This window comes from Glandiceps talaboti, chromosome 10 (assembly GCF_964340395.1).
Source record: "Glandiceps talaboti chromosome 10, keGlaTala1.1, whole genome shotgun sequence".
Lineage (NCBI taxonomy): Eukaryota > Metazoa > Hemichordata > Enteropneusta > Spengelidae > Glandiceps > Glandiceps talaboti.
Genome location: NC_135558.1, coordinates 7,747,750 through 7,819,838, shown reverse-complemented (window position 1 = coordinate 7,819,838; position 72,089 = coordinate 7,747,750). Strand labels below are relative to the sequence as shown.

At 35.0% G+C, this 72,089-nt stretch overlaps 5 protein-coding genes across 7 annotated transcripts in view; 3 read left to right on the top strand and 2 right to left on the bottom strand.

Moving 5' to 3' along the window:
• Window positions 1–15,957, top strand: part of LOC144440862 (adenylate kinase isoenzyme 5-like) — a 31,562-nt gene extending 15,605 nt beyond the window's left edge. Inside the window, exons 6-18 of one of the 2 annotated variants that reach the window (XM_078130293.1) lie at window positions 2,063–2,254; window positions 4,286–4,373; window positions 5,346–5,422; window positions 5,850–5,963; window positions 7,013–7,066; window positions 7,760–7,858; window positions 8,302–8,485; window positions 8,866–9,186; window positions 9,800–9,963; window positions 10,425–10,541; window positions 11,026–11,217; window positions 11,665–12,412; window positions 13,110–15,957. In XM_078130293.1, the coding sequence (XP_077986419.1) occupies window positions 2,063–2,254; window positions 4,286–4,373; window positions 5,346–5,422; window positions 5,850–5,963; window positions 7,013–7,066; window positions 7,760–7,858; window positions 8,302–8,485; window positions 8,866–9,186; window positions 9,800–9,963; window positions 10,425–10,541; window positions 11,026–11,217; window positions 11,665–12,372 (2,310 nt within the window). In that variant the 3' untranslated portion in view covers window positions 12,373–12,412; window positions 13,110–15,957. The remainder of the gene's footprint in view (window positions 1–2,062; window positions 2,255–4,285; window positions 4,374–5,345; window positions 5,423–5,849; window positions 5,964–7,012; window positions 7,067–7,759; window positions 7,859–8,301; window positions 8,486–8,865; window positions 9,187–9,799; window positions 9,964–10,424; window positions 10,542–11,025; window positions 11,218–11,664; window positions 12,413–13,109) is intronic. The other variant, XM_078130294.1, reaches the window with a different exon arrangement.
• A 2,429-nt stretch (window positions 15,958–18,386) lies between these two features.
• LOC144441108 (uncharacterized) lies at window positions 18,387–31,784 on the bottom strand. 2 transcript variants are annotated; one of them, XM_078130639.1, is made up of 9 exons: window positions 31,578–31,784; window positions 26,335–26,859; window positions 25,986–26,033; window positions 22,591–22,700; window positions 22,007–22,291; window positions 20,566–20,650; window positions 19,421–19,471; window positions 19,065–19,160; window positions 18,387–18,425 (listed from the first exon to the last, which is right to left on the bottom strand). In XM_078130639.1, the coding sequence occupies exons 1-7, from the start codon at window positions 31,645–31,647 to the stop codon at window positions 19,428–19,430; spliced, it is 1,167 nt and encodes a 388-aa protein (XP_077986765.1). In that variant the 5' UTR covers window positions 31,648–31,784; the 3' UTR covers window positions 18,387–18,425; window positions 19,065–19,160; window positions 19,421–19,427. The 2 variants fall into 2 exon arrangements, with proteins under 2 accessions (XP_077986765.1, XP_077986764.1); XM_078130638.1 differs by lacking the exons at window positions 18,387–18,425; window positions 19,065–19,160 and having other exon boundaries at window positions 20,008–20,650.
• A 7,445-nt stretch (window positions 31,785–39,229) lies between these two features.
• Window positions 39,230–56,650, top strand: LOC144441508 (GTPase-activating protein and VPS9 domain-containing protein 1-like). The gene is made up of 18 exons (XM_078131093.1): window positions 39,230–39,327; window positions 41,323–42,478; window positions 43,350–43,481; window positions 44,309–44,513; window positions 45,276–45,448; window positions 46,089–46,473; window positions 46,757–47,079; window positions 47,505–48,329; window positions 48,568–48,631; window positions 49,568–49,699; window positions 50,007–50,114; window positions 50,486–50,939; window positions 51,199–51,333; window positions 51,599–51,722; window positions 52,720–52,786; window positions 53,088–53,202; window positions 53,636–53,774; window positions 54,357–56,650. Exons 2-18 carry the CDS (start codon window positions 41,360–41,362, stop codon window positions 54,627–54,629), a joined length of 4,773 nt encoding a protein of 1,590 aa, XP_077987219.1. The 5' UTR covers window positions 39,230–39,327; window positions 41,323–41,359; the 3' UTR covers window positions 54,630–56,650.
• Window positions 56,651–62,943: 6,293 nt separating this feature from the next.
• Window positions 62,944–65,177, bottom strand: LOC144441079 (U6 snRNA-associated Sm-like protein LSm2). The gene is made up of 4 exons (XM_078130608.1): window positions 65,150–65,177; window positions 64,921–64,988; window positions 64,440–64,530; window positions 62,944–64,010 (listed from the first exon to the last, which is right to left on the bottom strand). Exons 1-4 carry the CDS (start codon window positions 65,150–65,152, stop codon window positions 63,882–63,884), a joined length of 291 nt encoding a protein of 96 aa, XP_077986734.1. The 5' UTR covers window positions 65,153–65,177; the 3' UTR covers window positions 62,944–63,881.
• A 244-nt stretch (window positions 65,178–65,421) lies between these two features.
• On the top strand, window positions 65,422–69,736 carry LOC144440909 (proteasome subunit beta type-1-B-like). Its single transcript, XM_078130364.1, has 6 exons — window positions 65,422–65,588; window positions 66,186–66,293; window positions 66,762–66,843; window positions 67,338–67,467; window positions 68,112–68,218; window positions 68,779–69,736. Exons 1-6 carry the CDS (start codon window positions 65,503–65,505, stop codon window positions 68,962–68,964), a joined length of 699 nt encoding a protein of 232 aa, XP_077986490.1. The 5' UTR covers window positions 65,422–65,502; the 3' UTR covers window positions 68,965–69,736.
• The last annotated feature ends 2,353 nt before the right edge of the window (window positions 69,737–72,089 follow it).

The following is a 72,089-nucleotide window of genomic DNA, read 5'->3' as shown; positions in this document are numbered from 1 at the left end:
TAGACCACAGTTTAATAACAAGACATAACTTATCTGTGATATTTTACAAGTAGGTAATTTGATCTCCTAAATCGTAAGCAAAACAAGTTGCACTGACATTAATGTTCACTTGGTATAGAAAACACGATATCATGTTCTAACTTTAATACAGTATAGCATTTTTTATGCAAATAATATCTCTCAGATAGATCCCTTTCATTCCTAGCCTAATACCCAAATTATGGTTTTACTGCTGAAAGAAATTAGACTTTTGCTTGCTTGTTTGTGAAACACTGGAAAAGAATGTTAAAACCCAAGATGTGAAATGTAGGAAACATAATGAAAACTGCCTTAACAAATTTCAACTCAGATGGTTTCCAAAACTTGACTTTAATAATAGCCTTCACCGTGTTAACTAGAGCATCAAGTCAGCAAACATGTAGAGATAGTGAATTTTTTTTAAGTGCTAATATTTTAACCAATATAATTGGATAAGTTGAGAGCGTTCAACTGCAAACTGTCAGTCTTGTTCACTCTATGATAGATGGTGAATTTGGTAATGTGGCAATAGTTGTTAACAACTCTTGCGAGAAGAGTTATTTTCATCATTCTACTTTACTTGAGTGGTAGTATACACTTCCTGTATTTGTATCTTTAGCCCAAGGCTGTTAAATTCAAGACTTTCATTACGGCTACTTCTCGGGCTATTTCAGGAGAATTATGCAGTTACACAGCTGTTTGTATCAAACTCACTTAAATCTGACCTCCATATATTAGACAATATATAATAACACAATACCATATTTCTAACTGAAGTAGATAATCTTTTTATGAAATTCAGGCTTACTTTGGCTTCTTGGCAAGAACCTTGACCACCAAAGACTTAACAATTGATAATATTAATACTAAATTTAATGAAGTTATTGAAAGCTTTGCAATATAATGATTTTATTACCTGTCCAGAATCAAGTTTTCAATTTGTAAATTTGTCATCATCAACAGAGGTATTGTGTATCATTTTTAGAACTTTTAATTTAAATTTCCATTTTTATTAAAATATGAAAAGGTCACATTCACTTATAAACTAAGTGATCATTGTCAGTCAAAAAGTCAAAATGGATATGACAAAAATATCAAATTTTTGCAATTAAGAGTATTACTTTTTTATGCCATATTGGTATTTTAAATCTAACAATATAGAGACAGTCATCTTCAGCCCAAATAAGGAACGTTGCTATGGAAATTTAAAAAAAAATGAAAATGGTCATCAAATTGCTATACGATGCATTAGAGTTACAGGAAATTGGTTAGATAACAAATAAGGAGAGATGAAAGACATTGTAATGGCAGTCAATATTATACCACAGTGACCATAAAAAGAGTTTCCTGATAATTATTATGTTTTTGTCATCGCAGTCATGTACAAATAATGCAGAGGGTGAAACTTCTATTTTGATATAACACATTCCAATTTATAGGTTTTTATCGTCAAAATATTTATGGTTAGTCAGTCATCGTTCATCTTGCCAATCCACACTTGACATTCAGTCATATTTTTTTATGTTTTGAGTGTGGTGAAATTGACATGGTCATGTTCTCAGATTGCAATGAATTATTCAAATCTCAAATCATGTCTTCTGAAAAAGAGAACAGACTAGCTTTGAAAGCAGTCGTACGGGTATTAGAGTTACAGGAAATGTGAAAGCTATCATATTCACGAAATCTTAACCATAGTTTAACATCCAGTAATATTTTTCTGTTTTTTGTATATAATAGTTTGGTGAAATTGACATGGTTGTATTCCTAGACAGTGATGAGTGACATCTTCAATCATGTTTACTAAAGAGAGGCCTAGTATCAATGACAGCATGCAATCAGTTCATGAAATCATATGATATGTACCGAGTTTCAGTTTGATGAAATTGACATGGTAGTATTCTTAGATTGCGATGAATTCTGTCTTCAATCACATCTTCTAAAGAGAGGGCCAGCCTAATGATTGTACTAATGATACGTAACATGCAATCAATTCACAAAATCTTAAAAGTTAGTATGACATGCATCAATATTTTTTCTGTTTTAGTTTGGTGAAATTGACATGGTAGTATTCTTAGACTGCGATGAATTCCGTCTGCAATCACGTCTTCTAAAGAGAGGCCAGACTAGTGGTCGTATCGATGACAACATGCAAGCAATCCACAGAAAATTAGGGTACTTCAAGGAGTACACAAAGCCAGTGGTAGAATTCTTTGAAGAAAAAGGAATCGTTAAAAAGGTTAGTACATGGTGTTACTATGACAACTCAAGATCTTGTTTCCATGGTTACCAGCATCAATGAGGACTGCAGTCTTCACAGAAGAAATAAAATGAGTGGTATTAATATTGCTAGTTCTTCAAGGTCATAGGTCAGAGGTCATGATTTTTTCAAAGCCATAGCAAATTATATTTTTTGCTGCCATAGGATTGCCCAATGAAAAAGGAAGACTTTCAAAAAAAAGAAGAAAAATGATAAAATTGTAATATGGAATATATATGTATATATCATGGTGTGTTGGAGATGTTATTTTATAAAATATTTGATGATTTTTCTCTGAAAAGAAATTCTGGAAAATAAATTATTATGTTTAGAAATTGTAGAAAATGAAAAATACAATATGGAGGATTTATTTGTCAATATTCTTATTCAGAAGAAATCATCAGATGAGTTACGTAATTAATCTACAAAATTCTGATGATAAAAATGGAAATTTTGAAAATTAATTTTATTTATTAATCACCATGTTCAGATATTGTATATGATAAAACTAATGTACAAAATTGAATAGAAGGATGACTTGTGTATTCATTTACAAAGATCTGGTGAATTTTTTTTCCTGAAAAAATTACTCAAAAATTGAATTATTCAAGGAAAGTGATTTGATGTCCATACTTTTAAAGAAAGATAAGATACATTATGGAATATATATAAATTGTTTGGCAAAACTGAAAGAGTTTTTCTAAAAATAAATTTATCAAATGTTATTATTCAAGAAAGGTGATAGGTATTCTTCATAATATAAAAACTTTCTACATTATTGACTATATGTGGTGGGTTAGATATTATTTGGCAATGTTATGATGAATATTTTACTGAAAAGAAACTCACAAAACTAGATAATATATGATTCAGTGATTGCGGGTGTAGCTTTCTTTGGAGTTTATCTGTTTGGTACTATAAGTTTCATGAATATTAACAAGGACTGACATTAAGATTGAATGTGTCTGTGTAAATAACAGATGTAGAAATATGTAAATTTTAATTGGTTTTATATATAATGTCATAGAGAGGGTATTGAGAGTGTGTGATAGGTTGGATATTTTAGTTCAAGCAATGGAGTTAATTTTATAGTTGGGGTTAGGTTTGTCAGGGGAGCATTTAGAATGCTAGCAATAGCAGGATCTGAGGGAGGGAGTGAGTGAGTGAGCTAGCTAGTGTGTGATTGTAAGTATGTGAGTGAGTATGGATGTCACATCCATTGCATGTGTGCTTGCATGAGTGAGTGAGTGCATGCGTGTTTGTGTGCATGAGTGTGTGTGCATGTGTGTGCCGTGTGCATGTGTGTGTGTGTGTGTGTGTGTGTGTGTGTGTGTGTGTGTATGTGTGTGTGTGTGTGTGTGTATGTGTGTGTGCGAGTGAGTAAGTAAGTAAGTGAGTGAGTGCATGCGTGTGTACATGCATGCATGCATGAGTGAGTGACCGAGTGTATTATAAACTCAAGCTAAGGAGTTTACATTCAGGTAAGGAATGAAGTTTGTCATAAATGTGATTTGTATCAATTGCTAGAATGGAGAACATTGTATAAGAGATGTATCTTAACTCATAAGGACTATAGGTACATTTAAATTTCCTAACTCAGACTTCTTGTAAGATATCAATGGCTAGAATGTATGAGAATGTATGAGATAGACAAACTTTTCAGTGCAAGCTAGCCAACAAGTCACAGGTTTGAGATGGATACAAATAGTTAAACTCACTCACACTAATATAATTTTTATTAATCATTAGAATGGGGACAGACTGTACAGTGAGTTATATTTGGGGCTAAGGTTAAAACTTCGATAGGATGTCACTTTTATACATAAGTTGATAATTCATAATGATAACCATATTACATTATAAAGTATTTTATCAAAAAGTGCAAAAGAACCATATGTTAGAAGTTCAGTGAATGAAAGTGATTTTATATTAGAAAAACATTTGATAAAACTTTAAAAAAAAGCAAAATGGGACTTTGACTTATTTGTTTAATTATGTTTTTGTTTACAGATTGATGGTGACCGTGATGCAGATGAAGCATTCTATGACATTGCATCTATTATTGATACAGAGTTTTTCTCACCTAAAACACCAGCAGGTAGGTCTAAAAAATCTATCAATTATACAAAAGATTAGCACTAGTCTATCAGATAGGTCTACTACACTGCTGTCTCAGATTGCATACACTTGTCAAGTATAGAAATTGTCGATTTTAATCTATTCTGTAGAAAAATGAACTTTCCAAATGATAGCACAAATCAAAGGGTTGGGATTCTTCACATCAATTTGATACATAGAGCTGGAATGAAATGAAGTCTGGGGGATTGACTCAGAGATTTTCTTCATTCTCTGTATAATAAGATGCATGTCAATATGTATATTGAGAAGTAATGAATTAAAAATGGGGCTGCGTTACTTCAAGAATTGTGAGGCAATGTCTCATTTGGATTGATGCTAATTAGCGTAGGAAATTGAATTGGCGAGGGGAAGGAAAATATTCTTTATTCTTTTTTCAGAAGCTTTTAAATCCCAAAGAAGTAAATTTTCAGTCATTTGTTAAATTGCTATTGGTAACTGAAATGATAGATTTGGTAATCCCAATGCAAATGATCTTAAAACCAGTTTACACGATAGGATTGCCTTTTTTCCATGCTAAGGTATATTGGACCCATTGTAAGCATTTTGGTAACATAATAGTTTTATTCGCTAATAAGTAGTTTTAGGTAATAGTTAGGAATTTCCAGCTATGCATACTTGCAGTCCACATCATCTTTGCAACCTCTGATAACACAATGGTGATGTGTGTATCCAACACTGCTTGAAAGAATCTGGTCTGTGGTTTTAGGACGTCAGATTTGTAGTATGAAAATATATATTTGGAACATTTTGACATAGCAGAATCATAGTTGAAATTGTGATGAAAAGGCAAATGATGAATGCAAGAGAGCAAGCTCAAGTTTCCGAAAAATTATATATTCTTTATTAGAAATTACACTAATGTTTCAGTCTCACACAAGAGACCTTCTTCAGGGATCTATAATTGATGTTGGTTGTATTTTTTATGTTATAGCACCACCCAGCCCCAGTCTCAGTAGACAAGACCCACTTCCACCAATCAGACCTAGCTCAAAAGCCAGCGGTATACAGGTAAGTGTTAAAATTATCATTATATAGTAGGAAAAGGATAGCAATATATACAATCATCTATTTCAAGTTATGTCACAGACTGAGGAATTTTATCTGGCATGATTGTTCAAGAAACTTTATTGATTCAGTAAAAGTGTCAAATGTTTTCAACAATCTAAGATTTCAATAATTGTTTATTTTGTGTAGCTTTGTAATACAGAACAAATTTAATATAAAAATATATTACAAGAAACAAGGAATAATCTATATGACCTTTTCAGTTCAAAAAAACTTTCTTTCGTTCATTTCACACATTAGTTTTGGTAAATGACATGTTATAAATTCCAAATTCCAAACTGAAAATGATACTAAACGACCACATACCTTTAAGTAAGTAAGTAAATACAATGTTTTAATATTGATTTGTTTATATCTGTTCACTTTATAGGCTTTGGAGGAGGCTGTCTGGGAGGGTAATATTGATGCTACAACTAAACTGCTTGATGAACAAAATCTTGATGTCAATACCAAAGTAGCATCTAATGAATACAAAAGTGATAAGGTGAGTTATGTAACATGAGACAAATTTTGATTACAGTTAGTGGTACCTTTGATATACCACAGGGGGCAGGAGGCATGTCTGTAAAGATTTGCACATTTTTGCTGTAAAGATCACTAGAAATGTTGAGTACATTTTGTTCCCACCTTCTTATCATAAGGTAGACAAAGAATTTGATAAATAAAATTCTTTGAAATTTAAAAAAAAAGAGATGTTTACAGAAGCGACAGATATGTGGCTGAACAAACACTTTATGTGTACTCCTTGAGAATTAGTGGATAATAACTAAAAACAAACATTGACAATAAATCACACTCAATATCTATATCATCTTTATTGAACATAAACTAGTCAAAAAAATCTTCACATTTATGCCTCCTGTCCCCCTTGGATACATCTAACACAATACTGTAAACATAGATATTTCCACCACTATAAATTTCCCAATGTTATGGTTTCTAATAGTTCACAGAGACTTAATATCTGGGATTTAGTTTGTATAAGTCTAGCTCTTATTTAGTCGCCATTTATATTTACATTTTCGGTTTTAAGCAAAATAGTAAAAACTACTCCATTTTTGCTGAAAATGTGTATGTTTACAGTAGTATTGATAGCAGGAATACACAGTTTATCTTCAATTAGTTGTCATAGTAACACAATTACTAACCGAAAAAATGAAATGCAAGATATGACAAACTAATGTTTTTGATAACGAAATAGACAGCATTTAAAAAAATGTTCAATTTGATGCCATTTTCCATTTACTTTTCTATACTATTAAAATTTTAAGAAGTTTAAGGTTAACAGGGAAAAAACGGATTAATTGTAACTGCAAACTTACTTTGTATTATATTTTGAAACTAAATATATTTACATCTCTAATCTACTAAAAAATAAAAATAAAAGTATGTATAACTGTAATCTACAAAAAAATAAAATTACACATATACGTCTAATCTACCTCGTTAGAAATGGAAGCAGATAATTTAGAACATCCATAAATTACACTTGACTAAAGGTAGATGTTTGCTTGTGATTCTATATTTCGTCAGAATTTACATGCAAATGTACAAGGTGAGCCGAATAGTGGCCCAAGTCCTGATTCTGTAAGTGTGTTTACTTACCGCCATTTCTAGCAACCTAACCTAGCCAAGCATTTTCAAAACTTTATCTTCATTTCAGCATCTGAACATAGTAGAAAGTACTACATATCTATAGACCTTCATCTCATATTAGTTCGGTAACTTTCACTCTTTTTTTTCAAGGGTTTAACTTACCAGGTATCTTTCACTTCATGCCATCTTTTCTGAGGCTTATTTTATGACAAATCTGTTTTACTTTCACAACTGACACTCTGGTGCTGTAATTTTTTGTACCATAGTTTTTTCATCATAGCACTTTTACTCGAATCTATAGCACAAAGCTCATTTTCTGAAATTTCATTTTCGTAGGTGAAAGGTCTAAAAGGCATGATAGTATTTTCTAAAGTTATCCAATTCTTAAGTTGATTTTGGTTCTTGATTTTGGAACAGTATCATGCATAGGTATTACAAAAGATAGCTCTAAATATGATTGGCTGAAAATGTAACCTTGGTTATAGTTGCCAAGGTAACAAACTTAAGAGCAGCCATTTTGAATTTGTTGGGTCTCCTTCTCCAACTTGTATGGTGGTATGGAAATGTAAAGTACCGCACCATTTGGCATGATATTTCTTTCAAATGAAAACCAAAGTCCATGAAACCTTTGTATGATATTATTTTATGTTAAAATAACATCTTTCTATTAATATTTTTCATTAGGGTCAATGGACATTATTGATGCTTGCTATTGTCAATCGGCATGAAGACCTTGCAGAAATACTAATCAACAGAGGAGTTGACCTTACACATAAATATGAGGTAAGCCCCCCCCACCCACACACACACCCAAATAGTTCAGTTTTTCAATAAAGTTACATCAGATTTCAGTCTCCTGAAAAACAAAGAGGAAGACAGAAATAACCTTTCAATAATATTTTATAGCACTTGACTAGTACAACTTTCTCAAGCTTAAACAAGAGAATATATCAAATGACAAAATTACTGGAAAGAATAACTTTATTGGTGTAAAATGATAATTGTTTAATAATAATGAATAACTTTGCTTTGATAATTCCTATTGATGTCAAATTGTAAATGGAAATACCTTTTGTCCACTATTGTTGGCTTTGTCACATTTTCTTTGATGGTGAATTCAAATCTCTTAAACCACATGTTCAAACAAAAGCAAAGGTGACTCCCCCATGTGAGGGCGCTAACACAGCGTAGTATGGCTTATGCTAATATTTCCACTGTCTTTGTAGGTGTTTGATTGGGTGATACCAGAGAGTGGTGGTGATCCTGTCCGGACACCCGTTTCCACCATGACAGCTAAAGATTATGCTGTCAAACATGAAATGCAGAAAATTGCTGACTTGATTGATCAAAAAGTTGACAAAGCTGAGGCACTGGAACAAGCTTCAGATATGTTACAAGAAGCTGAACCTGGTAAGTGTGTCTAAGGAAAATCTATGAAGAACTTTATGCTTTTCGTCATCTGTGATCTTCCAGTGTATGTGTTCGTATTTTCAGCATCTTGAATACAGGGTGATAACATCACCAAAGTGCCACGGCCACCCCATTGTATAATATACCACATGCCAAAATATCAGTTTTTGTTTGTGTTGGTCTTAAGTTGTTGAAACTGTCCACTGTTGTTGTTGTAACATACAGCCATGCATGTTTTCTTCTTTTCTATCGAAATGCCCAATTAATTCATTGGATCAACTGCAGGATACAAAGCTTGTGCTTTCATCTTTATATAATTTACTGTTCTGTTGACAAATTACAACATCTGTTGACAAATTACAATATCTTACCCCAAATAGGTGATATTGTACAGGAAGAGACTGTTGTTGCTGCAAAGGAGCAAATAACCGGAGATAACGGCACTGAGCAAACTCCCGAAGCACTGGCAGGGGTTGAGGAAGTTGAAGAGAAGGCAGATACTGAAGAAACCAAGGAAACAGAGGATACAGAACAAAAGGCTGTAGATGGAGAGAAAGAAGATAGTGCTGAGAAGACAGAAGAAGGAGAAAAGAAAGATGAGGGAACAGAAATTGAAGAAAAAACAGACGCTCTTGCTGTTCCTGAAACATCAGAAGATGATATGGAAAAACTTAAAAGTGCTAAAGTTGTTTTTGTTATCGGTAAGTTTGACGTGTAGAATGTGAGCCTTATAGTATGTTCATATTTGAAAAAATAATAAGTAAAACCAGCCTCTCTAGTACTAGTTGAAGGTAACAGTTTCTTCAAGCAAAACACTTTTAGTAATGTTTATATGGTTTTGTCCGATAAACCACACACAACAACCAAACCCATATGATAGCATGCAAAATAACTTAATAGGTAGAATTGGAGAAAGATGTCAATTATATGATGTGTTCATGAATTATGAAAGTTATAGTTTGAACAAACTATTTTTGTGGTCCAGCTAGAAGTTTAGAGTTATTTTTTTATTTACTTTTCAGTTGCTGATGTATTTACTTAACTAGTTTCTTTTCCTCACTTGATTTGTCAAGTGTACTTTCTTTCTGATCTCTGGCAAATAAATTTGTATGTGATGATCAAGTAGTTCAACTTAAAAAAGCATTGAACTTTTGATATGTCCTGGTCAATGTCCTCATCAGAATGATGAATTACATAAAGCTGACCACTAGGTGGCAGTATGACCAGGTAGTTTAGTGCCCCATTGTCTCTGATATAGTATGTTCATAGTAAGTACATTGCTCCTGTAACTCCATATCTTGTATTGTATTACAGGTGGTCCAGGCAGTGGTAAGGGCACCCAGTGTGAGAAGATAGTAGCGAAGTATGGCTTTACTCATCTTTCAAGTGGTGATTTACTTCGAGCTGAGGTCGCCTCAGGATCTGAAAGAGGAGCCAAACTGACAGAGATTATGGAAAAAGGAGAATTAGTCCCACAGGTACGATTACAGAATTTACAAATTAAAGAAATGGTATTTATGATAGGGCCACGTGGGGCAGATAGAAAAAACATGGCTGTAACGTATAAGAGGCAATATATATATTTTATATTATTCCCAGGATTGCTTAAACTGCAATTTATGTAATTAGCATAAATTTACATATCTGAGTGCATGCCATAAGCCTTTTTAGACTAGCATCAGAGTTTGAAATAGGTTTGAAATGTTTACAAGAGTTTACAAACTCATAAACTAGTCAAATCTACCAGTCAATTGAGATTGTAAAGATGACAGGATTGCTTGAATTTATTCTCAGATAGCATTGACACTACTCAGAATCAGGTAGCGTATGATTTGCCAGTATGCCTTGAATACTTGTTGTGTGCTGTGTATACCATGTACTGTGACTCTATTGAAGATTAATTAAATTAATCTCCTGTTCAATTTGTATACTTCTGTAGGCTGTGGTATTACAATTATTGAAGGAATGTATGTTGGCCAAAGTGCAGGACTCCAAAGGGTTCCTTATTGATGGCTATCCAAGGGAGGTACAACAAGGAGAAGAATTTGAAAAACAGGTAAGCAAGTAACATATTGTTACCTTTAACAGTATGATAGCAGGGCTATATGTGTTTGATGTCAGCACGATTCAAGTAACTCGTGAGTTCGTTCAACACCGCATACAGTGACATACTTCTTACAGAATTCACCATCAGCCCTGTGAATACTTGGTAAACACTTGGAGAACCCTAGATGAACTCTTGTGGGGTACTTTGTGTATCCTTGATGGACACATGGTGAATACTTAATTAATACTTGGTGGACGCTTGATGAATTCTTGGTAAATACTTGGAGAACCCTTGGCAGGTACTTGTTAACACATAGCAGACTCTTTTGGGGTACTTTGTGAACAAGGTCAACACATGGTGCACACTTGATAGACACTTAGTGATCACTTGATGGACACATGGTGAACACGTGATAGATGTTTTAACCCCCCCCCCCCCCCCCCTCTAAAACGACTCTTATTAAAGGTATGATTTGGATTTCTTACTATTTCAGATCACAGAATGCCAATTTGCCCTGTATTTCGAAGTTGCCGATGAGACTATGACAGAACGTCTTTTGAAACGTGCTGAAACAAGTGGGCGTGTTGATGACAATGAAGAAACAATCAAGAAACGGCTTGGGACATTCCATGCCCTTACTGAACCTGTCTTAGCATATTATGAAGAAAGGAGCAAAGCAAGAAAGGTATTATCCTTGACTTTTTGTGTAAAAAGAATAATAAATTCTGAAATTATTTTGCTTCTAGAAGTAGGAGAAAAGACAACAAATGTCTAAAATCTTATTCATGATTTTGAATGGATATCACTATTTGAAAAGTCACAATTTATCAAGCTGTACTATGCCTATCATCCAAGATGTAACCATGGTTACCATTAGATCAAAGGTTGAACTTTGTCTCACACCATATTCACATAACTTCTATATAAGTTTTGTTCTCAGGGAAGATGTCTGTTCTGATTGTTCATTGTGTTTTATTAATTAAAAGTAAATATTTTAGTGAGCTTTACGTACATGTACAAAATATTATTCAAAAATATTTTTAGTAAGACTTGTATTAAAACAGATGGTTATTAACTGGTTTATATGGCAACAAGGAAAGAGATTATTGATTTGGGGCATTTTGTTTTATAGATTGAAGCTGAAGGTGAAGTCGATGCAATATTTGGTAAAGTTGAGAAAGTGTTTGATGAAGCTGGTTATGTAGCAGTTGAGAAGACTGAGGATGAGAACAAGGCTGAGGAAACAACTGAAGAAGCTAAAGCAGAAGAAACAGCAGAAGAACCTAAAGCTGATGAGACCACAGAAGAACCAAAGGCAGAAGAGACGTCAGAAGAACCTAAAGCTGAGAATACAGAAGAAAGTAAAGAAGAAGCAACAGAGGAAACAAAGGCAGAAGAATCGGAAGAAACAAAGGCAGAAGAATCAGAAGAAACTAAAGCTGAGGAAACAGCTGGCGAAACAACGGATGAAACCAAGGTAGAGGAAACGGCCGAGGAAAAGAAGACAGAGGAAACACCAGAAGAACCAAAAGCTGAGGAATCTGCTGAAGAACCCAAACCAGAAGAAACAACAGAAGAAACGAAAGCAGAGGAAACAACAGAAGAAACAAAGGCAGAGGAAACAACAGAAGAAACGAAAGCAGAGGAAACAACGGAAGCACCAAAGGCAGAGGAAGCACCAGAAGAACCAAAGGCAGAGGAAACAACAGAAGAACCAAAAGCTGATGAAGCAGGCGAAGAGAAAAAAGAGGAAGGAGAAACTAAGGCAGATGATGCAGAAGAGGCCAAAGCAGAGGAAGAGAAACCAGCTGAGCCTGAAGCAGAAGAATCAGCAACATAGTAATAGAGTGCCATTGATATAACATCATTAAGCCAGAAAGGTAAGTCTGCTTATAAAGTAAACTTCAATATGCTTTTCGGTGATGAAATAGAACCTTGATGTTAATATCAAGCCAAAGAAATCGGGTATATGTGATGTTATCACTAGAGGGTTTCCCATAAACCCTTGCAGGAAATCATCAATGCATGTAAAATGCAGTAAAGTTTCTCTACAAGATTTCAAAGTTGAATGTTAAAGTTACCAAGGTGTTGTTTTTCATCTAATTCATATTAAAATTGATAGTAGCAATCGTACAGTCATACTAGAGGCAGAAATATTAAACTTGCACTAGTTGTAACCGGAGCATAATTTTTTCACTCAGAGAACCAACAATATAATGCCTGAATATTATTAAAATACCAAAATTTAGACATTGCAAATATCAATTACAGGTCTGTTTTATCAATGAGTAGTACAGTAATATACTGCAATCATGGGATGCGGAATTTAGGGCGTGAACCAAAAAATCACTTGACTGGATTTATTGTACCATATAAGATGTGCACAGGTACAGACACACACTTTTATCTACAGGTGATTCAAAACTGTGCAGGGTGTACAATATTTCAAGTAATTCATTACATCTCACTAAAGGTGCAACTTTAAAGCCTGACTGGACTCTTCCCTTTCATTAGTCACGTCTTGCACTCGTTTTGAATCAACATATACTGAATATACAATTTTCAATTTTCTTCCAGGTGATGGCAAAAAAATCATGGTGTTCAAGACATCTTGAAGATTCTCTTGCAATAATGGATTTGAAGTATTAGATATCAGTCAAACGACAACTCATAAACCGTCCCTCATTCAATTATTCCTTCCCTAAAAAAAGATAGATTACTATACCCGTCCAACCTGAAGCAAATTCTACATATTAACATGTATAGAAATTTCCATCCATGTCTAAGATATAAATGAATTTTCATGAAATGTGAAACGCAGATTTATAATGGCTACTTTATTCGATATTAAAAAAAAAATGACTTTCTAACTTACAAATCTCAAAGTTTTCATGAGCTAATTTTATGAAATAATCAATTACAAGATTTGTGAAATGCCAGACACACAGTGTGTAATTATTTTGTCATACTGTGTGAACTTTGACCTTATGATAGGGTTGAAAGGTTATTTATTGATTCCCACTTTCATACGGTCAAAGTTCAGGATCATTAGAAAGTTGCCAATGTTAAATTTTTCTTGGTCACAATCACTTTATTCAACTTGATGCTAGGTCAAAGGTCACTTGTTCTATATATATATCCCATAATAAGAAATGTCATCAAAATCATGAATATCAGGGAAATTTGAGTTAAAATACAGAGTGATTTTGACTTGTGTAAAAATGTACAAAGTAGATTTTGGATGAAATGACTATTATAGTATCTGGTGTGTGATGACAAATCATTTTCAACGTCATGAGGTGAAAATATCGCCTTTCCATTTTCAGACAATTGCCAATATTGCACCCATTTTAGTTATGAGAAAGATGTTGAAGTGAACAGGTCAAAGGGTAAAGTTCAAAGGTATAAATTTGAATTCTGCTCATTTGACTTAGGAAAAAGATGTTGAGATGTAAAGGTCAACAGTTAAAATTCAATGGTAGAACTTTGAAGGCCACTCATTTGACTGGGGTTTAAATGTCAAAGGTTAAAGTTCAAAGTTACAAATAAAGACTACTCACTTGACTTCAGGAGAAAAGGGTGACATATATTTGCAGTACAATCAAGCCATCATTTACGAATTGAAGTGAATTGAAATTTGATGACGTTCAAAAGAGCCATATTACATCACAAAAGTATCATTAGATCAAGATGGAAGATTTTGGTAAAGGTATGGATACTTGTATTTTTACTGGTCAACCTGATTGATAAAGTGAAAATTCTGAGAGACTTTAAATGAAACATTGGTTTGTTGTACTGAAAAAACATGTGCGATGAATTCACACGACCAGTGGCAACTGTTGTGTGAAGTAAATTAAAAACTTGCAGCAAATCTATAGATTTGTCTGATGTATGCTCAGTACACATGAGTATGATGTCTTTCCAGTAAGATTTAAATAGAATAAATTGTTTGTGATAGTAGCAATGAAATGACCAATGTCATTACAACAACACCCTCTGTTTTTTACAAAAAAAATGTCCAAAAAAGACCTGAATTTGAATTTGAACAATGGCTATCTCATGTATTTACTGACTTTTATGATGTTTCACTCAAAATGGCTATTTGCAAAGAGTAAAATCAGACATCAAGTATTCAGTTTATAATTTTCAAACTTTCTGTCTTCACTCAATTGTGTACATGTTTTACTATTTGCATAGAATTAAAAGTAATTATTGCAAAATTAGACAGCACATTGAAGGAGAGGGAATGAATTCTACATTTTGATACATGTTAGATACATACGAGCAAAATACTGGTTCCATGTCAAATTTATGTAGTGTAAATCAATTTTAATATTTGTGTAAAGCTTATTTTTTTAAAGGATGGTACTGGTTTATACATAAAATACATGTAATTAGAGAACAGTTTCTTTTGCAGCATTTCTACAGACATTTGTGAAATATACAACACTTTATGGAATGTACAAAATGTGACTAGGTAGATGTATATTTCTGAATTCTTTCTGCTGGTGAGGCATTTTAACGACTATCATAATATGGATGTAAAATTTTTTTTTTACAAAACTTTCAGTCTTGATCAAGTTTTTACATGAACAGTAAGATTTCCTAATATATATAATAAGTGGAGATAATAACTTTTCTGTATTGTTTCACTTGAGCGTTCTTTTATAAAGAAATACACTAAGCGTTTCAGCGATAGTTCAATTGGCAGCCATATTGTAAAAAGTGTGATGCATTGTGGGAAAGATTAGGGTCATACGATAGTCATTTTCTCTTTAACGGAAAGTTAATTTTAGTAAATTTTTTTTTAAGTGTAGTGCAACCATGACATAATTCGTTTTATTTAGTTGAAAAAAAATAGTGTTATACATATATGCCCTGCTAGGTGTCTGGCCTTTTAAAAAAACATATAAGAAAATCGAATATCCGTCTTTCGTTGACATAACTTGTGTATTTCTACATCTTTAGGATAACTAGTTCAGTCTGAGATTGTTTCATGTACAGCTCTTTTTTAAGAACAATCATTATTGAGCCAATTTATTTTAATTTCTTTATGTATTTTTTTTTGTTTTGGCATCACAAGCATTCAATATACTCTTGTTTGTATGACTGGAATCACCGCCATAACCACCACAACATCAACAGTGCACAACTGAAATTTTAAATAACTTTGTAGTGAAAATTTTGTAAATATTAGAGATATTTTTGTACATATTTGTACAATGGTACAATATTGTGTGGTGAAAAAAATTCAATTTTGTAGTCCTGTGCAGGGAGAGGTAATCTTTATGAAAATTCAATAAAAGTTATAAAAATATAAGGACGTGTTGAGAAGTGTTTTCTTTTTGAATGAAATAAACATGATTGTAAACAGAAACCCAGCACCATATCTCACAGTAGAAGTAAATTGTTATCAACTTATCGACATCTCAGGAGTAAATACAAAAGCTGTTATCACTGAAGGAGTGAGAGTTTTCTGTTCAAATTTGGCTCGAAAGGCAAAAAATGAAGTTCAGCAATCACATTTACGCCAGACCCCTCCCCCTAAATGAACAAAGTTTGCTTATTGAGCTTGTGCGATATTGTGCGATTGTCCCTAAGACTTTTGAACAAAAACAACATCTTCAAACTTAATTTGCATATTGGACATTTTGATCATCATGTCATGAACAGTTCTTCATGTACACATTCTTAGAAACATCCCCACCAAATTTCAAAATGGAAATCACATAGTTAGAACTTTAACTGCACATCACTGATGGATCATCATATCATAAACAATTCTCCATCTACACATCCCTAGAAACATCCCACCAACTTTCAGGCCAATAGACGAGTATTTTGAAGTTCGAAATATGATTGAAATTCACACTGGTACACATTGATTAACATATGGGATCATCATGTTATGAACACTTCTTCATCTACATATCACATGAACATTTCTACCAATCTTCAGACCAATCTGCTAGCTGTTTTATCATTAAAGGTATATTCTACCTCTCTTCTGACAGCAAACCGTGAAAAATGGTCTTATTTAGGATTCATCTCTTGGTAGTATTTCATCAACAAGTTCAATACAAAGATTTAGTTCTTTATCCTACATTGAACTCCTGAACTCACTCATTACTTGGTTGTTAAGGGTCGACTCTCTATGGTTGAATGTGGATTTTATCATGCATACAAAAGTGAGTGCAATTTCCATTTGTGTAATGTACTTGTATACACTATTAAATACAAGATAACACAATTGACAACCAGCATTCATGTCCAAAGACTAGAAGAAAAAAAATTTAAAGTTCATATAAACCTTATTTATTACTTTAGAAACTGATGAGAATATAGACCATTCCAAAAATAGCTATTTCTTAAAGGGGAATGGCACTCCAGGAAATAGAGACATTTTCATAAACTGGATTCTAGAGTCATTTCATGATTTTACATAAACAATTATTTCCAATTTCAGAGAAACATCAAGTTGATCTTGATAGATAGCAGAAATACATTATTCAGTGGTTGAACACTGAATATTCACAACAGCTGTTTCACACTGAAATGTGTAGCATTTTGTACTCATGAATATTTAATGTTCAACCATTGAATAAAATGTATTTTTACTATCTCCCATGATGCAATAGCCCATAGCAAAGATACCCTATAAAGGCACAAGATCAACTTGATGTTTCTCTGAAATTGCAAATAATTGTAGATGAACCTATATGTTATGAAAATGTCTCTATTTCCTGGAGTGGCCTTCCCCTTTAAATAGTTTACTCAGAAATTATTGATATTTCAATTAATAGTATTCAATTAATAGTATTCTTTCAACTTTACATTGATAAACAACGAGCAGTTGCCCTTTCTTTAAAAAGTGGTTAACATTCTTGGAAAAAACTCCTAAAGAAAAAAGCAAGTCACTAGAGTATTGGAATAGTCTAAGAATAGTAAATATCAAAGATTTACTAAAGTATTGGAATAGTTTTATAAGATTAGTAAATATCAAAGATACATTTTCTTTTCATCTTCAGCTTTGAATTCTAGAACCCAACCCCCTCCCCCTCCCCCCATACAACAAGCAAACCACTGAAATAACAAATACATTGTGAATATACAACTATAAAGGTATATACGACTGTCTTGTCACTCCGTATTACAAACTAAATGATTTTACAAAATTTCCCCTATTTTATAGTCACATTGTACCAATGAATCGACTGACTTGAAAATGCAACTACACCTTTGTTTAAATTTATACACTGATTTATAACCAAAGGTGAACTCAACGTCTTTTGAGTATTTAATGATATTTTAGTATAAAAAACAAATTGTACTGTGAAAAATAACTCTAGCTGAAAATGCGGAGCAGACAGCATTATCATACACAAGTCATAACTCTCGTCAGGCTCACCTTAACCCTTTCAGGACTAGAAATTTTCCAGCCATAATTTTTTAATAAAAATTCTTGTTTCTTCATAATTTTTGGAGAAAGATAAACTTTATTTTAGATCAGAATTTAAGAAATATTACTTCCCAATGGAGAATTATTCTTAAATTTTAGAAGATGTGCTTAAAATCAAGTTTCTAGTTGTCGTCTGTAGGAATGAAAGGGTTAAACACATGTTATTTTTACTAACTTCACATTTCAATATATAGTCATTTTCAAGATCACTAAACTGTATGACTACAACTCTGGTCTTTTGTTGTGCTGTAAGCCACTGTTCAGGTTTCTTTTTACTTATTAATGTCTTTGAAATGCTTTCTTTCTATCATTTGACATAAGCACAACCCATGCAGAGTGTGGCGTTGTCCTGTTCTGCAGAAAGCTTGTTGAGAGTGGCAGTGCTCTCTTACATATGTAGATGCCATTCTTGACAGCAATCCTTTCGCCTTGATCTGTAAAAAAAGTCAGTAAAATGACAATTGATGACATTAAATAATGCAAAATAAACAAGTCTTCGTAGAAGACATAATCCCCTTAAGTACTTCATCACTTCATTATTAGTCGTGATTTGTTTTGTTAAATTTTGACTCAAGGTAAAGGTCGGTATGAAATTAAACATAAAGATACTTTAAAAGATCATATCAGCAGAAAGGTTACATCTTATACTATAGGAGTAGACACTTGAATGAAATCTTATGCCATCGGAGTAGACACTTGGATGAAATCTTATCCTATAGGAGTAGACACTTGAATGAAATCTTATACTATAGGAGTAGACACTTGAATGAAATATTTTACTATAGGAGTAGACACTTGAATGAAATCTTATGCTATAGGAGTAGACACTTGAATGAAATCTTATGCTATAGGAGTAGACACTTGAATGAAATCTTATGCTATAGGAGTAGACACTTGAATGAAGTCTCTGTCTTATGGTTCCATAGCTGTGTACCATAATAAGCTGAATGATTTTTGAAGACGATTATGCAAATAAAACAAACTCTCTGTGCTTATACTATCTGCTTCTTTTATTTCAGTGGGGACATATGATCGATAAAAGTAGACATATATTAGTAAACGTTACAAAATACCGTGATTTCTTCTTCATTTTGCTTAGCAATTAAAGTGGCCATCTCTGTATCTCCCATATTTCCAGATTCTACATCTATGATCTCCAAAGTTGATCTCTGAATAAGAAAAAAGAATTACAAGATTTCAATACCATGCACAATTGTTAAAATTTCTAATTGTTTTAAAACTTTATCTAATTTTATTTACTTATTTATTTATTTACTTACTTACTTACTTTTGTACATATTTATTTGTTTATCTATTTGTTTGCTTGTTTATTTCTCTACTCAAGTGCCACCTATCCATAATCAAGTCATAGTTATGTTGCTTTTGACGCACATTCAAATACTTTGATATCAATGTACTTTGCTCTTACCTGTTCATTACGCTGATGTAGTGTCTGTCGTAGGTATTCTTCGATCTTTTCCTTTATAGAATAAAGAGAATAAAGCCACAACATTACCATGCATGTATGATTTTTCTACTTTCAAATATACTAACAATATTGTGAGAATGAACGTTCATGGACTCTTGGTTTATAATCACAGTCAAACAAATCTGAAAGGAATCCCAAATTTTCAATGATGCCTCATCAGGGTTGTCAGGGTGTACCACAATGTCAACAGGCTGTCATGTGTCACTGTGCATGATAATAGGCCGTTTACCCTGACTATGACAGGACGTCAGCAGACCCTATTTGTCGACTGTGAATATAAACTTTCATTTGTAACTAATGATGTTGTTAATATACTTTGTCATCCTTTAGAGGGCGTTTACGAATTATTTTGACACGTAAACTACAAAATCTTCCTGTCTCTTTGATTAATACAGTAACTGCACAAGCTATACATTGTGGCAGATAGAAAATGAAAATCAAGCAAATGGATTAAAAAACTGAAGCTTCCCAGACAGAAACCGGGAACATTTCTAAATACGATAAATTTGAATTTTCATTTGCCTCACCTGGCAGTCTTTTGTGTTGAAATAAACAAAATACAGATATTCCTCATTAAGAATTATAAACACACAAATGTTCAATGTACATAAAACGTTAAAAAATGTTTATGTTTTGATTTTTTTCATTCTTGTTGTCTGCCGGTTTTGTGGCATCATAAGATCAGAAACAAGAATAACACCATTTGTAGCACACCATTGTTCAAAGATTGATATAACAATATATGTTAATCCATTTGTAATATTTTGATTGGGCAATGCAAACTGTCACAAAATGTAGCTCATTAATGCAATGCATGTCGTCGAAAGTAGGCGAAAATACACACACGGTGAAAACGTAGTTTTTAGGTCAGTATTCTTCTCAGAGTATTAAAACACAATTCACCTTTAGAACTACTGTGCTACTGTAATAGTGCCCTTGGGAAAATATAAATGAATACTGCCCTCTGTATGCAAATAAAAGTTACTATGTGTCAATAGTCCAATACCATGAGATAACGTCTAACGTCATTGAATTCAAACGCCTCTTTGATTTAAAGGATACGTCATAGCGTCCTGTACACATACTCTCTCTGATCGTGGAGAATAAAATGTTCGAGTCCATTAGAACCGAATTTGCACCATTTTCACCTGCATCTCTGATCATCCTCATCTGAAGGTATAAAACAACCAAACAGTGACATTTTACAGTCGGCTCTATATTTGGAATAAAACCATTTGCTTTAGAATTGATTATTCATCATTAACTTTCTTAATTAGTACTACAGTCAAGTTTTTATTTCCACAGTAAATATATATACATAGTGATTTGTATTTATGGGAAGATTATTTTAAATAGGAAATAACGTAATGATGTACAAAATGCAATTTATAAAATTGTCACCACTGATTTGGAACAAGATAGTACCAGAAACTTTACACTTTGTTTAATTATTTGAGAGTTTAACATTAGATACTACCAAACTAGAAATTAATCAATCTGGAGCCATACTCAGTATATCCTGTATCAGGATTTACACAAGGTATTAGATTTGCATCACTTTCATATAAATTACGCTTTGTCAATAAAAATCATGTAACTTATCAAACATAATAAAATCATTGCATGATCGGGTTCTACTATTTGCATCACCTATGACTAATACTTTGCCTAAAGATTGAATAGTTGCTATTAGATTTCAATCTCAAAGTATACATCAGAGTTATTTAAAAAATGAGCCTGTCGGTGGTAAGTACACAATGCACAGTACATATCGAAGTCATCTATAAGGATTTATCAAATTTTCTTTATACAATTGTATGTAAGAAAATATCACATAAACGATGTATCTCCAGATAAGATATTCCGATAACCACAGATAATCCCATAGTCCTTTGTGTCTGAGCATCATGAAGAGCTACCGATAAAATGAAGCTCCCACAATGCTCAGGGTGACTATGAATTGATTATTTGTGGTTAAAAACAATGTAACATATTGTTTACAATACTATTTGATTATTGTTTATTATCAAATTTCCCATTATGTAACATTCAACATGGCGGGTTTGCAAGTTGCCTATTGTATGGTTATTTAAAATTGTCGTTGCTGTATACATTGGTTCTTGTGAATAAATGCCAAACTGGGGGTGGGGAAAGGACACTTGTTGATGGTCAGCCAATCATTTTAAACAGTGTGGAATATATCTTTTACTTTTACCTACAGATTGATTTCATCATTATGAAAACAATAATTTTAGATCTTTGGTACAACAATATAGATTTTAGCCAATTAATGAAGTAATTTTTACATATAATGATAATGCTGCTGACCTAATTTCCAGGTGAACAGTTTACCTTTAAGATAATCGTTTTAAAAAATTCACATTTCTTTGAAAAAACCATGTGGATGACTTGTTTTACATGTAGCTTATAGGAACGTATCATAACACACTTTCTGTCAATAAGCTTACCATTCACAATGTTGCAGCTTGTAAAAGTTTCTAATTAAAACAACATCTTTTTTCTTACCTTGAAACGCCAAATAATCATTATGATACAAATTGACATGGGAAGAAGAAAAAACACGATGACATCAAAGTAGTCGACGTCACTGGTATTTCCAACGTCTCTGTTCTCTATCAAAATAATTAATTCAAAGATCGCAAAGATAAACAAAAAGCTGATGATCAAAAACATTGGAATCCAGCAGAAACACGCTAAAAAGGATCTAGTGCATTGGACACAACAGAAACACTTCGAAAGTCCACTCCTTCTTATTGCTTCTTCTGTCTTCATCATGGTGTCTTCACTAATCTGGAATTCATATAAAGAAGTGAACCTTTTAATTTTGTGTTTTCTTAAAACACATCATTAGTTTAAAGTTCTTTTGATGCAAGTCATTTTGGACCAAGGACAATAAAGCACCTGAAAAACATTTCTTTACACAGATTCAATAGTATAAGATATAGCCTTACCAAAATTAACATGTTCACATTATGTAAAGGATTATGAAAATCTGTGAGGATTTATTCCACCATTTTGCTACAGTACAAAATAATATGGTATGTCGACAGGTAGATAACTCATTAATAAATGAAGAACAATTAACTTACTCGTATTCCCTTATCACAGAGTGAATCCAATATTTCCTTGTAGTTAATCGAGTTGAAGGTGCAACACCCGTTCAGTTTAACCATGGATAACACTTTTCCATTAAACTTGGCTAGGAAAATAATAATTATAAGAAGAACAACAACAATGATGACAATGATGATGATGATGATGATGATGATGATGATGATGATGATGATGATGATTGCGTGGTGGTGGTGGTGGTGGTGGTGGTGGTACTACTGGTGATGGTGGAGCTGTCCCCAATTCAAGAAATTGCTTTATTGGTCTCTTTTTTATTTTGACGTTGAAGTTGGATGTTCATATCAATGTTTATGGCCATGAAAGTTCACCCATGCTCATATTTGATACTGGAGTTGAATTTGTATATATTACACTTGCAATATGACGATTCCCCTAGTCAGTTAGGTCGATAAATTGCGAAGTCAAAATCATATATGAAGAATATAAATGTATTGCATAATTAGTCATCTTCAAATAAATGATGGGTGCGGACCAAAAAATCAATTCGATTTGATTCATCATGTATACAGCTATCATCACTGATGCGATTGATACCATGCTTAGTGACAATTTAACAGAGAGAGAGAGAGAGAGAGAGAGAGAGAGAGAGAGAGAGAGAGAGAGAGAGAGAGAGAGAGAGAGAGAGAGAGAGACGCACATACATACATACATACATACATACATACATACATACATACATATTTATTTATACATGTTTTACATACATATTTATTGTTGATGGTGTTGGTGCAGCTTCACTCAAACTTGAGGGACTGATGCAATTTATTGATTATATATGTAACTTTAATCCTGCTATCCAGTATACTTATGATGTTTCTATTTCAATTTCAATTTCCTTGACATCTCCCTTATATTAGGACTGATGGTGATGATATAGCTACATTTGTTTATACTAAATCTACTGATTCACATTCATGGTTCATCACATCCTAATAAGTGTAAAGATTCCATTCCCTATTAACAATTACTTTGTTAACGTCGTATTTATTTATTTATTTATTTATTTATTTATTTATTTATTTATTTATTTATTTATTTATTTATTTATTTATTTATTTATTTATTTATTTATTTATTTATGTACTTATTTATTTATTTATTTATTTATTTACTTTATTTATCTATTCATTTATTTATTTATATATACATACATACATACATACATACATACATACATACATACATACATACATACATATACATACATACATACATACATACATACATACATACTTCATACATACATACATACATACATACATATACATACATACATACATACATACATACATACATATATACATACATACATACATACTTCATACATACATACATACATACATACATACATACAGACAGACAGACAGACAGACAGACAGACAGACAGACATACATACATACATACATACATACATACATACATGCATGCATGCATATACATGTATACATACATACACATACATACATACATACACACACGTAGACAGACAGACAGACAGACAGACATACATACATACATACATACATACATACATACATACATACATACATACAAACAAACATACATGATGTTAATGTATTTCTGTGTCAAACGAGTGAATATTATATATTGGAGTATAATCGTTTATATAAAAATACCGCCAATGGCGTTGTAGCACAACTGTAGTTTTAAAAATGTTTATCCATATGGTAGTCCATGCTACCAAGAAGTGTTCATTTGTTGAATGACTATCCAGTTGCCTATCCAACCATGTTGCTATCTTTACGATATATGCTATCATTTGGCTGTTGCTATGGACGTGGTCATGTTGTTAGATATATTTGCATACATCTGTGTATGTTTTTGTTCACTTGTGTATGAATTCCTGATATTATCTCTGCAATATACGTGATCATTTGGCTGTTGCTATGGGCGTGGTCTTTTTGCTAGGCATATTTACATACATTTTTTGAATGTTTATTCAATTGTCTATTAATCCCCGTATCTTTGCAATATATGTGATCATTTGGCTGTTGTTATGGGCGTGGTCTTGTTGCTAGGCACATTTGCATACATGTTTTGAATGTTTATTCATTTGTCTTTCTTTTCCTGTTGTTATCTTTGCAATATACGTGATTATTTGGCTGTTGCTATGGGCGTGGTCTTGTTTCTATGCAAATTTACATACATTTTTTGAATGTTTATTCAATTGTCTATCATAATCCCTGTTGTTATCTTTGTGAAATACACGACCGTTTGGTTGTTGCTATGGGCGTGGTCATGGTTGATAGGGTATTTGCATACATTTTTTGAATGTTTAACTCATTTGCCTACCAGATTATGTTATTTGACCAAAATATACTGCCATTTTGTTGTTGCTAAGGGCGTGGTCATGGTCGCCAGGGCCAATTTTCTCAAAATGTTTTGGAGAAAATCTGCAGAATAACACTTTCAGAAACATCTCACCAAGTTTCAGACTCAGTGACCACATACTTTTTGAGATATAAGTTTTTGACCAAAAATGAACATTTTTACACCTAATTTGCATATCACTCATGGAATCATTGTATGCTTAATATTTCTTCATCCATACATCCCTAGATGCATTCCCATTAAATTTCAACCCAATCTGCTCAGTAGTTTTGGAATGATAGATTTTTAACCAAAAAGACACATTTTAGCCCTAATTTGCATATCACTGATGGAATCATCACGTTATGAACGAATCTTACTTTACACCCCCTTAACAATGTTCCCACCAAATTTTGCACCAATCTGCCCAGTAGTTTCTCAGTTTAAGTTTTTTGACCCAAATCACACACCTGTGATGCGATCATTTTGATTTGAACAATTTCCCAACTAGACACCCAAGGTTATGAACCCACCAAATATCATGGCAATCGGTTCAGCGGTTTTTGACTTTAAGTTGTTTACACACACACACACACACACACACACACACACACACACACACACACACACACACACACACACACACACACACACACACACACATACATACACACACACACACACACACACACAGACAGACAGACAGACAGACAGACGCCGGGCGATCCCTATATCACTACTGAACAGCTAAAAAAAACTATTGTGAACTTAATAAATCAAATGAGTGTCCAGGCATTGAGTTATCGTGATAAACATCACATCGACAATTATGAGTGATAATATTATGGTTCTTTAATTGACAGCATTTGTTGGGATTGAATTGTTATTGTTATATGTCATTAAGCAAGCTTAAGGAGACCCTTAGATGTCTTTGCTTGTGCAAGGAAAGAAAGTGTTATAGTGAAGATAGGAAAAGAGCATTCGAAAGCATAATCTCCATTACATACACTCTTCACTCACCTGCTTCATGTCCAAAGAAACTACCTTTGGGAACGATTTCTACTGGGTCTGCAGAATGTTCAAAGCATAACAAGGAATAGTTATTCCAGGGCACTCGCCCACAACCTTCAAACAATTTCCTTATGATGATGATGTGCTATCTTCTATCAAAGACAAAGTACCCGACTGTTGCTTGAATCTATCCCATACTATAATTTATCGTTATTGACGTTATTGTCCTCATATAAAATCCATATAACCAGTTGCTTGCAAATGTTTTCTAATGTCAATATATCAATTTTTAAAGATATTTATTACTCCGACATTCCAGTGACTATACAAACACGAAAACAGAACATAGATTTCATACCTGATTCTAAGAAGTCGATGAACTTTTCCCAGAAAGACTGGCGCCTTGCATCCAAACAAGTCAAATGTGAGATGAAATCTGGAATAGTGCACTCTTTCAGTAACACGGGTAGAACAACAGATTGTTCCCTTATCAAGTGTTCACGTAAAGTCAATTGTGCCTCGTACGTACACCAAGGACTATTCAGGAAATCTTCTGTTAATACCAAAACTGTCTTGTCAGAATTTTGTATACATGCAATGATGTTTTCAACGACGGGTTTCCCACCAATGAAATCTCTTTCGTCAAAGACACAGGTTATGCCATGTTCTGCTTCAAGTCTTGTAACTGTTTCTTCCACCCACTCTCGATCCTTGCTACTGTATGAAAAGAACACGCGAATGTTGGTATTACTTTGGGTGTTCTCAAATGAGGTGGATGGGCATGCGGATCCGGATTCAACAGTGATCGACTTATCATGGGAAACACATGATTGTGACGGTTCTGGAATCGTGGCTGATTGCTCGTTGTTTTCTTCCACCAGTCCTACAGTATAAAGAATTGCAAATATGTAGTCATTTGATGACCTCATATCATAGTAAATAAATTTTACAACCAGTTCTTGCTCGGAAAAATTTAATTTGTGCCAATCATTTCATGGAGTCGTTAATAATTGAATCATTGCAATAATATCAACATTTTACTGTTGCTATGAGCATGGGCTAGTTGCTTGGCATATATGTGTTCACCTTTTGGATGTTTATCCACACACAACATCATTTGGATGTAGCTAAGGGCATGGTTATGGTTGCTCGGGCCAATTGTGTCAAAATATTTTGAACAACATCTGCAGAATAACAGCTCCAGAAATATCCCCATATCCCCCATCAGACACAATAATCACATCTCTTGTGCAATCTTTTTCATTTGAACATATTTCTATCCACACACATAATAATTACATACATACATACATACATACATACATACATACATACATACATACATACATACATGCATGCATGCATGCATGCATGCATGCATGCATGCATACATACATACATACATACATACATACATACATACATACATACATGCATACATACATACATACATATACATACACATATTTACATACATACATACATACATACATACATGCATGCATGCATGCATGCATGCATACATACATACATACATACATACATACATACATACATACATACATACATATACATACATACACATATTTACATACATACATACATACATACATACATACATACATACATACATGCATGCATACATACACACACACACATACATACATACATACATACATACATACATACATACATACATACATACATACACATATTTACATACATGCATACATACATACATACATACATACATACATACATACAATCTTTTTCATTTGAACATATTTCTATCCACACACCTAATAATTACATACATACATACATACATACATACATGCATGCATGCATGCATGCATGCATGCATACATACATACATACATACATACATACATACATACATACATACATACATACATACATACACACACACACATACATACATACATACATACATACATACATACATACATACATACATGCATACACATATTTACATACATACATACATACATACATACATACATACATACATACATACATACATACATACACACACACACACACACACGCGCGCGCGCGCGCATGCATGCATGCATGCATGCATACATACATACATACATACATACATACATACATACATACATACATACATACATACATACATACACACATACATACACACATACACACACACATACATACATACATACATACATACATACATACATACATACATACATACATACATACATACACATATTTACATACATAAACTTAGGCCAAGGGGAAAAAAGAATGGTTTCTGGTCAGGACAAATTGTCTAAAATGGGTGCGACAACACTTTTTTCTTCTTCTTTTTTTAATTCTCAACAAACCTGTCACTCTGTCTACTATTTATGGCAGGTACTGTTCTTTTTATTTAGTACTTTAGAGCAAGTGTGTATGTTGGGCAGATGTCATTTGCCTCACCATGATTGGCTCTGCAGTTGTCTTCACTGAAGTAGAGAGGGTTATTTTTGTGTTTCCCCACGGATCTGCAGACTAATGGGCTGGACAACCAAGAGAAAAAAGACCGAAGCGGGTGATATTTAAGTGATGCGCGCGCTGACCAGAATTTTTTTTTCTTTTTTTTGGCCTTACATACACATGCACAAAGACATATTGCCAGGCCTATATAGTATAATACTACTAACCCTCAGTTCAGTTGTGCTAAAAATGTAAAGCTACAAGGGATTTTACTGAAAAACCGAGGAGTGAAAATGGGGGCTACTAACACATTTTTGGAAATAAGCCAAGTTCGACAAATGTATTTCATTTAATAGTGAAATTTTACAATAAAACGGAATATGTTAATCTTCACCTCTTATGGCCAGGTAGGAAAATAAAATGACGTCATTATGGGTCTCACATGCATTACTCTACAACAATGACATCTATACAGGGGTCGAAATAATGAAAAAATGTTGCTTGTCCACTGCGCAAGTAGAAAACAAAAAGTACTTGCCCAAATCAAAAAGTGTTTGCCCATTCCAAATAGTGGGGTATTTTTGTGTGGCTTACAAATGCACTGTTGTGATTGATTGGGATTTCTTTTGTTTATTATCAAAAAATGTCACTTTGAAAGTTTCTGTGGGTACTGAAAAGTTCTCTCCACAATAGGTGTCCTAAATAATATTATTTTCATGGCCTAATCAATATTCTTACTATAGCATAGCATACAATTTTTTGTTCACTTGTAAAAAGTAGTTGTTAAAATAATGTTTTCAGCACTTTCATAAGCTATCAATATAAAAATACCACCAATGGCGTTGTAGCACAACTGTACAGTTTTTTAAAATGTTTATCCATATGGTAGTCCATGCTAACAATAAGTGTTCATTTGGTGAATGACTATCCAGTTGCCTATCCAACCATGTTGCTATTTTTTCGATATATGCTATCATTTGGCTGTTGCTAGGCATATTTACATACATTTTTTGAATGCTTATTCAATTGTCTATTAATCCCCATTGTTATCTTTGCAATGTATGTGATCATTTGGCTGTTGCTATGGGCGTGGTCTTGTTGCTAGGCACACTTGCATACATTTTTAGAATGTTTATTCATTTGTCTTTCTATTCCTGTTGTTATCTTTGCAATATATGTGATTATTTGGCTGTTGCTATGGGCGTGGTCTTGTTGCTAGGCATATTTACATAGATTTTTTTGAATGTTTATTTAATTGTCTATTAATCCCCTTTGTTATCTTTGCAATGTATGTGATCATTTGGCTGTTGCTATAGGCGTGGTCTTGTTGCTAGGCACATTTGCATACATTTTTTTGAATGTTTATTCATTTGTCTTTCTATTCCTGTTGTTATCTTTGCAATATATGTGATTATTTGGCTGTTGCTATGGGCGTGGTCTTGTTGCTAGGCAAATTTACATACATTTTTTGAACGTTTATTCAATTGTCTATTAATCCCTGTTGTTATCTTTGTGAAATACACGACCGTTTGGCTGTTGCTATGGGCGTGGTCATGGTTGCTACGGTATTTGCATACATTTTTTGAATGTTTACTCATTTGCCTACCAGATGATGTTGTTATTTGACCAAAATATACTGCCATTTGGTTGTTGCTAAGGGCGTGGTCATGGTCGCTAGGGCCAATTTTGTCAAAATGTTTTGAAGAATAACACTCAGAAATATCTCACCAAGTTTCAGACTCAGTGACCAAGTACTTTTTGAGATATAAGTTTTTGACCAAAAATGAACATTTTTACACCTAATTTGTATATCACTCATGGAATCATGGTATGCTTAATATTTCTTCGTCCATACATCCCTAGATACATTCCCATTAAATTTCAGCCCAATCTGCTCAGTATTTTTGGAATTATAGATTTTTAACCAAAAAGACACATTTTTAGCCCTAATTTGCATATCACTGATGGAATCATCACGTCATGAACAAATCTAACTTTACACCCCCTTAAGAATGTTCCCACCAAATTTCGCACCAATCTGCCCAGTAGTTTCTGAGTTTAAGTTTTTTGACCAAAAATCACATTTTTTGACCCAAATCACACACCTGTATTGCGATCATTTTGATTTGAACAATTTCCCAACTAGACACCCAAGGTAATGGACCCACCAAATATCGTGGCAATCGGTTCAGCGGTTTTTGACTTTAAGTTGTTTACACACACACACACACACACATCCACACACACACACACACACACACACACACACACACACACACACACAGACAGACAGACAGACGCCGGGCGATCCCTATAGCACTACTGAACCTCAGTTCAGTTGTGCTAAAAATTAACATTTACTTCAACACTGATATAAAATCTTTCTAAGTATTTCCTTTTCCACGATGTCAATATATTTTCTTTCCTTCCTCATCCACACCAACTATTTTTCTCCCAGTATGATTTGTTTATATTTTCCTAGTAGTATTTTCAAATACAATGACTGTTGTAAAATTTGCAGTTGATTCAAACACCCAAAACCTGAAAAATCATGCTGTAATTTACTATTGATGAACAATGAGTCACTGGTCATTCCAGGTATGTTTTCTTGATAGAGTAAACAAAGTACATCAAGGACAGCTGGTCCAGATTGTTTTGAAAAGTGGTCAGTCAAGAAAGAGGTCTTCTCAATATTGCTACAATGTTATAATTTTCCAGACTTGTTGGCACCATGGTTATACAATGTATCCAAAATCCTATCAGACATGTGCAGTGTCTGATAAGTACAGCATGAACACAGGCAAAAACATATCCCTGATCAATAATCATAAGAAATTCTCCTTGCCCCTTGGGACAAGTACTTTTCAAAACAACTTGCCCAGGCCTTGAAATCACTTGCCCTGGGCAAGTAAAAGGCCATTATTTCGACCCCTGCTATACAAGATTATCGTATTCTCTACGATTTCAAGATTAAATGTCCCAAACCAAGTTGTCTGAAAGTACATATACTAGATGAGGAAGACTTAAGACTTAACAGGCAAGTGTTAGGTTTACATATGTATGTACTCGCGTTGTTCGGCATTAGTTTTTAATAACTCGTAGTCGTACACGTTCATCCATTCATTATATACGTACCTTCTCTCGAAGTCGATGCCCTTATCGCAACCTCCGTTACTTCTAGTTTACTATCGACTGTTTCCGCCATTGCTTTGTTTTACTGTAAAACGACGTGAATATATCTCGAGACAGTGAAAAAGAACGGCAAATGTTGACTGTCAATGTACAGATTTCGCCGAAATAGAAGTGAAAATAATAACTGTTAAAACAGGAAATCCCATCGGGAAATCCCCAAACAGTATAAAGTATGGGCATGCGCAATGACCTTACTTGATGAAAGACAAGAAGAAATCGAAAGTGATGACTGACCGTACCGTTTCGCTTAGACCACGCGTTAGATATGTAAACGTACTACATGTATGACGTGAAAGGAACCCGATGCGTCACTATTACGTGACCACCATGAATATTTTTTTTTGAAAAATGATCTTAGGGAGCCGCCAGTATTTACAGGGGGAGGGCTGTTGGAATCGGGGGGGGGGGTGGCACATTTTACAAAGCTGTTCTTTGGGAGGGTCATATTTTGCATTATAATGTTTGGGGGAGGTTCACATTTTACAATCCGTAGTTTTGTGACCAAATTGAAGATTCAATGATTGTCAATTTGTTTTGTGTGTGTTGGGATGTAAAAGTGAGATGAGCACTCGACATTTATTTTTACAAGTACTTTACATGCCAAAAAACAAATGCATACATTGTAATAAAATTATGCATTTTATTGAGTGCACCATCTCCTCCGGCCCTCCCCCTGTCAATACTGAAGGCTACCTTATATGGTACTTTTGCTTTCCATTAGCCAGTGTTCAAAGTTCACCTAAAAGTTGAAAGAGTGTTGTTGAATTCACCCATCTATAAATTTGAAAATTCAATATTTTGCTCTTTCTCGCTGTCTCTCTCCGAACCCTCCTCCTGTTATTGGGCAATGTGCCTGCTGGATGGTTTATGAATAAATGAATAAATAAATAAATAAATAAATAGTAATGATAATTGCTTATCACTTCGAATGATTCATCTTGCAATTGGAATATCAATCAAGTTATAAATTATTTATTATCAAGTATTTCTTTATTCCAATAACGGATCCATACCTCCGTTTATCTCTGGAGGAGGGTTACATAAATACATAAGCTCGAATAAAGGAAGTCACGTTAGCTAAAAGCACAAAACAGCTTATGTATATAAAGACTGCAATACAAAAAAAATGGTGCCCCTGATCCTGAAACAATCTACTATGCATTCTGCAGTCGTCACCACAATAGTTTTATCTTCTCTCTCTCTCTCTCTCTCTCTCTCTCTCTCTCTCTCTCTCTCTCTCTCTCTCTCTCTCTCTCTCTCTCTCTCTCTCTCTCTCTCTCTCTCTCTCTCTCTCTCTCTCTCTCTCTCTCCAAGCCTCACACCATTTTTTTAATTACATAGATCGATGATATCAACAATATAATTGCATAGTTGTGAATTACTGAATATAATGAAAACTATTGTTCATAACGATAATTTGTAAACATGACTGTCCTCGGTCACAATTCCACATGCTGAAAACAAACGTCGTGCGACTACACACGTGTGTACTGCAAATCTTAACGAGACATTATTACAAAATCAAAAATATGGTAAAACTAATAAGGGACCACCTTTTCCAAAATGACCCCCACCCCCACCTCCTGTATATCCTTAACGCATCATTTTATAGGTCTTACTATAGTGATGTTACTATAACACCATATGGATATAATAATTGATTGTTGTTATTTATTAAGAGAATACATTACTTTTGGTATTTTTTATGTTCTTTGTAAGTTTAAATGTAGAATCTATGGAACATGTACATACATGAATTCATGGAATTTCAGCAGGGTATCTCAGTACACAACATAAATCCATGGGAAACTATAATTACTTGCAGTTAATACAACTCTTTCTAAAAAAAACATTAGTCTTTAGAAATGTAGTAAATGTTGACAGAAAGCAACATAAACTAATCTGATAATGCTACCTATGGTACATATACATGTGTGTGGTATAATTGTACATTGCAGCAGTAAAACATGATGTAACAAAAATGCGCAGAATCAAAAAAACAACTCTCTGTGTAGACTGTCGACAGTCGCTCGCGCCTTTTTCCCTACGTTTTATCTAAACTCCGGTCCGGCGCAACACTAGTAATAGTATAATCGCAAACTGATTTCGAGGGCCGTATTGCGAAGGCCTTCGGCCCTCGACCTCGGGCCATCGGCCCTCGATATCTGTCTGCGATTAGACCAGTGTTGCGTCGGATCGGAGTTTAGATAAAACTTTGGGGAAAAAAGGCGCGAGCGACTGTCGACAGTCTACTCTCTGTGCAGTGTTATAATACCAATTGTACATTGTTTTCAATGTTTTTATGGCTTCCGTTAATACATTCAGATGAAGCCACTACCATAATGCTTTTACAATTTGAGAAATTGATTAAAATATATATACGGTGCCAGTGGTAAATTTTCTGTAATGAAAATGAAAGCTAACCCTAACTCTAACCTAATACACAATTTGCCATTACTATATACCCAAATACTAAATGTTTGAATTTCTTTATTTTAGAAATAATGTCCGTGGCACATTCATTTGTGGAAGATACAGATGGGGAAGGTGAGGGGGGGGGGGTATATCCCCTCCCGCAGCAGAAAATTTTGAGAATTTGCAGTTGTTCAGGGAGTCATTTCAAGGCACCAAAATCACACTTATCTTGTCGTTTTCCAACGCCACCACCCTCCACTTCAACTGGTGTTTTCAAAAATGACCATAACATTATTTGTTTATCTATACACATTATGTTGCACATGGTAACCAGGCTAAGCTGAGGCTAAGCTTATTACTACACCATGTCAAAATATTCATAATTAGATGGTATTAAACACAAGGTTATTTTATACAGTAATTAATATTCCATGGGTATATTTCAATTTTCATATTTTGGTAATTTCCTTACACAATTACACTATTTCTTTGAATATTCCTTTTTGTACCATTTGACATAAACACAGTCCCTGCAGCGTGTGGCGTTGTCCTGTGACGGTAGAGATTATTTGACGACTGCAGCGTTCTCTGACGTAAGTAGCAGCAATTCTCGACAGCAGTTTTCTTGCCTTGGTCTGTAATAGATAAGTTAGTGAGTGTAAGTCATCGGCTTTTGGTGATATTGAGAAATTTAACTCAGGAGTACTAGTATTGCAGATCAACTCTCAGTATGGTTGTATCCTAAGTTTGGAAAATAGATCTGCAGTTCTGATAAATGTTACTTTTATTATGACAGTCATCCAATCTGATTAAAATCCGATGTGGTGAAAGTGGTTCGATTTCTTTATTTACCCCTGGTCATTCATAAATGTTGAAACTACCCAAAACGACCCAAAGTCTGGTCATTTTATCTAAAACTAGCCAAACGACCTTTAATAGTGTCGTTTTGTTTTCGATTTCATGAGTGATTGTCGTTACTTTCCACATCTGAACCTGTACTTCTCATTCAAATATCGCGCTTTTGAGTACGAGTAGCCAATCAGGACGACGTTTATACGGCGTTACAACTTACCAGATATGCACACTGAACAAGTATATGCACCCTTTTCAAAATCGATTGCAAGTCCCGACCCCGGGTCCTGACTTACTCCCTCTGCAAGCAGAACTAAACTTTAACCATATAGACTTTCATCGATAGAAATTTCCAGAATTGGGATGTAATCGTAAGCAAGTTGAGTTCAACGACATAGCGATTTACGGGCTGTCAAATGCTATGTAGCACGGCCCGCAGCCCGCTGGGTCAAGCCATAGACCCTTCAGGGTCTATGGTCAAGCAAGGTGTGAATGATCACAGCCGTGTGTGTAATAGTTAAATAATAACATGCCAGCAAGGGTAACAGTAAAGAATGCCAGCCCGAGGGCAGGCATTAAATTGTGCTATTGCCTGAGCGCATGTTATTACATGTAATTTGTTTACACTCATTCTTACAATCATTCACATGTCCATGTATTGACTATAGAAAGAATACATGCTTGAGAATGTGAATGATGTGTTATAAAACACTTACTAGTATTGCCTGGCCTTATTTGGGCACTAAAGTCATATTACCCCTCGTGTTGTTATGTAGCGACTATTTCCGTCGGTTTTCAGCTCGGAAAATAGTTGCTACATAACAACCCTTGTGGTAGACATCTACTATATAATATAGTGCCCTCATAGCCAGGCAGTAAGTGTGTATAGTATTTATTTTATTTGTTGGTCAACCCATATAAATCACAAAATTTATACATTTATACATGTCCATCCAAATGGTCCAATATGTCGTACTGAGGGTCAGTACGCTGAACTGCACACAGGTCATACAGCGACAAATTTAATTAATGAACGAGGACATGAGGTTGTCACGCTGCGGCGTCGGCTATTTGATTAATGATGACACCCGCGCAACATCGACAAAAAAACCCACTCAACTTGCTCCGCCCAAGCTCTAAAATTATAAGACCAAACTCACAAACTTGTAAAGCTAATACTTCGTTAACTTCGGATATACGCAGTGTTAACTTTGCAAGTTATCGCAACAGTCTTGAAAGTAGTTTCGGTTACCCAGCCTCTTGCCGTTGAGGAGCGAGGCTGCTGGGGTAACCGAGATCGAGACTATTTTGAAAGAAGATAGCTGATCCGATGACACCATGGGCATTTGTACAGCCTGTAAAAGGGATATAAGTTCTATCGTACAGGGTCAGATGTGGGAAATGGCGATCACTCCCGCAAAAACAAAATTGATAACAAATTTAAACGACATTAAACGAAGGAAATATAGTATAGAGGTAAATAAAGAAATGAAGCCGTTAGATTGGACAGTCGTCGTTCTGTAAACAAATGAACCCGTGTCATGGACCTAACCTTCATCGTAAAACAACTATACATCTATTTGCGCCATCGTCTTAAAACCACAACACCTAGGCCTCTTAACGTCATCAGAGGTAACAAACTCTAACTTGCGGGAAAGTTACCTACCTTGTTCTCAGCAGCTTTCACTTCATCTACAGTAACATCCGAAATTCTCCTTTGACCTTCGATATCGATAGGATCCATGCTCATTCTAACCCTTGAACTTGAGGGCTTTGCCTGGTAAGGGAAGAAAAGTGAGTCTTTCAAGGGAATGTTAACTCTTAATTCCCGGAGGGGAGAGGATTATCCTTCAGAATGTTTTTTCTTTTTGTTCTGGCGACCCCACCCCTAAAAACTAACGAATTAGGCGAGTACCCCCACGCCGAGATTTCTTTAATTGTTTCTTCTCACACCCCCACCCACGATAACAATGCTTATTAACTGGTAACTAAAATATCCAGTTTGGTTATCAGAGTTGTCAATATTAAAAATTGGACAATGATGCAGTTACTATTATATCACTAACTATCAATTGTTATTATCAGTGATGATATTGACTTGATATTGATGATACATATATCATGATCTTAATTGTATGTATTAAGAATATCAATTACGGTGAATAGTTTGTACAGCTAGCTGATACTTACAGTTCTTCTACATATCTTTCCCCCATCTTGTAAATACGCTTCAAGTGTTTCCTTGTCAAAAAAGAGACAAATATCTACTAGTTGTTGTTGTTGTTGTTGTTGTTGTTGTTGTTGTTGTATTTTATTTATTAACGTGTCCTATGTGGACTTAAAGTATACATTTATTTATATGATCTGGTACAATTGTTATTAAAACTTGCCACATCCAGCCCCTTGGGCTTATAAGACACAAATCCAAGTGTGAGGAGTATATCTTACAAATTACACATTTTCTCCTTTCTCTTATTATAAGCATCAAAGATAAAGTTTGCCAACAGGTCAGGTGTTTTGATCATCAATAGTTCAATCTTATCGATAATTTGAAAAGCACTGAATTCTGGGTATAAAGCACACACTCTACTAAATAAGGTATCTCTTAAAGAATTATACTAGTAGTTAAATAACGTGAAATATCACAGTGGAATTCATTCTGATTATAATCTCATGTAGGCTTGAACCAGACAACACAAAGAGATACATTTATTACGGACTATGTTTTGTGGCAATGACAATTATTCTATTCAGGGAAGTGTATGCTCTTTAGGGAGTTGAGGAAATTACAGCGGGACGTTGTGCCGATATAGATCTGTACCAAGTAATAATTGTACAGTTATGATCGCAACATCCAAAGTGGAAGTCGCTGATAAATGTGTCCAATTGTTATTCTAGTATTACACATGTATGCACAGGGAACAGCAAGCATTTATTTCATTGATTGATTAATCAATAGATAGATAGATAGATAGATAGATAGATAGATAGATAGATAGATAGGTAGGTAGGTAGGTAGGTAGGTAGGTAGGTAGGTAGGTAGGTAGGTAGGTAGGTAGGTAGGTAGGTAGGTAGGTAGGTAGGTAGGTAGGTAGGTAGGTAGGTAGGTAGGTAGGTAGGTAGGTAGGTAGGTAGGTAGGTTGGTTGGTTGGTTGGTTGGTTGGTTGGTTGGTTGGTTGGTTGGTTGGTTGATTGATTGATTGATTGATTGATTGATTGATTGATTGATTGATTGATTGATTGATTGATTGATTGATTGATTGATTGATTGACTTTGTGGTGAAATAAAACTTTTTTGTGTGTGATATTGATGAATTTACTGATTGCCGGACTGATTGATTTTTGTGATGATATAAAACCTTTTTGGTTTCTTTCCCTCGCTACCTTTCTCTCTTTCAGCTGTATACAGCTTATGTTTGTCTGTAACGAGTTCCTGGGCTCCCTGTGGTGTGTTGGCTCATACCGACCGTTTTCATATGCAAATCTGGATGATCTTGGTTCTTTTTTATCCACAGACAAGTAAGTTTCTTACTTGTCTGTGTTTTATCAGAGACGTTGATAAATATTGCTCCAATGAAAATTACTAACACATAAGCCTTATAGATTGGTTATAGTTACTCAGCTGAAATACTACTATGTAATCTGGCTAGCTAGAATGAAGTAATCAAACTACTTATGTATGGTTATGTTTCAATATATGCGGAATCGACTGAGATAGAGAGAGAAAAATTAAATACCAAAATAAATACCAACTTTTGATCCATCTTTTATGGACACCAATCAATTGTTCTATATCATATGTAAAACTCCGATCGAAGAAGTTTGGACACAGCATTTGTTTCCCGAGATATGTATCAGAATGTTTCTATCAGAAGACATGTGTCTTCTTTCGCGGTGAGTGGACCTGCGCGATCACAGAAGCAAGTGTAATTTTACCCATTTCATATATAGTTGGCTAAACACGTCTAAGGTATCGATATTATCGACATTTTATTGTATTCTGATAGAAACATTCTGAGACATATCTCGGGAAACAAATGCCTGTGAGTTGGGACAACCAACGAGTTTCCTCCACATCCATGGCCTTGCAAACTATCGCCAACAACTTTCAAATTATATTTGTCTGTTCGTCGGTGCATGTATTAAACTTGTGATGACAAATAGGAGTCTCTAATGTATACATTTCACATCAAATAATTTGTTTCTGCAATGAACTATGGTAAGTTGTGTACGGTCACCGCGCACCGCCTGGCGACTACCGTATACCCGTGATTCGTCCTTCAACCTTTTGACCCACTTTTCGCACTGCATCATGGTATTGATTGCAATATGGCGGATGTGTTGATGAGGGGAGGTACTCGCAACTGCAGGGTATCTGCTACTTTCTAGCCGTATTTTGCCATTTTCAGCTATCGTTTGATTGCAGGTAAGTTGCATTGACGTAAAATGTTATAGTTGCCACAAACAATCACTTTGTTAATCACAGCTGACAACCGCCAACGGTTTAAATCGGCCACATCAGGTGGTGACAGCAACGATTTGTTTCGACGTTCTCTGATTGTCTTTCGTAGGAAAAGTGAGAATGTGTACGCTGTTGTTGTTTTGTATTTAAGTTACTTTCAGTTCTCCATGTCTTGAAATTAAGGACAATTGGTAAGTTCCGTTGTCAAGGCCTTTACATGAAAGATAACGGATATACGATGACGTGCATATGCATGATGAGTTAGCTTCGAAATATGGAAGTTGTAACGTACGTTAGCCACACTGAGTCACACACATGTATGTTATTACAGCCACGATCACGATGATTTATAAATTATACATTATGTGAATGCGATAAACATGGAGTTCTCAAAATTCTAAGTTAACCAAAAAAAATCGCGCAACTTAAGCGTGGAATGCACACAACGTTACTTGCTATGGCCGAACGATACAACACCGTGTCCGCTGCCGCTGTCAGAATATTGGTGAAATTGGAACACCATATATGGGCATTGATAATTTTCACATTCAGTATTCTTTAGCGGATATTCTGCTCATAGGATGGGATAGTCAGAGCTCTTTTGAACACAATGACTTCCAAAAAAAATGTATGTTCATACTTGTTACATATTTTATAAATAAATGTTCATGTGCCATATCATTATGTAATAATATGCAATCTTTATGGCTATGATTATGAATGGAAGGATTTATGTTGTATAATGTGAGTCATTTCAATAAATTAGTATAATATTTTTATATGAAATATAAATTCTAGTTCTACTAATTTAAAAAAAGTGAAAATTATTTAGGCAGATAGAATGAGTTGTCATACCCCCCCCCCCCCCAGTAGAATACTCATTATCTAGCATGTGAGAATTATTTGCAATGATTTTGATGTCATAAACAGTGTTTATGTTAAGTTCATTAGGTATTTTGTGGGCTCCCATCAAACATACATGTCATTGGTATGAAAATTTATGCACATACTATCAGATTTCCATCTTTCTGTTTTAAAGGGGAACACTACTCCAGGAATTACAGGTGTTTGGGGTTTTTTTTGTAAAGTCATTTCATGATTTGACATCACATAAATTTCATATTATTACCAAGAAATAACCAAATTCACCTTCTGTTTCACTACCGTCATTGTTGTTGTTTCATGGGACTTAGCAGACATACAAATCTACATATGTATTGATGAACACTGAATATTTATGACTCCTTAGTGCTTATTACCTTCAGAAAAATTGTCATGAATATTCATTGTTCATCAAATACATATGTACGTCTGCTAAGTCCCATGATGCAACAGTGGACCACAATGAGAACAATGAAGATGAAATAGAGTTACTGGTGTTTTTTTAGTAATTGCACAAAATTTATGTGATGTGATATCATGAAATGATTCTCTATAACCCAAAGTTATGAAAATACCATTATTGCCTGCTGTGGTGTTCCCCTTTAATACCAGGGTGTCTATAGCAAATGCAGTGTAGTATTTGTCTTGGAATTTTTATAACTGTCAAGCCATGATGAATATACATGTATTAAAGATGAATGTGTATTACAGATGAATGAAATGGTATCCTTGATACTACATGTATAGGACTATCGGTATTTTCCTATTCTATAGTATACACAGTTCAAATCAAATTAGTGAACAGGTCAATCTGGTTACCCCCCCCCTGTCTAAAATATAGGAAAAACATGTCATTTTCTTTTAGTATATATTCAAACAAGTAATAATTTCCAGAGGAACTACTAAACGTTATAAAAAGTACATACCAAATTAAAGAAGATACAGCAAATTGGAAAAAAGGAATAAAAAATAAATGCAGTGAGAAAGAAATCATAATTTAAAATTGCACATGAGTTTATTTTTGGATTAGTAAAGTGACCGTCACCCCCTTCCTGTGTTTTTTCCCTTTCCTGCCAGATTGTTTTTCAGAGTTCAGCCAACTGACATCATCATCATGGCTGACAGTGCTAAATTGGTGGATCTAGCAAAACATCTCAAAGAGGAGAAATTATTTGTAGCCTCGGAGAAAGCCCAGTTGCAGAGATTAAACGAAGAAGTCACTTTGACTGCAGAGAGATTGTACCATGTCTCGTGGATTTCCAGGCAACAGAGACAAAACCTGGATAGTTTAGTCCTTGGTGCAGCAGACATCACCGCAGCGGCATGCTGCTACCGAGCTAACGCCTTGGAGAATGTTAATTTTGTAGATGCTTATAAGAATATTGGATATCATGATTCTGCGTATGGAGATTTTCTGAAATCATTGAGAGAGAGCCCAAGACTCGTGGCATACTGTCTCACACAAGGTGAAAAAATGAATCTAGAAGGCACACAGGACATGGTGAAGGTTATTATGTCTGCTGTGTATGGAAATTGTGTAATGCAAGAAGATGAGAGATTTGTGTTGTTAGTCCTGCAAAGTATGATAGAAAACCAGCTAGGAAGTAGTGATGACCCAAGACGATTGCTTCGAAGGAGCTCTTGCGTCTTCACCACGCTTTTTAAGCAGTTCACTGAGGGACTCTATTCTGGCAGATTGTACCTAACAGCTGGACTTCATGAACCTGTCATGGGTTTATTAATGGATGATGAAACTTACTTTGAAACTAATCCACACAAAGTGATAGATCATTTCTCGCCACAGGAGCAGGAAAAACGATTTGGGAAAGCTAACACGCCTGAATTCCAGGATCGACTCCTACAGCATCTGGAAGTGAACGTTGATCATCTGGTGAACCACTGTAACAAATTTATCAATAGTCTGAAGGACAGTATGTACTGTTTCCCGCAAAGTATGGACTGGTTGGTCCGGCAAATTTACAAGATTGTGACACAGGCTGGGAAAATTAAACCGGAAGAGGTTCAGGCATTGTGTGTGGACATGTTACTGTTACTCTTTATATGTCCAGCCATTGTGAATCCTGAACCCTATGGAATTGCCTCGGATATTCTTATCAGTGAAGTAGCCAGGTTTAATCTAATGCAAGTGGCACAGATTTTACAGGCCTTGGCAATGAATCTATACACCGGAGGTGACGGAAGAGGAAGTGACATGTGCTCCAGATTCCCCAAGGTAAAACAAATCTCTATGCTGTCCTTAGACCCTCCACCAATACGCTGTCCAATACAACTACATACAATGTATATTAGATGCAAACAATACAAAAAATAGTTTGAATCTCATATGTAACATGTACCTGATTATTAAAGTACAATGCAGTAATATCCCATAAAGTTAACTATGCTCTCAATGCAATACAGTCCATCTAGGCTGCAATCTGAGGAAAAACAATATTCATTTATGTTAAGTAGATGAATAAGTATTGTAGTACTAGTATGCAAATTTTATGACAGTGATTTATTGTCAATGGATAATATTCATTGACCTCAGATTTTTAAAATACTTTGTAAAATAATTTTAACCAACCGACCTACCCATCATCTTTAGGTGTTACGATGAGAAAACAAAGACTTAAATAAGGCTGAGATTTCGTGAAAAAGATTGAAATAATTAACATAACCATGATTCTTTATCATGCATGTCTCCTGCAATTTTATCTCCGATCTCTATGAAGAACTAGTCTGGGACCTTAACTTGATTTCAATACACTACACATGTGTACTTCTTCCCATGGGAAATGGGTATTGAGAAATATTTTGATCCCCTTTCTTCATGTATGAAAAGGGAGTTACAAAAGCAGCATGTGTAATTTAAAATTGAAAACCAGCAATAAAACATGCAAAAAATTATACACACTCATATATAAAATAACAAATAAATGTAGCAGATGCGATGACAGGATAGATATTACATTTGTAGAATGCAAAGGGTTGAATCCTGTATGCCTAGTGGGATTACAGGTGTAAGAAGTTGCAATATATGTATGTGTACTCTGTCACACCATTTCACACTGTTTTCTAAGTTTTCACATGTTTTGTTGCAGGATTGTATGTCTTCATTATTGGATTCTATGATAAACAGTCTCGGAGCCGATGACATTCCACCTGTCAATCAGCAGCTAGCTGGCATTACTCGCAGTTCAGCCATGATAACAGAAAGAGAGCTCTATGCTTTGGTAAGTATCCATCTAGCTGGCATTACTCGCAGTTCAGCCATGATAACAGAGAGAGAGCTCTATGCTTTGGTAAGTATCTATCTAGCTGGCGTTACTTGATAACAGAGAGAGAGTGCTATGCTTTGGTAAGTATCCATCTAGCTGGCATTACTTGCAGCTCAGCCATGATAACAGAAAGAGAGCTGTATGCTTTGGTAAGTATCTATCTAGCTGGCATTACTCACAGTTCAGGCTTGACAACAGAGACAGAGAGAGCTCTATACTTTGGTAAGTATCTATCCAGCTGGCATTACTCGCAGTTCAAGCATGATAACATAGACAGAGAGAGCTCTATACTTTGGTAAGTATCTATCCAGCTGGCATTACTTGCAGTTCAGGCATGATAACAGAAAGAGAGAGAGCTGTATGCTTTGGTAAGTGTCTATCTAGCTGGCATTACTTGATAACAGAGAGAGAGCTCTATGCTTTGGTAAGTATCTGTCTAGCTGGCGTTACTTGATAACAGAGAGAGAGTGCTATGCTTTGGTGAGTGTCTGTCTGGCTGGCATTTCTCGAAGTACAGTCACGATAAGACTTAAGAGAGAGAGGCAACTGTATGCTTTGGTATAAAGTATTGTTAGTTACACTAACTATATTGGAAAATTAAAGATTGTTGACTTCCTTGAACACAGAATGATTGATCCTAAATTTCTTGTATTATATGAAAGGACCGTAAGCAAGTTTGGAAAGATATTAAGGATACTGGTTTTCAGTTAACCCTGAGGTGTATTGTACCTTACTACAATATCGTAATTGTATTCATTTTATAACTCTATCTTTCATCACAGGTATCTTATCTTCGCAATGTACAAGCATCGAACCCAGAACAAACAGAGAGCAAGGAGCTAGAAACACTGTTGACATGTCTACCACCAACACCTACACCCACTGTGACAGTCAGTAGTCCAGGACAAGGAGGAGGTGATTCGAAGACACCCTCCCCTACTCCTCCAGATACTCCTCAAGGGGCATCCAAGAAAACACATGGGAAAGGTAAACTCATCTATGTAGTTATATGTTGTATAGATATGTATTGAAATCTGTTTTAAGGATTGCTGCCAACCACCATTCTTGTTATTAATGACAAGGTGTCTGTCCTCAAAGAACTCATAGCTCTTCATTTTTAGTTGTTAGGCCAAACAAAGATTTTTTCAGGTTTTAAAATCCAACCCTTGCAATTTTTCCCTTGCAATGCTCACAAATTTCCATGTACATTGTCAATTTAGGTTGACAAGCAGAATGTCTGGAGAAATTGTGAGGCATCAATAGTTGTTGAATACATAGTGGACTGGTAGTGGTGGGCTCAAAAGTTGTGATTAGTTGGGGGGTGGGAGGAGCTACAACAAACTTTTGACAAAAATATTTTGTTAACAGCCCCCTCCCCATAAATTCTGCTCATTCCCTCACCTTGAGTATGTAAACTCATAGCTAGATGTAGCAGAAAATAAAGTAGTCTTGAAGTTGAAGAGAGTCTGTCACTGTCAGATTTTCCCATTTCCATTTATTTCTTTCACCACCAGTTTCTGGTATGTAACATATACATGCATATACAGGAAATATTACTTCAGCTTCTGGCAGACTGGTTATGTGCAACGATATTACTGACTTAGTTCGAATCCTACACTATGTTTTCTATTGATTGTCTACTTCTACTTCCAATTTCTTAAAGTATTATGAGATACTAATAATAAATATGGTATGCTCTACTTTCCAGATATGTAAGTCCATCAAGTAATAAAGTCTTCTCTTTCATAGGTAGGAAATCTGTCAAGGGAAGTCAGGGATTAGGATTTTTAGATGGTGAACATCAATCTGATAATGTTAGTCAACAGAAAGAACAAGCTATTGTGTACCAGCCAGAGGAAGTGTTAGTAGTAACACTTGGAAATATTGTTAATGAATGTCCTGGTATGCTGTCTGAAACCAAGGTATGCAGAGAATGTACTAATTCATCCTGATTTTACTACTTGCATAGTTTTTGGGTTTTTTTCTTCATGAATATAACAAGTGATATGTGCATAATTACTGGCTATCTCATCATATCTCAGTTGTGTGTATTGATAGGTTAGAGATGAAAAGATAGAAAATAGTATTTTTCCCGCAGGTACCATTAAGGATATTTAAATTTTGTACTGTACAATTGTTATTTTTGCTGTAACCAGGCTTCGTGTATAAGTATCTGACAGGGTCAAGATACTGTACAGTTCCTACAGCCGCTCAAAAGTACATGTGTGTTTGTTTGTATGTTTGTCTGTCTGACTGCCTGTCTCTCTCTGTCTCTGTATGTATGTATGTATGTATGTATGTATGTATGTATGTATGTATGTGTGTGTGTGTGTGCGTGCGTGCGTGCGTATGTATGTATGTATGTATGTATGTATGTATGTATGTATGTATGTATGTATGTATGTGTATGTATGTATGTATGTATGTATGTATGACAGTATGTATGTATGTATGTATGTATGTATGTATGTATGTATGTATGTATGTATGTATGTCTATGTGCCTGTGTATGTGTCTGAACACACTTCTTGAGAGTAATATTTGATTTGTTAAAATGTACAGGTCCTGGAGTCAGCAGAAGCCAAAACCAAATCAAAGTCAGAAAGAGAGAACAGATCAAGTCCACCATTACATGCAGAGATGCCAGAAAAACAACTACGGTTTTCAGCCGATGCATCCTTAGTCAGTGACAACCTGGAATCCATGTCAATCGGTGCATCGAATTCTGTGTATTCCATGGACCTGGAAAACATCAGTAACACCAGTGGGATAGAGAATGCTAGCTGTGCCAGTGGTCGGAATACTCCCAGGTCTACTGCTAGTAGTAGTGATGCAGCTAGAGCATTGGAATTACTGGAAAGTGAACCACATGATATTTCTGATAGGTTTGGTAAATTTGACATACGCCCTCTAGTGGATAAAGATAAGTCACACATGGATGCTGCAGGTAAGCTTTAACTTTTCAATTTTTGCTGTCTTTTAGCATTGAAATGTCATTATGTACAAGACTGTTATGTGCTTATTCCCTTTGTATAAAACACCTCTCAAAGTATCCACTGAATGTCTTGTCCTTTGAATCCCCCCCCCATTAAAAAAACAAAAAAACCCTGCAAAACAACAACAACAACAACAGCAACAAAAAACCTACCCCATTTATCCATTTAAGAGAACTTCTTTTACATGTACATTGTATCACTTTTTGAAGCTGAGTGTGGTCTTTCATTTAACAGAAACTTGGAGTGAAACCTGGAGCACAGATGTTCTTGCAAGTGACCAATCAGAACCACCCCCTGAACCTAATCCAATAGAACGCTTGCAAGAAATCGCTGAGGTCCAATCAGAGCCTCCGGATTATTCAGGGGCCCATAGTCTATTGTATGTGCGTCAGCCTGGTGAAGTATCAGAAACAGCCAGTGAGACATGGAGTGTAGATGTCCTACAGAGTGATTCAGAGCATTGTGAAGAGCGCCTCCATGAGTTGGATGAAGGAAATGACTATGGTGATTTGTTAGATGATAAGAAGGGAGAAGATTGTCAGGAAAAAGCAGAACAGGTAAGGTGAAAATAATGATAAAAATGATGAAAACATGTTTGGATAGAGCCTTAGTGCTCAAAGCAATGTAGTACAAATATTACATTACACAGACCTAAAATAGTACAACCCTTTAAGTCAGGGTTTCTACATTTACCTAGGTGACTGTCATAACTGCTCATAGATAAGACTCCCAATTTTGTGTTATTGATTTAACTAGTCATTGAACTACTCAGATCATGCAAAAACGGTTGTTTTTCATCTCAGTTAGACTGAAGAAACTCAAGGATTTGATGAAAAGGACTCAACCAGTAACTTGACCATTGTCTGTTTATTTTGTCATGATCATATTCAAATCACATATCCTTCCTTAAAACGTACAGAATTTTTCACAATTTATTAAATGAGTTGATATATTTATGTTATTTTAATTGATTCAACTACAGGATGAACAGTTCTTTGATGCCATTGACAATAGTACCAGGGCACTTGAATCACTTGGTACTATGGATGATCCGTTGGAGAATCTGGGAGCGGTGGGTGGCATGGGATTGTTGTCCAGTGACAGCTCCCAGTATGGTGGTATACCTAAAGTGTCAATACCAACAGAGGACAGACAAAGACCTGTCAACGCATTGGCACAAAGTTTTATGAATCTCAATGTAGGGAAGAAAGAAGTGCAGGCTGAATCCAAACCTGAGAATGTCTTGGACGCTTTTGATCCATTCGCACCAAGTACTTGTCCTGAGAACGATGCGCTAGCTGCTGGAAGTAGTGATGTCATACCTGGAACGCTTCACAGCCATAGAGATAGTGGTATCAGTACCGGCACTAGTTCAGTATCACCTGGTAGCCCAGACACCATGATGACAAGTGTTCTCTCTCCATCAATGGACGATGGGTTGGTAAATCTGGGCAATACTGTAGAAACCCAACCTCCTATACCACCAAGGAGGAGAAATCCATTTGACAAAGAAGCAATCAAGTCTGGCGGTTCCTACCCCGGGCAAGGTTCAGCACCGAGTGCTTTCAATTCTCAGCTACCCGGAAAACAAACGGAAGGGTCAGGAATGCTGATTCCAGAAGGTGCAGCCGGATCAGTAGAACTAGGAAATGGTGATGTCTCTAAAAGTCGGGCTAGTAGTTCAGCTAGTACATCTAGTAATTCCAGTGGGTCAGGAACAAACAGAATAAATGATGGTTCGTCGTCAGATGTACAGAAATCGATAAGTTTTGACAACTCAGCAGAATTACCAGGACAACAAGATAAGGTAAGTTGGTAATCAGAACATTTTTTTCATGAATGTGAGATTGAAAATAATTAAAAATTTGGGTTAACAACAGACTCAAATTCATCAGTATGCGCTAATAGTTTCATTAAGGTTTTGTAACTGCTGTATCACAAGAAAAGGTTATCATACTATTCATAGACTAGTAAATTTAGTTTTAATAGATTTCCATACCTTGTAATATAAATCCTGTATTTATATACTTTTTCATATATAACAGGAAAGTGCTGATAATTCCGAAAAGGGCAACAAATCATGGTGGAAGAAAAAGTTACCCTTCAAAGGTCAGTGTAGTGTCTTGATTTGTCCAGTGATATCCCACATGGATTTATTATAGCTACCACAGAGAAAGAAAAGAAATCTATGGACAAGTTTGTGTGATATTACTTTGATTACAGGACTTGAAGTCAATAGAACTTTGTAAGAAAACTTGTTCACAGAGATGTAGCTCATTTTAGAAGTAGCCAGGAAAAAGGTGAAAAGATATCTAGGAAATGAAAGTCATAAATCTGCAAATGATGGACAGATACTGGTTGAAACAGAGGATTTTTAAACAAATTCCTGAAAAAGAAGCCAGCAAAACATTGTGGAGTAGGTGGTTAATGTTGCCGGCTACCAGCTCTTATCTACATCCCTGGCCCATATAGTCATATTTCTTGAAACCATCTAGTATCCTCATACATGTATACATAGTTCAGTAGTAATGTACATGATAACTAGAAAGTTCACATTAAGGTGTACACAATTACCTGATGTCCTGTAGAAATTGGATCTTCAAAAGGTCAGAGGTGAACATACTAAAGGTCAAAGGTGAATGTGTAGTTGCAGACATTAGAAACAAAATGACAGATAATCCTTGATCCTATATGCTTTGAAGCTCTATGTACAACATAAAACTGACACTTTGTGAATTTATCATGCAAAACTTATGAATATGGTAACTATTTTGTAATTCTTGTCCTACAATAGTTTGATTAAAATCTGATGTAGATGTTGGCTAATCAATCATTGTTATTTTACGTTGTATTTTTGCTTGAATTGACCTTCGTGATACATGTTTACGTTTTCGTCTTGATCAAGACGAAAATGTAAACATGTATCACGAATGTATCATGAATGTATTTACATCATCTTCAAATACTATTTTCATTTCTACTGCAAACATCTCATTGCCAAGTCTCTAATGTGTGTTTCTGTTCTACCCTCTATCATCTCCTCAGTTCCAAGTCGAAAAAGTAAAGGAAGTAAAACCCCAGAAAGAGAAAAAGACCACTCATCGCCGTTTTTCCACTCTCCATTTTTCCATCATGAAAGTCAACATCAGCATCCTTCCTATCCTCGGCATCATCAAGGTAGGTCCACCAGATCAGTGTTATGAATAACAACAAAATTTTAATTCGTTTCAACATGCTAGAAATACTTTGTGTTGACAGGCAGAACTAGTATTGAAAATCCAGAATGCCAGGTCATCTAAAGTGTTATGCGTACAATCGCCCCACTCCTCTCCTGGCAGCATTGTCCACATCAATTAATACCCCCCAACCCCCTCCCCATGGTTGGACATACACATTCAACGTACATTGGAATTCAGTCACAGAGTGTCTGTGCCATGAAGTTAGACAGTTATACAAAGAGTTATATGTCTTGATTTGATTCCAGGGGATGGAGATAATGTAAAACCACCGATAGCCGCAATGCCAAGTGTTGGAAGTGAAGACATTATGAACAAATACAAAAATATGGTAATCATGGGACAGAATGTAGAAGGTATGTAAATTGTATAAAAAAGATACACATTAATTTTTTGACATCACACATGCGTACTTAGATATAATTAAATTGGGATACCATCCTGTATTGGACTATTCTCCTTTGGTGTGTTGATTCATTTCACTTCAGTTTATATTATGTTTGTTGCGTTTCTAGGCCACTGGCCCATGTGCAAAAATTTTTTTTGACGAGATGTTCTCAGTTCCATAGCTTTATATACATATTTACATAGATTGATTTGAAATTATTCGACTCAATGTTGGAGGCTTGATAATCCAAACTTTATGCTGACATCTCATTTACAATGAGGCAGAGATAGTTAACAATTGTATAGATTTTGATATCGTGTATTTCGATTTCATTTGTAGTTGCTGACCCTGATGAGATACTCAACAAATATCGACACAAACTAGCAGGTTCCGATTCACCATTAGTGAATTTCGACCCCTCATTGGAAGCAGCACATGAACAAAATACCGAGCAACGTGACCCAAGCGATAATCCAGATGGGGCACTGATTACAGGGGAACGCATCGAAACAACCTACACATTCATTGATGCAAAGCGTAAACTACGAATCGTTCTCTGTTCAGCAGATTTCCATACTCTCCCCTGGCTGACAAACTTCTGCTCAGCTGTGCCGTCACAGCACCGGGTAAATGCAGTTCAGAATGAAATGGGTAATGAGAAGTACAATAATGACAATGAACTTGTGGCTTTTCTGAAAGTACAACTAGCAGAGGCAATTAATTTACAGGATAAAGCACTTATAGCACAGTTGCATGAAACATTGAGATGTGTAAGGCAGTTTGATACCGAAGGGTAAGTATTTTATACCACTTAGACTCATCTTTTGAAAAGGTTAAAGGTCAATTTGTTTGCGTAGATGATATTGTCACATAAATTCTTTGGTCAAGAAACATGTTGTGTTTTAATATAAGGGAAGGCATGTTAGTAAAATCTACCCAAGTTCTACTTATTATTATCGTTTTTGTGTGAGCTTTCGAACACAATTTCTGTAATTTATGTGACATTTTGGTGAAAGTAGTTTCTGACTCAATTTCTGCCATTTTACTTTCAGAAGCAAGAAGTTACTTCAGTCTCTCAAAGATGATTACATCAGCAGAGCACCATATATTTCATATTTAATTCGATGTAGGAGAGGTCTCCTAGCAACACAAGCTCACTTAGAGAGATTACTAGAAAGAGTAGAGAGGTAAGAACAGGCAACCAGTTTTACTATGTAAAACATATAAAATCAAAATTTACTATTGCAGTGATGACCTTTGAACATTAGGAGGGGTTTCCTAGCAACACTTTAAAGGGCCTACTATTTGTACTCGAAAGAATAAATGTTCTTACACCAATATTGTATTCTGTTGGTATATATCACCTGAACAGGGGGTAAAGACAGAAATTTCAGAACTGTACAATTGTTTTCTAAGTTGATAATTTCGTTCTCTTTCATCTTTTCTCAACAGAGACAAAGTTGTGTGCAATAAATATTTCACAGCCCAGTGTGTGAGAGAATTCTTGGAAAGACAAGAAGATGCTGTACAGAGATTTTGTACTAGCTTTCAAGCTCTCACTGTTCCTGATGAAAAAGTAAGTTCATAAGCCAATTATATATATTTGATTATCAAAAGGGAATCAAGTTGGACCTTAACTTTGTTTCAAATGAGGAATTACTTTTGTTGTTCTATTCACTATCTGGTGTAAACTTAGATATTTTCGCACCTAGAAAATTTTGTGATTTCACAGTCTTCAGCTAGTTCTTAAACACTAATTTTTACTAATTACCAGACTGGTACATTGTTTTCATGTACAAGAAGGCATTTTTATTTTTTCATTTTTGTTTTCTAACGAAATTAGCAAAAAATAAGTTTTTAGTTGAAAATTCCAGGTTTACAGTGTAATACCACATTTATTTAGGGAAACTAGATAAACAACTCAAATGTCGATTTGATTTTACTTTTAGACTCTAAATGTAGAAGAAATCTTTACATTTTCCTGTGTTATCACCATTTAGATTAAACATGATTATTTTATGAAAAATAACAACAAAGCTGTTGAACAGTATAGGTACATCCTCATTTGAAATAGTGTATTGTGTACATATATATCGTATGTCGTTGTATCAGTAGAAGTTGGTCATGCACTGTTTTACAGAGCTTATGAACATTTGCAGTTTTTATGTTGCATAAATGTGTGTTCATAAACTACAACTCAGTCTTACAACTGAGACAATTATGGTCAGGATTAAGTGAACAATCCTTTAACAGTATGTGTCTGTGGTTATACCGTGTAGAGAGTTATTAGTCCCCAATGGAATGGATGAAGTCCAGCTGATTTCAACCAAACCTGGCACAAATGTCAGATACACTAGTCCACATATGCACAGTACTTTGTTTCATGACTTTCGTGATTATGACTGAATGGTGGCCATATTTGTCATAAAAAATTCAAATATCAATTACTAAGTTGAAATGTTGGGAGCTATGTCTTCGACAAAGACTTGTTACACAAAGAGAGAAACGTACAGAGAATCCGTTGGTTGAAATAATTGTAATTGAGTACACATATTCTTTTTCTTTTTTGATAGACTGACCATGTAGAGGAATTCCTACATCATTTGTATGTATGGATATCACAGGATCCTATATGGCAAGGTAAGGTTGTAGACAACTATAGAGTCACCACCATGGTAGACATCTTAGGTTTCATTTTTCTTATAATATAAAAATGGTCAAAGGGGTAGAAAAAAACTAACCCAGTAATTCACGTAAATTGAAACTGACTGGGGCAGTGTTTCTTTTTCTTTTCACCTGTAGTAAGGGTCTACCATATTTACATCTGTTTTTCTGTATATCTGTTTGTCTTCCTGCGCAAACCACCTTTCAAACCTTGCATAAAGATGATATGATGTGAGATATATATGTTAAGACCTCTATCTGCATTTCATACCTTCAGCTGCCAGTGAAGAGCAGAAAGAAGATGCTCAGATGGCAACAGAGAGAGCTATAATGAGTAGAATATACAAACAAGCCCTTTATCCTAATGGTGACGGTGATATCATGAGAGATCAGTAAGTTACACTATATATCATATTATTTTCATTTTTTTGAAATATTTGCCAAGACTGCCAAGAGCATAACAGTATGAGAATTATTTTGTGTAGTCCTCAAAATGTACTAAAATAACATCACAAGTTCACGAAAAGAGCATAATTGATTGAAGTAACCCGAATACTATTGCCAGTTTTCATGAAAAGCAGTATGCGAGAGAATTGACTACTAGTTGAAAAAGTGTGATAAAGCTGCGCCCTCAGTGGCCAAATGATGTAATCTTTTGTCTTTCCACTAAGAACCCTATAGCACTATACCAGTGTTGAAGACATGCCTCTTTGAGTTTGAACTATCAAGTGTTCTGTGTTTTGAACACTAGGAACTTGTGAAAGGCAACAACAAATGACTTCTCAACAGTCCATTTTGTCTTCAATTATTTCTTCTTTTCTATAGAGTACTTCATGAACATATCAAGAGGTTGGTAAAAGTTGTCTCAGCCACCCATAAAGCATTACAGATACCTGAAAAATATAGGAAGGAATGCCCCTGGCCGTCAGCTCAAGCAGAGATACTGACTATCAATGCTTACAAGGTGAGGTGATAAGATAGGAGTCACACCCCCTGATTGTATTAACTTGAACTGTGACAAAGAATTTGTTTTGCTCAGTAGTATGTGATTATTACCTGATCAAATTGATTTTGAAGAATTATCATGGAGATAGTAGGAAGTTATTAATTTCTAGTCGACATATTAGGAAATGATGTGTTCCTCAAGTACAAGATGTGCTAGCGTGCAATTGAAACCGAGTATACTTTTGAATACAAGTACAAATGTGAAGATTACACAAAAAATATCAACAATACATAAACACAAATATCATGCCACATAAATGGCCACTCTACCTGTGAAATGTGAAGTTTAATGTCATATGTTGATGTTATGTCTTGTGAAAACAAAAACTGCATAAAATGGGGGGGGGGGGGGGGGGGCTGTATTCTAGCATGCCAGAATAATTTTCTCCTGGGGAAGCATGTTCTATCAGTATTGCCAAGAGGCCCAGTGATTTTACGATGTAGACAAACAGTAAATATACAAACAAAACTGTAAAAAGATATTTTTAACAAATCCCCTACGTCGTTCATTCTATACAAGAGTTGTTCATTTTGTTTGCAGACTCCTAAAGACAAGTTACAGTGTGTGATGCGATGTTGTTCAACTATTATGAATCTACTGAGTATGGCCAATGAGAACTCTGTGCCAGGTGCCGATGACTTTGTTCCAGTCTTAGTCTATGTACTTATCAAAGCCAACCCACCCAGTTTATTATCAACAGTACAGTACGTCAACAGTTTCTACGACAAGAGGCTTAGTGGGGAAGAGCAATATTGGTGGATGCAGTTCTCGGCTGCCATCGAGTTTATCAAAACTATAGATGACAGAAAATAGTTCATTTTTGGTTTGTTTTTTGAAGTGGTATGCTTTTTCTTTTCTCACCGATACTATTAAGCATATGATTCACCAATACTATTGATCACATGAGTTCAGCTTATTGTTTACATGTAGTGTTGTAATGAAGTCATGAGACTGTCATGTGATTGTCATGTGATGGCATCACATGAGATGATGAATTTGAAATGGCTATCACACAATGATTAGAAAACCATGTGAATAGTCATGTGATGTACATGTGACAGCACTTGGGATGAATTTGGAATGACTATCACAATGATTAGAGAAATGTGATAGTCATGTGATGTACATATGACTTCACGGGATGACAATTTTGAAACAGCTATTGCACAGTGATTAACCAAAATCATGTCATAGTCATGTGATGTACATGTGACACTTTTGATGATAGGAGATTATAACAGTTATTATTAAAATGAACTTGGTGTTTGTCCACTGAAATTGACTGCAGTACTCAGAAAGTTTCAACCTGTGTTTTACGACATTGTTTTTTGTCAACAGGCAGCGTAAGAATTAGAGTTTGTTTTAGAAATGTAACATTTAATAGGTAAGTTTATGAACAAAGAGATTATAGTAAAGCCATGAGTGATCACTGGTATGATCATAACGTATTATCATTTACAGTAGATTATTAAGAAACCCTATTTCTACTTGTTAGGCTTCCAAGATTAAATCAAACTTTCTTTACCTTTTTTTTCATACGTTTGTGGCTGAAGGACCAAACCATTTATTCATCACACCAAACCAATTAAACCTCAGTTGTCAATGTCAGTATTTCAGGCACCAGTAGTGTGAAATATAGTATTTCATAGATAAGTTACTCTTTTCTTGGTTCTTGCCGATTTGACCTCTGCTTGTATCAGTCACTCGAATTTGTAATGAGAGTTTGAAAAGGTCAGAGGTCATTCTGTTGTGAGGGAAGCCAACTCAGATGGTGATTGGTCAAGGAAATAGTGAGGTCACATCATATGTAAATGAGATTAACAGTAGGCATTCTTCTGTGATGGTGGTATATGAAGCCAAGTTTTTACATGTGATATACTCCTTGGAGAGCCACCATAGCAATCAGGATTGTTACCATAGCAACACAAGCTTGTTAGAGCTGAGCACATAGACCGATCTGTACGAGGTGTAGCACTGGTAATACCATCATCAATATTTTCAAGGGTTTGCCATTCTGTTGAACACCATTTAAACCTTGAATGCTTGATATCATTCCCCAATAATTTTCTTCATTCAGCCATGAAAAATACAAGTGACCTAAGGGGCCTTGTCACTACAAGTCACAAAACAAGTAGTGACAAAACCCTTTGGTCATTGTAATTTGTGGCTGAAAGAAGAAAAATATCGGAGAACAATATAATTGTATCTCCGTAAGCATAATTTATGGGGGGGAAAATTAGAAAATAATGGCAATTTTGAACTTTTGTTGATTATTTCAAGCAACGCAGAACCATTGATGTAGACACAGGTTGCCGTGACATAGAACAACTAGGGTAATATAATCCATATTTTCTGTTCAAAGAGAATAACTTGGCTTGTGCATTGTATAATCAGTGATACAGCAAGCGGCTTGAAGGGGTGTGTGATGAAAAAAATTCAGAAATGAAAATCCTCCAGAAATAAAGATAGATATTACAAAAGTGTAACACTTTTTTGGTTTTATATTTCATGTTACAGTAAGAGTGAGCTTACTGATATCAAGACTACCAATCAGGTATAGGTAAAAAAACCATTACAGTTTTAATTAATAATGTCAGTTTCAAATTTATTATTTTATTTCATCAGTGTTAAGATTTCTCACATATTGCTGTTTTCACTGCACACATGGTTTACAAGGATTATGCACAGCTCTGCTGGTGATGTATCGACAGTGTTTACAAGTTTGTGACTTTAAGATTTCTGTGTTATTAATTGGGTCAAATTTTTACTGTAAGTGAAAACTTGTTGAGTAAATTTTTTTAAGTGAAATTTGTGAGTAATGCTGCAAAAGTGTCTTGATTGGTTTTCTTTGATGAGTATGTAAATATCTGTTCTATCATTTAATACTCACTGTATCTGTTTAAAAATATTACTAACTGACTCGACAGTGAAACTGTCTCAATATTTAAGCATACCATCAAGTCATCTCTCCAATGAATAGTGCCCTCTCTGTCAGGTATAGCCTTCCCATGAATAGCGCCCTCAAGTTATATTGACACCTTTGAAGTAAAGTGCGCCCTCAAGAGACTGATACTTTTCTGGTAAACAGTACCCTTTAGTAGCAGAAAACTTTCCAGAAATAAGTACAAAAAACAAACAATCATTAAATGTTTCCGATATATACAGATAACATGCAATGTTTTTCTAGTGAAAGTCTCATTCCTCGGGTCACATTCTGGACTGGAGGTGAAGGCCACAATAGTTAAATACTGTAACCTCATTTTGACAATTCAAGTTTTATAGCATTCAACTCATAAAGTTGGTATATACAGTCCGCCCACAGTTCTGCCATTTCATGAAGTACTTACAGGATAAACTTCTGATTTTTAGGAACTTACAGAGTTGATAAGTCTTGTATGTGGGCAGTGTATATTGTAATTGTAATTTGAACAACAGCAAAATGTCTAAATTAGTTTCTTCATGACATCAGACATATAAAGGTGACAAAGTGTAAAACTAATCAGGAATACTTCAAACCATTCACAAGTATGGAGACCACTTTTGCTGACCACATTTCTTACAAATCTCGTATATTAGATTGTCCATAATTTCACTGATTTAGACTGACTACCTAGTCTAGAATCCAGTCATGTGGTGATTTTGCTCTCGCTGTTCCCCAACTACGCCTGGCATTTTGCTCTAACAGTCATATATTCAAATCTAAAATTAGATCACAATTTCCCACAGTGACGTTGAATACATGGTTCTCACTCAAATGTATCCTTCTCGCAAACCACAGCTGTTATTCCTTCCGCGACACTGCGGAATAACTGTTGACGATGCCATAAAAAAGGCCATGGTTTGCGACGATGAATTGTATTAACCCTCTCATGTATATACTTCTGCATATTTTGAAATTCAATGTAGTTTTTACACACTCTCACATTTGTTAACTATAGTAAAGTGTAACAGTGAGTTAACATGAACACTTTCAAGGAGAGTTTAGTTAGATGTATACTGGTATGTATGACCTTACACAAAATATGTCTACCTGTGATAAACATTCACCTTTGACCCAGAATGACCCCTCAATGACCTAGGTTCACTTTAAATAGACCCTGACCTTTAACTTAGATTGACCTCGTGTGATCTGTCACCTATATTGACCTGTAACTGACCTCTCAATACAGACTACATGTCAAGCAAGATTGACCTCGGTTAACCTATAATCCATACTGACTTGCTACTCAGAGTAATCTATGACCTTTGACCTGGGGTTAGTCTCAGTTACTCAGACTCTCATCACTCGGGGCTCTGCCTACACAACCTCCCCAAGCATCTGGGTGGTCTCATAGAAGAGCCCCAGCAGTGACAGTCTGGGTAACCAAGATTCACTTAGGGTATGCATTTGGTCAGTGAAAACCAACATAGTACCTGTGACTAGTATGACCTTAGCTTGACCTTTGCCCTCAGCAAATATAACTTTGACCTCAGGTCAGTATATTGAACACTGATACACCTATGATACAGATCAAAATATGATATAGATGTGTATACAGGTAGATATAGAATTCAGTAAGAATTTCACCCGTCTTCCAAGTTCCAGCTGACACCCTTCAAGTATAATATTAAAAGCTAGGCTATGAAAGTCAAGGCTATGACTAAGGGGAATGAAAATAAAATCATCAATTAGGAATAATTTAAATGACAACTGATTTTTTTTTCTCATGAAATTTGGTATTTGCTTTATTGTTAATCAGAGTACACTTTGTGAAATATTTTTTATTAAAATAGTAGAATTTGTTTGGCTTTTTTTGGCTTTTTTTTAATGATTTATGATTGCAAGAGAATATTGTATGAGCACCTAACATAGAACAGGAATCATGCAGAGGAAAGTAACTATTTATCATTCCAACGAACAGTTAGCAGCTGTTATCACAATTTTTTTAAAGTTATGTACAAACAAAAAATTATGTTGTGACTGGAAAAAAAAAAATTATGAAAGATGGTAAAATGTGATGTTACTACTTAGTTTATTTGACATTATGCTTAAAAAGTTTTATTTTATTTTAAGACAAGAGTGACTAATGAACAAAAGGTAGTGCAACTGTGAATATCATTCCCTCGTTTCTTTTGTCACCACTTTTGTGTGTGTATAGAGTTATTGGACATCTGCAAATTTGGTGAATTTCATGTGTTCGTTTTGTGTTTCAGTCAACAAAATGGATGGTGTATCATCACCATCGCTAAAACTCTTAGTACCTAAAGACTCTTTGTCAATAACACATGTTTGATCATTATATTTCAACACTATTTTAATTTTCGTTGTGTTCTTAAAGAGGAAATTGAGTAATTTTTACACACACATATCATGTATTTGAAGTGCACTAGGTATGTTAGGTCAAACTTTTGTGTAAGTAAATAGAAGTGAAAGTGAAAGTTTTCAAGTACAGGGTTTAAACATGAATTATACACAGAGGCTGATAAATATAAGTATTTTATGGTCTGTATTTCAGTGATATATTCTGGTAATTGTGTTCATTGTTGTGATATTTCCATATATAACTCATTTCTGATATTTTGTGATTTTATAGGCTAAACTAGTGTCATTGCATTGAGAATCTTGTCGAAATTTTTTTGGCTGGTTTTCAGAGAGTGTAGTTGACAGCTGTGAAGATATGAAACACTTTCACATGAAATTGACCATGAAACCAACACAACATTACATCTGTATATCATGGAAGTGTTTTCAGTTTACTAATAAAATACGTTATAAATCCTCATCATCGAGTTCGCCAAGATTATAACTTGGTAAAAGGGGCAGTTATCAAAATCAAGCAAACTCCTGCCTATCACAGACATATTGTAGTGTTGACATATTACAGGGGTGTGGGGGCTGTGTCTTCTAAGAAGGCTTGTTTTCATTTTACTTTTATCTGACTTTTATCCCACCTTCAAATTATTATCGTTTTTGTTTGTCATTATTTGCATATTTTGTTGAGAAAAATATTTTTTATTTAATTTTGTTTTCTATTTTAGATTCTCGCCTTCAAATCATTACTGTTTTGTTGTCATTTTCAAAAACTTTTTAGAAAATGTTTTCATTTCATTGTGGTTCCTGACGAGGAATTCTCACAATTTATTATCAAGTTTTCTTTATCATTTGCAAAAATTTTAAAGACATCTTATTGTATTTTGATTTCTATCTTCAGATTTTCACCTTAAAATGATAAGCATTTCTGTCTTTTGTGTATATACAGTAAGGACCAGTCAAATGTCAAGGCCTCTAATTTTCACTTAGTTATGTATGGCTGTGTAGATATTCCCCAATGTTTTTCTTCATTCACCAAAGGAAAATACAAGTGACCTAAGGGGCGCTTTGAATGTTTAGATTCATATTTCAAACACAGCAGAACCATTGACTTAAACACACATTGTCGTGACATAGACACATGTTGTCATGACGTAGAATGAAAAGAGAATATATTCCATATTTTTGTTCAACTTGGCTAGTGCATGATATAAGTAGGATTGTCATTTTTTGATATATTTTATGTCATGCATTTATAAGTTATTTCACATTCGTAGTTAGATTTCCAGAATTATAGCCATTATTTTCTCCATGATGGTATTTATTCTATTTTAAAAAAATATTTACTTGCTAAAGTATGTATAACAGTGTTGCCACTGAACTGTGTTGTTGTGTCATTTGACACACAGTATTAACAAGTTATAGGTCATAGATGACACACTCTGAAATCTGTTCTCCTGCGTGATTTTACCCATAACAGCTGCACACAAAATAGAGTTTGTTGCGAGAATGAATGTTCATAGTCTCTGGGTTCATACTTAGTAATGAAAATTTCTACTCACAGAGTCAAAATATTTCGTGGAAGCGAATGCAATTTGTTGACAAACAATTTAGTGGTCTGTACCATTTATTCATTCTATTTACACATGGACATCAATTCAGTGTACACAGTACAATCAATGACTTGTAGACAGGTACTTCGGCTATTAAGAACAATTGAGCTACTATTTACTTCCAGGAAAGTTTTGGTAGATATTCAGTGGTCAAACTTTAACCAAAGTAAAATAGCCAAAGTTATACGTACCAGGGCTGTATAAGTAGTATATATGTCATAGGTGTAATTCTTTGACAAAAAAGTGATAGCTCAGTTCACATTGTGTTAATCTTAGCAAAAATGGGAATTCTAGTTTTTGGTTATAAAGTTACATATTCTACATTCCACAGTGGATATGCATTTGAAACTAACTCATTTTTCACAGGGCATTTTAACCTCACACAAGTTTTACTACAATCACGGAAACTATTGACAGGTTGGGTTTGTTTTTGTTAACTTTTACAAAGTCAATTGTGTCATGCTTGATTTTGTGGGCATGTGATTTGAGAGCAGGTTGCTAGGCTTGCCATTTGATTGATAGTTGCTAAGGTTTGTGATGATAGGTTAATATGTTTATGATATGTAGAATACTTGATTGGTTAATGCTTTATTGTCCAATCACAGTGAGTGGTACATTATTAGGAATACCTTATTGTCCAATCACATTACACGATACATGATTATGAATACTTTATTGTCCAACCAGAATTAATGATACATGATTGAGTGATACTTCATTGACATTGTCCAATCACATTGAGTGATGCATGATTATCCAATCACATTGAGCGATGCATGATTATGAATACCTATAATTGTCCAATCACAGTGAGTAATACATGATTGTAATGTTCTTCTAGTCCACACCTTATAGCTTGAACAGTAATAGATTGATTTGTACAGTATTTTCAATTTAATAGTCGACACCAAATACTTAATATGCCACAAAGAAGAGTTGTAATAAAGTTTAACCCTCACTGCCATCTAGGGAATATTCAGTATTAGAACAAGGATAAACTTGCATGCTGATATAAGCTAATAGCTCTGGCTCTGTTTGAATTGAGCTTTCAGTAAAAGTGTAGTTAGGTGAATCAACTGTACAACCAGGTTAGGGAGTTCAGGGTGAGGCACCCTAACTTGAAACAGATTAGAATCACTGACTAGAAGCTGGTCATTTCATATGCATGTACAGGTTTTCCCAACATGTGCAGTAAGCCCTTGGGTAAAATTGTTTAGGATAAAATGCATGTATTTTTGCAGTAACTAGAAACAAACTGCTGCATAAATTTGATGTTGGATAAATTCAACTTATCACTCTCATTGCTATTTATGTAAAGTCATCTTTCACCTCATTCACTCCCTGAGATACTTCTAGATGGTGCTGTTTGGTGGAAAGGTCCTTTAGTTTTAGTACTTTATTAGTATGCATGTAAATTTCAGGGCAGTGAGTCACCAGTTCATTTAATACATACTCTCTCTAATATTGACAAGTTCAAGTTGTTATTTTCTGCATTTCAGATTTTTCACATAATGTGAATGTGCCGGTATGCGCAGAGATTACCTGTTTGATATGTTTATGTGCTTGCTTCTATGATATAGTACTATTATTATTGCACACTCTGCTGTGGATACTTTGACATTTTTAGCATTTTAAGTGTTCATATATGTTTACAATAAAGTATAACCATGGAAATCTTACATGATTCTTTGTGTTATTGAGAGAGAGAGAGAGAGAGAGAGAAATAGTGAATCATTGTACACACTTGAATCCACTTCATATATTAAACAGATGTTTAGTTCAGAAAACAATGAAGTTATGTGATGACACTTGTAGACTGATCAAGTGTATGATTGTAAGACCAACATCTTTTCAATCTTGGCATCATACATCCTGTATGCAAATGAGTAAACTCACACTTTTAATGTGATCAGTCATGGCATCATACACTCTGTATGCAAATGAGTAAACTCACACTTTTAATGTGGCCAGTCTTGGCATCATACACTCTATGCAAATGGAATGTGTTTTCTTGTATTTATGAATCCATTCATATTATTATCAAAAACTCGTTAGAATATTCACTTTTACTAACAAACTATTTTAATAGCAATCTAAAACTAACTTTACAATAAAACTAAGGATTATCATGATGTCCAGACGGTAGACCATTAATCTTTTTCTCATGCAACCATGGAAGGGGATCAAAAGCAATCAACTTGAACTATCTAACTTGAAGTGGCCATATGGATGATTTTCGACACCAAATAGACAACAACCGTGTAAGAAAAACAAATCTATTTATTACAAAACGTTTACATAATCATTATGTCTTAAAAGTTCTGAAAACATACTAAATGATAATATCTTGACTGTTGAGTAAAGTGTACACTAATCATTTGGCAGTGCTGAACATGTTATGCTCACCTAAATAAGTGTAACATGCAACACTGTCAAACACTACTACAAGTCTCACTATCAAGCAAATTTGTACTTTCTGATAGCTATACTGCCCTCTTTGTACAAGTTGGAGAAAGTTTAGATTTATACACTTGTCAAGTCATCTGTATATAATGACACAGGATATCTCAAATACCAAATAAGTCCAAAAGTACTGACTACATACTTTCCACAGATGGAAATACCTTCTCGGTGTTTCAGTCAAGGGAAATTCATATTTCCTAAGTACTTTTTTACCTGACTAAAAATATCGATGAATGTCAAAAAATGAAGATTAATAGTCAACTGATCAACTACCAAGGGTTTCAAAGAGTTTATGATTGCCTATGCCACCCACGAAATTAAGGTTTTTTGTAACAAAGACACCAGGCGGCGAAAATCTGTTTTACAAATAATAAGAAAGTAATTTGGGACTATTCATATATTTCATGAAATTTGAGTTTCTCAGTGGCCCTGTGGGTCACTAGTTTTGAAGTTGAAGAACAGAATCCTCACCCTGATACTGTGACTAAGACAGAAAGAGAATATGTAGTAAAATATAGCTGTGTAGCACTCCAGCAATACCTGTCAGTGGTTTCTTATTTCACAGCTTTCTGTATGCACACAAGAGGGTTGCATCAGATTTGTATGTTTGGTATTCAGTATATAAATAACCTTGTAGAAATGAATAGTTCTAGTCTCTCCATGTACATTATATTGGAATGATGAAAAAGTTATAGTTTCTTATTGTCCTTTACTCTGAGCAGCTTCTTTCCTGGCAGCATCTTGTAATAACTGTGTGTCTACTTCATCTGCTGGTAACTGCACATACCGCACCACAGAACCACGGATAAAACAATTTTTCACTGACAACTGTAGAGAAATGGATTCAAATATACTAAATTTTACTAGGATAACAAAATTAGCAATGGCTATGCACAGCATACATTGTCAGATGTTTTGGAAGGAAGATGAGAAAACTGTCCACTTTTGAATTTCAGAAGACCACCTGTAAGGTTATTCATTACCTTATGTGTGTCTTTACAATACTATGCCTTTCCCCATGATGGGGTGCCAGTGTCGGTATGAACTATCAAATAGCACATAACTCTGGGACAAATATTTCACTGTGTACATTTATCCATTTTGTTTGCCCTGCTTGTCATATTACCGAAATTTAAAATACTCAATACATTGAATACAAAATTTCACTACTTTTGCATATCACAGTGAAAATGATTTTGACACCTATGATATATCCATTGTCATAGATACACAATCAGAAAGACTGTGAACACCTACCATGTGTGGGTATTTCTCAGGATCTGTTACACTGATGTCTGTCAACTTGATATTAAGAAACTGGTCCACTGAATGGAGTGTGCCACATATACTATATGAAATAAAACAGTGATAACAACACATGCAAATTATACAAAAATGTTTACAATGCAATAGAATATTACAAGTTGGCAAAAGGATTTTTAATAAATAAGAAGGTAACATAAATGCATAGAGTAAATTTGACCGAAATATCATTATTTCAAACAACCCAATTAACAAAATTAATACATGCACAAAGGAAGAACAAGTCATACTTAAAAAAACAAAAGAATTTCAAAAGATGAACGGTGGCGGCGTCACTTGACAGGCTTTCACAAAATACTTGTTATTGCACAGTACATGCATGGAGTTTACATGGAATAGCTACCACCTCAACTATTCCTTCACGAAAAATTCATTTTGAACAAGTAATATTAACAGTTTACGACAGAAAACTCACCTTAGATCGTTCTTCAGCTCAACCACAACATCTTTTCCCACCAGGGACTTAAAAAATGAATAGAACAACTGTAAAGAAAAATGGGAAAAATTAGAATTATTAGCAACTTTGGAAGACATACAAACCACAAAGCACCTCATAACGTTTCCAATAAAATTTTCAAACATAATGACACATGCAAACGCATACGCGATTACGCGTAGCGAAAACGTGATGAGAGTGGACCCACCATTTTGGATATTCCAATGCATTGTGGGATGAAAAGAGACTTCCGACTACACCCTCACTCTCAAGTAATTATTTTAAGAATAAATAGATCTTCTATTCTGAATAATATATTGATTTATGAAATGATGAAAAATAGAAAACACTGTTATTATTTGTAATTGAAAGATTATCTCATTCGTATTTTTTTAATGACGTTTTTTAATCTACCCATGATATACTAGTAATATAGTCGTGGAAAAGTCTAACACAGCCACACAATCCGCCATTTTGGAAGAGTGCAGAAGCAAATGAGGAGACGGTAGCTCTTCCAACACTGCACGATAGATTGTCAATACAGAGATACTTTATCTCACAATGAATTTTGAGGTACCACAAATGCAGGGTGACTATGCAGCCGGACCAAAGCAACATTATTTCAGCCCATACGCCTTCAATGGAGGGTGAGTATTTGTTATTGAAATCCAACAACAGAGCTAGAGGTCCTGCATGACTTGCACTGTTGTACTTGTAGTAAACTTTAAAGCATCGTCATCTTCTGCATGCATTTTGTGATGTGATGTGATGTGAATGTATTGTAATTGAAAACTACAAGATACTCTTTTTAAAAGCACTAGATGACATTTACTCGCATTTCTTAAAAAGAAAAAGAAAAAAATGTATGTAAGAAACCATGTGGTTCTTCATCAGTCATGCTTGCAAACCCAATGTATCAATTCTGTCATATTATACCTATAATGTTTTGCGAATGAGAACTTATTCATGGTACTTATCAGCAGATTATTACATGGTAAAAACCACCAGGGGAAAAATGTCCAGCAGATAAATATTATTGATTCTAGTACTAGCATTGATTGGCTCCTGGATGGAGAGCTGTGGTATAAATTCAAATAGCAATCTCTGTACACAACATCTAAGACGATGACCATCAATGCAGTGACCATACATACATGTGCCCAGTTTAGCATCCCACAGAGAATGTACAACCATATGAACTACATGTATATGCAACTGTTGACATAGACTAAATTTCATTACAGCACTGTGATGGCTATTGCTGGCGAGGACTTTGCTGTCATGGGTTCTGATACTAGACTTAGTGAAGGTTTCCAAATACACACAAGGGATAGCCCCAAAACTCATCAATTGTAAGTAGATGATGATTATGAGTTATCAACGTCATCGTTTTGTATATACTAATGGTGATGCTGATGGTGATGATGACGACGACGACGACGACGATGACGACGACGACAGTGACGGCAGCATCAACTATGATAATGTGATGGTGATGAGTGTGATCACTCTGCCAATTTATGTGCTATTGATAAAATACAATTTCTTGTGACCTACCACATTTAATGTTTCCTTATTGTACAAAATGTGATGACACGCAAGAACATGCACATTTTAACATTTTGAGCCACCACACCAGATTCTGTCTTATATCACAGTGCACACTGATTAATGGTGATGATAATAGTAGTGTTGATGATGATTTCTTAGAACCAGGGTTTTAACACATTCATGTTTGAGAAGTTTTCCTTCGTATATACAATAAAGTTTTACGGTTTAGTTACACAACCTGTAAAACGTATCATTCATTTTACTTTCAGAACTGAGCGGACAGTGCTAGGATGTTGTGGTTTCCATGGTGATGTGCTGACATTAACAAAAGTGATAGAAGCTAGACTAAAGGTAAGTGGTCATTCTAGACAGACATTCCTATATAACATAAATTAATCATGCAATGATATGTTGCACCCCTTTAATATATGAAGCGTTACAATAGCAGTAGAAAGTTATAGGCTATGAAAATATGTGAGATATTTATTAACAGACCTGATGATGCTTCACAGGGTGAAAACTATTTTGGAAACATTTTAACTTGAGTTTCATTGAGACCATCTAGTTATCTTTTGTGGGGTTTTTTTGACATCTTTAATTACCAAGTGTTTGTAAATTCAATTTTAATGTCGTACAAACTCTTGAAGACACCGTGATGTTAATATATGTTAGTACACCAAACTCACCTGCAATATCAGCTAAGCTTGAGTGGTGATAATAAACAGTGTGTTGTCCATATACACTGATACATAATACATTGGCTTCCATGTCCTAATGACAAGGGAAGCCATAACTACTTCTCGTTTTGCAATAAAATTTACAACATTGTTGTCTTTGTTTACTAGATGTACAAGAATGAACATCAGAGAGACATGAGTAGTACAGCTGTAGCTGCAATGTTATCAACAATTCTCTACTACAGAAGGTTCTTTCCTTACTATGTCTATAATATACTGGCTGGTGTAGATTCTGAGGGTAAGTTAACACTCCCAACTGTATGGTTAGAGTCATCAAGGAGGAAAATCTGGTCGATTTCTCTTAAATTCTCATATTTTGTACCATTATTTTTTGGGGGAACTGCAGTATGAGAGAATGCAAAATCTTGTAAATACTGCATAATTTCTATATTTTGTGTTATGATTTTGGTAGGATAGACTAAAGGGAACCCCAATAACATACCTGGGGAACACAGGTAGATTTTACCTACTTGCTGCCCCAAAAGATGAAGGGCACTACTGAAAATATAGACATTTTTATAAACTTTGGGTTGTGGAGAGTCATTCTATGATTTTACCCCACTGATATTATAAGGGACTCTCAACAAACACAGAGTTGAAACTTGTTCTTTATTCATTGTTCAGTACCGGTCTTTGTAATTGATTTGCATTGTCTCATGGGAGTCAGCACACATGAATATGTAATACCAGGACATAGATATCCATGACTGTTTTATGTGAAGGTAATAAGCACTTAGGAGTCATGAGTCTTGACAAGTGAAAAAATTACGCACTGTTATGGGGTATTTCTCTAACATATCTATTTGAAAGTGTTTTTTTTTCTCATAACTAAAAATTCTTTATGTATGCTATGTGACACTGCTTTATTCTTGATTTGTATAGGTAAAGGGTGTGTGTTTAGTTATGATCCTGTTGGCTCTTATGAAAGAGAGACATTCCGAGCTGCAGGTTCAGCAAGTGCTATGTTGCAACCACTCCTAGATAACCAGGTAGGTCAAAGATAGTATTGATGTTTCATTTTCATCCAAGATGGGGAGATTTTAAGGCAAGTTACGGGTATGAACAATTCAAGTTGTGACCTTGTATCTAGCATAAGGGTAATGGTTCCCATTAATTTATGGTTGTTTGTGAACTACAGCATGCAGAAATCAGACACAACTTGTGAGATAAAAAGTGACTCCCATGTCAACTTCATGTCAATACATGTAGTAATTTATCATATCGCTGATAACATTTTTCTACTCAACCCATTTCTAGAAGAGTTCATGCCCTTGATCATCCACTTAAATTTGCATATGGTTATTACATTTGCATATGATAATTAAATTTGCATATGATAACACTGCAGCATTGCTCATTAATATAGCTAACATAGCCCTAACTGATCTTGGCTTGTGCACTACTTGCAAACCAGCTATATACAAATTATACATGTATGTTTATTAAAATGAGAAAGGGCAACTCTTTATTACAGAGAAATGAAATAAATTGAAAGGTTTGTATATGCAAACTTACTATAAGTACTATGTTTCTTTTATTTTTATTTCAGATTGGTTACAAGAACCAACAGAACGTTGAAAAACTTCCCCTTTCAAGAGAAAAGGCTGTCAATCTAGTCAAAGATGTGTTCATTTCAGCAGCAGAAAGAGATATCTATACTGGCGATGAAATCGTTATCAATGTAATAGACAAAGATGGTGTCAAAACAGAAAGATTCCCACTCAGGAGAGATTAGATTTTCAACCACAATCATTACATGTATTATGAGTATCAAAGGTATCAAGTCCCATAAAGTTAAAGGGTACAAGCTGGGTTTATATGTTTTTGGGCGCAATCTTTGCTATGTATTTAAAAGGTACTTGAAGTATTCTACTTACTTAGGCATACTTGACCACCACTTGCAATTGACTGAAGTCAACCTGGTATAAAGATGTAACTCATAAACGATCTGATGACGTAATTTATCATAGGTATCAAAAAATATTGTGGAAATTTCCCCTCAGCAATTAACTGTTCTAACAATGTGAGAAGACAACTGTAATGTCATAGTATAAATGCATTGACATTAACATTATACTAGAATAGTTTTATCGAGGTTTAATGTAATCATTTTCACTTGAGTAAAAAACTTACAAACTCAGCTTGTGCCTCTTGTAAAACCTACAAATGTGCAGATCGGTATAGTGGAAATGGATGGGGTATTGTATGTATTGTAGTATTGACTTTGCTGACAATACAAATGTTGTGTAGGTTACATATAGGGCCCAATTCTTAACCAAACCTTTAGCTCTGTAAATTGTGTGTTCTTAGACAACATCACTCTGCTCAGATAAACCAATTTTCTCCCAGTGTCTGATACAGCATTTTGTATATGTGACAGGCAAAAAAAGCTAAACATATACGTGATTGAAAGACGAGATTTGTCAGGTGGCTGTTCGAACTATTTGTCACAAATGTAAATGTTACATTTAAAAATATTGGCCCAAAGTGTATGAACATCATTGAAAGCAGTAAATGTACACATTTATTAATATTCATTTTCAAAAATAAAACATTTTGAAGTATTTAATAAAAGATATTGTCTCATTTTTGACAACTAAGCAGAGACATGGTAAATGTGTGTGTGTGTGTGTGTGTGTGTGTGTGTGTGAGTGTGTGTCTGTCCAAGTCTTGTGACCATAAATCACATTGTTACACTGCTGTTCAAATTGGTCTGACTATTGTAGGGCTGCTCCTTGGGAGTTGAGATACACATGTAAAAGCAATCTAGCAGAAAAGATGAGCTGATCCTTGTGATACAAACTCACTACCCGTGCTGTATTTGCATTCAGGAGAACAGTGATGTCCAATTATACTAGGTGACTGAGTACAATGGCAATTCAGGTTGATTTCAGCTACAAGACCATACAGCATCCCACAACACAATGTGGTTTATGTGATCGTGCTTTGATGTGCCAAGGTAGATGGTTATAGGTTGTAATGCATGCATGTACCTGGGTCGATTGTTGATCCATGCATGTGCCAGCAGGATGGTTGATGTCTGTCCATATGCCTAGGTAAATGCTTGATGCATAAATTTGCCTAGGTAGAATGCAATGATATTCTATTTATTGTATGACCAAATCAGTTTTCTATTTCTGCTAAAACTATCTTTAAAAGTTCATGTATTTTACTACTATAAGTGTTTACATTTCATTGTGACTGATATTTTACATGTAGCCAGGATCTAGTACATTGAGACCCTTCCTCTTCATGACCATGGGTGCAAACAGCCCTAATTGGAGGCATTTGCACATAATTAATGTGAAATGTATATTCATACTATGGGGTGGGGGTTTCAAACATTTTCTCTTTCAACAGTGTACTATGAAATATCTGAAAATACAGTTTCTCATTTTGCTTGTTCTAAGCTCCAAGAAATTGACGTGTCCAATAGCAACTAACCCAACATGTGTGTATGTATGTATGTGCATTATGAGGCCCCGTCTAACAATGTAATGGTGTCTTTCACTGTGCAAAATTCACATTCACTGCTGTCTTGAGTTCCTACTAGAATGACCAAAGGAACATCACCCTCCATACCAAATCGCAACTTTGAATTTACACAAGGGTGAATTCTCTCTCTCTCTCTCTCTCTCTCTCTCTCTCTCTCTCTCTCTCTCTCTCTCTCTCTCTCTCTCTCTCTCTCTCTCTCTCTCTCTCTCTCTCTCTCTCTCTCTCTCTCTCTCTCTCTCTCTCTCTCTCTCTCTCTCTCTCTCTCTCTCTCTCTCTCTCTCTCTCTCTCTCTCTCTCTCTCTCTCTCTCTCTCTCTCTCTCTCTCTCTCTCTCGTCAATATATGATATACTCACACCAGAAATCAAAGAGACTCATAACACAATATTCAATGCTTTTACTCATTAATTTATTTACTGGTATGGGACAAGGTTTCTTACAAAGGCAGGTATTTTGTTATGTTGCCTATTTTAAAGTTGAAAGATGTACCTATATTAATATTCAAAGTACTCAGACAAGTAGATTTCTTCCCCTTTCAATTGCGGCATTCTCACAAATGGTAATACTTTCTTCTTCAACACATTCAATTTTAAGTATTTTTGATGTTGAATTCTCTGTATGTCATACAATTCACCAAGGTTTATAATATTCAAAATGTTAACAAATAGATTCTCCTTCCTATCAACATGAAAAATTGAAGATGCTAGTCGAAAAAAGTCACTTTGTAATTGATATGCCACGTTTCAAACTATTCGAAGAAATCGCCACGTTGTCACACTGGCACTACAGGAAAATGTTTTCAGGGATGGAAAACTCTCCGGGTCAAGGATCACAGGTTGAGTTTTTGTCTCACGAGTAGGTCATTTTCTTCAATGTGAAGAACCATCCTGTTTGGCCATTATATTGGTACTGGGTGGTCTGGATTATTATCATTGACGTCCTCAGTTGCGCAGTAGTTACAGACTGTAGCCTCTGGTAAGTCTCCTACTTGGTTAGGGGAAGCACCACACTGTTCATGGTTGTTGTCAAGGAAGCCATTGCGGCAGAACTATTAAAAAACAAAACCATGTCATATCATACAATTTCAGTTTTGTGATTAAGATCACACTTTGTAAAAGTTATATGGCAAAATTCATCAAAATTTGATAACCACCTGAGTATCTTGTAATGTTGCCGTTATTATTTACTGGGTGGATGGGGGGTTCCAGAGGAATCTGAAGTGGGTAACTAAAGAAATGCAAAGCTATGGGTAGGTGGGGGGTTAACGAAAAAAATGGAGAGGAATTTTTTCAACTTTCCAAGATAATGCTGATCTTGTGACCCCCCCCCCCCCTATTTTGGTAAGTTTTTTGGTTGGGAAGGGATGG

Coding starts and splice junctions, on each gene's coding strand:
- LOC144441108 (XM_078130638.1), bottom strand. CDS start 31,647: ATGGCGGAAACAGTCGATAGTAAACTAGAAGTAACGGAGGTTGCGATA. Junction 26,860..31,577: donor GGCATCGACTTCGAGAGAAG/GTACGTATATAA, acceptor TTTATACTGTAG/GACTGGTGGAAGAAAACAAC. Junction 20,651..22,006: donor TGATTATTTGGCGTTTCAAG/GTAAGAAAAAAG, acceptor TTATACCTTCAG/ATGAGGATGATCAGAGATGC.
- LOC144441508 (XM_078131093.1), top strand. CDS start 41,360: ATGGCTGACAGTGCTAAATTGGTGGATCTAGCAAAACATCTCAAAGAG. Junction 42,479..43,349: donor TGTGCTCCAGATTCCCCAAG/GTAAAACAAATC, acceptor GTTTTGTTGCAG/GATTGTATGTCTTCATTATT. Junction 51,334..51,598: donor TTACTAGAAAGAGTAGAGAG/GTAAGAACAGGC, acceptor TTTTCTCAACAG/AGACAAAGTTGTGTGCAATA.
- LOC144441079 (XM_078130608.1), bottom strand. Junction 64,531..64,920: donor GAGCTGAAGAACGATCTAAG/GTGAGTTTTCTG, acceptor TATTTCATATAG/TATATGTGGCACACTCCATT. Junction 64,011..64,439: donor CTGAGAAATACCCACACATG/GTAGGTGTTCAC, acceptor ATTTCTCTACAG/TTGTCAGTGAAAAATTGTTT.
- LOC144440909 (XM_078130364.1), top strand. CDS start 65,503: ATGAATTTTGAGGTACCACAAATGCAGGGTGACTATGCAGCCGGACCA. Junction 66,844..67,337: donor TGATAGAAGCTAGACTAAAG/GTAAGTGGTCAT, acceptor TTTGTTTACTAG/ATGTACAAGAATGAACATCA. Junction 67,468..68,111: donor GGCTGGTGTAGATTCTGAGG/GTAAGTTAACAC, acceptor TGATTTGTATAG/GTAAAGGGTGTGTGTTTAGT.